The sequence below is a fragment of the Cyrtonyx montezumae genome, unplaced genomic scaffold (genome assembly GCF_038088225.1).
Source record: "Cyrtonyx montezumae isolate F1298 unplaced genomic scaffold, pur_monq_1.0 scaffold_3, whole genome shotgun sequence".
Lineage (NCBI taxonomy): Eukaryota > Metazoa > Chordata > Aves > Galliformes > Odontophoridae > Cyrtonyx > Cyrtonyx montezumae.
Genome location: NW_027072034.1, coordinates 54,014,070 through 54,076,041, shown reverse-complemented (window position 1 = coordinate 54,076,041; position 61,972 = coordinate 54,014,070). Strand labels below are relative to the sequence as shown.

At 41.6% G+C, this 61,972-nt stretch overlaps 1 protein-coding gene across 1 annotated transcript; it reads right to left on the bottom strand.

Moving 5' to 3' along the window:
• Positions 1–1,995: 1,995 nt before the first annotated feature.
• On the bottom strand, positions 1,996–47,937 carry LOC136051919 (amine oxidase [flavin-containing] A-like). The gene is made up of 15 exons (XM_065741625.1): positions 47,835–47,937; positions 34,843–34,937; positions 29,774–29,911; positions 22,916–23,020; positions 20,255–20,346; positions 14,886–15,027; positions 12,998–13,147; positions 11,689–11,848; positions 10,244–10,340; positions 8,656–8,709; positions 7,416–7,473; positions 6,901–6,998; positions 5,419–5,530; positions 3,921–3,983; positions 1,996–3,355 (listed from the first exon to the last, which is right to left on the bottom strand). The coding sequence occupies exons 1-15, from the start codon at positions 47,878–47,880 to the stop codon at positions 3,200–3,202; spliced, it is 1,566 nt and encodes a 521-aa protein (XP_065597697.1). The 5' UTR covers positions 47,881–47,937; the 3' UTR covers positions 1,996–3,199.
• Between the last annotated feature and the right edge of the window lie 14,035 nt (positions 47,938–61,972).

Here is a 61,972-nt window from a genome sequence, read left to right as displayed (position 1 = left end):
GTTCCAGACCCGCCTGGACGCCTACCTGTGCAACCTGGGCTAGGGAGCTGCTGTGGCAGGGGGTTGGACACCATGATCTCTAGAGGTCCCTTCCAAACCCTACAGTTCTGTGATTCTGTGAAATGGGAGCATAAACAACATAAAACCAGGATCCAGCTTGCCCATGGCATGGTTTCTGTCCAGACAAAAACATACACTGTTAGGCAGCAAACCTGATCAATAGCATATGGGCACCAATGGGTGAGAAATCTACATGTTGCGGCAGGTTAACTACTACATCTCTGTGTGGTATTTTTATTCAAATTTGTAATGCTGATTTGTGCCCATGGTTGGAAGCATACCTGATCCTGGAAAAAAAAATGAAACAACATGAAACTGGAGGTTGGTTTAAACATGGACTGGAAAGCCTTGCTGATGAATGATAATTAATGGGTCCAGGCTGAAGGGTGCAACCACTTGTTTGATCAGCATGGTCTCTAAGGCTGGATGCTCTGCCATTAGCATCCTGGGAGAACCTAGTCAGACCTCCTCCTTGCCCAGTACAAGGAACACAGACAGAACAATGCTGCCTGCACCTGCTCATAGAAATTTGTAAACGTAGGTCAGTTCCCATCTAGGTGCTGATTCACTTAGTGTGGAACTTGGCTGCCTTACTGGTACCTACCTCTCCCACTTCACCCCTCATTTTGAGAGAATAGAACAACCCCTACTTCTGCCAGCACACGCAGGGCTCTCTCTCTAGCAAACGGCAAAACTTCAGATGGAGACAATGAAGGCTTTCCCACCCTGTGGCCTGGTAAGGATTCTGCTCTGTGCCCAGTGGAAAGAGATGTTTCCACTGTTTCAACCTTTTTCACCATGGCAGTAGCTTGCTTCATTGAGAGCTGTCAGTGGTTAACAAACTCTGTTCCATTCTCTTTCAAAATTGGTTTAAGAAAGATGCCTGGCTGGTTAATGTTTAAGCTGGTCGTTTAATGTTTAAACAGGGAAATTGTTCTGATAGTCAAAAGAGGCATAGAAGCAGAATGGAAACCAGCCTGTGACCTCCAACAGCCACAGACACTGCCCTCTCCTGTAGAAGCACAGTGCCTGGGAGTTGCACAAGTTTCAGAAATGCCATTTTTAATCACCTTCCTTTGTTTGCTGATCGCTGCTCCCACTGCAGTGAGATGTGCCCCTTCCCCACACGGTGACCAACATTGTACCTGGCACTATTTGCCACTAGTCCAAGGGGACTGCCCTTGCACTTCAGAACTCAAGCACATTGCAATGGAAACATGCATGAGCGAGACGAAAAGAAGCTGAGTGATGTTGGCTCACGGGTATATGGCAAATTACTCTGGGACACCTTTGTATGAGTGCAAAGAGGCTGTTTATGACTGCAAAATTTAGAAGTTTTGAGTAAGCAACAAAGCAATTGGCTCTAACTGCCATTAATGTAGTCATGGGTGAATATTTTAGAATGGGTGTTGTGTTCAACACTGTCACCAAGAACATCTGCTCTCATCTGAAAGGGGCATGATGATAAGGAGCCACCAGAGCAACCCTTCCCCTCTGCAAGGAGCTTCTGTTGAGACAACCAGCACCTGGGCTGAGACTGGTCCGCATTAAATTATGGGGTCAATCAATCATAGCTAATCAGAGAACGGCCTGGGTTGAAAAGGAGCTCAAAGATCATCTAGTTTCAAGCCCCCATGCTGTGGGCAGGGTCACCAACCACTAGAGCAGGCTGCCCAAAGCCACATCCAGCCTTGCCTTGAATGCTTCCATTCCAGAAATGGGGCATCCACAACCTCTCTGGGCAACCTGTTCCAGTGCGTCACCACTCTTTGAGTGAAAAACTTCCTCCTAACATTCAACATAAATCTCCCCTGTGTTAGTTAAAAACCAGACCCCCTTGTCCTATCACTATCAACCCATGTAAACAGGGGTCTGCAAAGCTTTTGCCCCAACTCTTACCTCCGCCCCCAGAAGAAAAAGACTTGAGAGAAAGAATATGAAGAAAAGTTTATAGAAGAGATCCTCTTATCAAGGTTTCAGGACTATAGAAAGGCACATTTCACTGATGTTGAATGACAGTGGTGTTTGTGGACACATACAGTGCTCACATTTCACGGCAAAAAGACTGCATAACGATGGTACGTTGTGAAACATATATTCCAGATTTCAGTTAACACTGAAGTGATTATTTTAAGTGTGTCGTGTACATAATAAGAGCGGAACAGGCAGATGCATCCAATTACTGTAATTTACAAGGCAGTAATTCAAGCCCCAAATATATTTCTCCTCATTGTAGGAAGGCAGTACAGATTACAAGCAAAATGAGGGACAGCAAATTGACAGGGAGCCAGTAAACTGCTGACATTCTGAACATAACAGCAAGCACGTGCTGCAAGTCAGAGTGGCTTCAGCCTTTCTAATTCACTTCACATTAACAGGCAACAGACAGGCTGGTTCGATTGCACTTGGGCCAGGAAGCAGCCAAGAGCTGCTTTGTGAAAGAGTTGCACAGCATGAGTCCACTGCCCAACATGGCATCTGTAGCCACACAAGATTGCTACTGCCTCAACTGTGGGCAGAACTAAGTCCGCATGAGCTTCCATTCTTGCTCTTTAACCATCTACTTCATGCTAATTATCTCCTTTCACACAGCTGATAGTAAAGTTTCACGTTGTGATGATTAATAATTAATCAAATGCCTTTGCAAATTAATTTAGCAATTCTGTGCCTGATTGGCATGCTGATCTCTGGTGTGCAGCAGGGTTGCTACAGAAGAAACCACCAATATTCTGAGCCACTAACTGAGGTGAATATGTAAGGGTACTTATTAGCTCATGTGATAAAAAATAAAGTAGCAAGTGGAAATGAATGCATATTCCAAGAGCTCTTGGCTTTCTGGGAAAGACTTTCCTTTGCCTTCCCTATATTAGGAGTACAACATTGATATAAACAAATCCAATCAAAACAAATGGAGAAGGAAAAGGCAAATTTCAAAAATACTCCCACAGTTGATTTAGTTTAGTTTTGCTGGTAGCCATTGCAGTAGATTTAATGCATTAATTCTGATACTAAAAAGAAAATCACAAGAACACATTTTGCCCTTTCCAATTGTCCATGTCGCTTCTCTCCAAAAATAACCCTCATCTCATAAAAGGGGAGAAGAGAAAGTAAGCAGATTTGGCTGGACATTTAGTTAAAACTAGTTTCGAATCATTAGTCCCTTTTTACAGGCAAACAGCACTGCAGCAGTCACAGAGGTGAAAAACACAGTAGATCCAAGTAGACAGAGCAGTCCTGGTGCAGATGGCAGGTTCCTCTCCCAGAAGGTGGTGGTGAATGGCCGGGATGGGACATCCTGGAAGAGAGAGAAATTTGTATGACCACAGGCTCTCCCTTGCTGTGCAAGGGGACACAGTAAATCATAAATCATTAAGGTTGGAAAAACCCCTCCAATAATGAAGTTCTACCATTGACCCATCACTACCATACCATTAAATCACATCACTCAGTGCCACATCTACCCTTTCCTTGAGGGGTCCTTCAGGGATCCTCCACGAGAAAAATAATATGGAAAGCTTCACAAATTTGCATGCCATCCTTGCACAGGGATGCCTCCCACTAGGCAAGGGATGTGATAAGATTTTCCTGAGGACCAGATGAGGCGGGGAAGGTTGGTCAGGGTTCTGAAACATGTCTTCCATTGAACTGTAAGGCCACAGGACAGTGAAAGCAGAGCTACCTAGGGGTCTTGTTTGCCTACTCCTTACACAGAGATAATGAAATTCCTTGGACAAGTTGAACAAATAGATACCATCAGCATGTGAAAGTAATTAAAACCTAGCAAAGGAGCCACCATCAGAGAGCCTGCAGACTGATCAAGGGACTCAATCCTCTGGTTACAAAAAGAAAGTCAGGCTTACCTTTGACTCTGGCTCTGGCATCCAAATTTCATTCTTGGGGATCTTCCCCATATGATATAATATCTAGAAAAGATAAATATTTGTACCACATGAGAAAAATGAAAAGCAACACCAACTACTTTCTGCTTTGAGAAAACAGAGCGAGTCAGAGCAAGATGACATTGATAAAAGGCAAAATTGTGACCAAAGCACTGAACCAGAAAGTGTATAGTGATTTCTCCATTTATATCAGAAGTGGGAGAAGGAGGCAGTTTTGATAGTTTGTGTCATCAAATGGTTATATACCTACCAGGGTTTTAGGGATAAAAGGACAGTTCCACTGAGTCTTTCACCCCATCTGTAAAAAGTAGGCCAATCCAAAAAACCTGTAGTTTTACCAGATGTTGTTTTACTTGTACTCAGGAAAAGAAAAACAAAAAAGTGCTTTCTCACATGGCAGGCTGAGAAATAGCACAGTGCCATGCACTTGGGACACAGAGCCTGTTGGGAATGATGCTTCTTGAATCACAAATGAGAAAGAAGAAAGATTCAAGTCTGGGGCTTTCAAAGTGTGCTACTATGAAGTTACATCCTGGCTACACTCATAGTACAAAGTTCATCAAGGATTTTTTTTTATTTTTATTTTTTAAACAAATTGATTTTAACAATCACGGAGGTTCTTGGGGGCAAATGAATGCCTCCAGAAGAGAAAGCTAACTGTTGTTATAACAGCTGCTCAGGCATGGAGAAGAGAAATGAGCACATAATGAAGATTATAAGGTGAATATGACACTGTCAAAGGGAAGCAAGGGGTTGATTTTCCATTATTTAACAGAACTGTGGCTCTGCCATATAGCAGTTGTAACTGTAATATATATCCTTTAATGTGTGTTTTTCCCCACTTTCCAGACAGTTGAAGAGATTTTACTGACTGGGAACCCAGCCCAATGTGTGTAATTCTGAGGAGATTTAAACATTATCAGAGCCATCCATTATGGATTCATACAACCACACTCACTTATCTCTCTGGTGAAAGAAAAAGAAGAGATTAATTAAAAAAAAAAATCAGAAAAATGCTCAGATTTCCAGACTGCTTCATAGGAAATAACTGCAAGCATTTCTGATGATTGAAATTGCTTGAAAACATACCAGAATTAATTTGACAGAAAGTGTGCTGCTATATATAAGAGCTGTAACAGGTTGGAGGGCTTGTTTCTGTAGGTATGGGGTATACAGCATGAGCTACAGTTTAAACCTCTTGTGTGGCAGCATGCTGTGTAATGTTCAGATTGTTGCAAGACTCTGTCTGCACTTGACTCAATAACAAAGTTCAAAAACTGTTCTTTTGGCTTTTTAATTTTAAAAGCCTTTGTTTCATTTTCTTTTCCAGAATTATTTGATTCTTCTCCACCAACCTCAGCACAATCACATGTAAGGCACCAAACCAGACCTCTCCAAGCTGTACTTAACCCTATTAAGCCTTTTAAAAGAGGTGACCAAAGCAAATGAGCAGCCGTACCTCTCTGGCTGCTCTCTCTCCTGCCTGTACAGCCCCCTCCATGTACCCGCTCCATTGGGTAGCCGTCTCTGTGCCAGCAAAGTAGATTCTGTCAATGGGCTGGCGAATGATCCTTCAAAACAAATGGAGAATGTCAGATGACAAGTCATAAGAAGTCGATGATCCTTCTAAAAGCAATTTGTTGGCTTTGATGAGGCATTTGACTTTGTTTCTCCATCATTCCTGCAGAGCAGGGCTGGAAGGCATGGTGAAATAAACTGTCCCTGCAGGACCACCAACTTGTTTCTGTAAACAACACTCAAGAGCCAAGAGAAAAAACAATGCATAAATCAGTGTGCCCAGCTTCTGTGCAAAATAATATCAGCCTTATTTTAGTGCTAGGATAAGAAATAATCCTAATGGCCTCCCAGAATGTAGTGCAGCTGGCAGGTGCAAGACAGCTTCATTGTTATCCTGCTATTACAACAGGGTGTGAATTATGCTTTTGCTGTGGTGGGTCACCAGTATCAGCTACTCTTTGTGGGTTGAACTGCCTGGTTGCTTGCCAAAAGAGGCTGGCAGCTGAAGGCCTCTGCCTGCAGGGAGTTGACCCTGAACGGAGTCATAAGCCAGCTCATCAGCCATACACAGCTGCACAAGCATCTCACTGAACCCAGACAGAGGGAATGAATTTCCTTTCCCATCCAACTGTGGATAAGAGACATCACCCACAACTGCATCTGAACACAAAGTGTTCAGATAAATTGCTACAGAAGAGACTGTGCATGGGACGACTCCTTCCCACTCATGTCTTGGACAGAGGTTGGGCGTAGCTCAACAATGGACAGTCAGTTTGAGGAAAACATGCTAAAGAGCTCACACTGCTGTTTGGTGTTTGTCAAGTGATCTGTGATTTGCCTGGTTGTTTTTAATAGGTGCTGAACTGTGCTTTCCATAAGCTTTTCAGTGATACACCAAATGCTAATCACTGTTATCTATCATGAGCCTTTAGGAATATAGCAGTTCTGTGTGGGGAAGGTACTGCAGGCTCTGCTGAGTGGGAAGAATGAGTTTTCCTGTAAGGGTTTTGTGTCTTACCCTGGTGATGCAACTCAATAGGCTCTGCTAGAACTTAATGCTCCATCTGCACGGTCAGTGGAGACTTCTACTCTGTCTAAGGAGGAGGCCTTGTGTCCTCGAGCCCTTAGAAAGCATTAAAATTTATAATGCAAATAGGTAAACAATGCACAGAGGCTGATACTCTAACTAGACTACTTTGGAAAGGTTTTATAGCTCAAGCAGGTCTTTTCGTGACTGTGCTTTGTTTCCTTGAAAAATCATAAGAGAAACTCTGCTCTTATTAAAAGTCAAAAGCAAGACTCATTAGCTGGCATGCAGGGGAGTGCAAAGAGGGTTGGAGCTCCCCTAGTGTGCTAAGTATACCCTAAGCTTTTTGCATAAAATAGATCATTGTACATGAGCTACAAAAGAGTTCTGTTTTACCTTCCATATGAATACATTATGCCAGGAGGGAAGTAGGCTGTATAACAGCCCCCTGAATACTGCTCCATAGTCCAGTTCTTCTCTTCATAATGCACTGGCTGTAAGTATTAGCAGACATTAGACAGTGAAACAGTGGCAAAGAAACTGGAAATAAAAATAAAATAAAAACAAGTTTCCTTGAAAGAGGGGAAAAGAACAGGTTAATGATGCCATGTTGTATCATTTAATTAATGCTGTCCATGCATACACAACAAACATTTGCACCTTTAGCAAAGCAGTAGCCTCCCATGAAAAAATGATAGGGCAAATTAAACCACACGCCTCCTCATTTGTGCAAAGAATGAGAACTGCCAGGTCTTTTCATCCTGTACTAGATGCTGCTGCCTTCCCCTTGGCATTGTGCATTGTATGGCACAACATAGAATTTGGGGTACTAGGAATTCAGACTTCATCCTCTAGAACCAAATAGCAACACTACCGTACAACAGAGGTGAAAACAGACATTAATTTCTTACATGTAAAGCCTCTTCCATCTCCATTGCCTTGGCATATGACTCACAGATTTTCTTCTTCCTATATGAAAGTAAAAGCATTTGGGAAGAAAAAGGGGGTTGATAAAAACCTCTCAGCTATTGCTCTTATTATTAGAAAAAAAAAGTGTACACGTTGGAATCTACTGGAAAGAAAGCTGGGTTTTGTTTTGCTTTTAAGTCTAATTTCAAGTTCTTATCTTAGTATGCATGTTGAAATGCAGATGCATAAATGGGACATCCAAAGCAGACCCTGGAATGGAAAGCAAAGGCCGATTTTGGCAAAGAACTCTAAAAAATAAATCTCGGTACAGTTATTCTAGGATGCAGAGCCAATTCATTCTCATGTTCACTGGTGTACGACCAGAAGAGAAGTAATATAAATCATTGAAATCCTTACAGATTTACTATAGCTAAGAACAAAATACGAGCTGGAGAGTACAACTTGCATTCCTAAGCAGAATTCCTCTTTTACTTGCATGTATACTAAAATCACATTTAAAACATACTGTCTTCACTTCAGAGACTAATGAAGAAACCACACTGTTGTAAACATGGATGTTTAAAACTTCTGTCATACAATCTAAAAGAACTTTGTACACCAGAACTCTACTTATCTCAGGAGTTAAACACTACTCAGTAGGGATGCAGTCTGAGAAATATGAAACAGCAGGCAGGACGTGGAAATTAAGAAATATCCACAACTGGATGATATCAGCATTAGTGTCTAGACCTAAGAGCTAAACCTTCACCCCAGCTCCCAGCACTAGTAGTTGCACTGATGCAATATATGCACACACAAACCACATATAATTCTGTGGAGAAAAGCATCGTAGAACCATATTACAGAATCACAGAATGGTTTGGGTTGGAAGGGACCTCAGAGCCCACCCACCCCAATCCCTGCCATGGGCAGGGCTGCCCCCACCAGCTCAGGCTGCACAGGGCCCCATCCAACCTGGCCTTGAGCACTCAGGCATGGAGCACCACAGCTTCTCTGGGCAGCTGTGCCAGCGCATCACTGCCCTGTGGAGAAAGGATTTCCCCAACATCTATATCTCCTCTCTTTTAGTTTAAACCTATTCCCCCCTTGTCCTATCACTACCAGATGGTGTAAAAAGTCAGTCCCCCTTCTGCTTGTAAACTCCAAGTACTGGAAGATCGCATTGAAGTCTCCCCAAGAAGTATTCAATATCTGAAGTATTTACTGTTTCTGAACTCTTACCTCTCTTCCTTACTGAGACTGGCCAGTTTAACAGCCTTTCTGGTAAGGATGAAACTGAAAAAAAAAAAAAAAGGCATATAAATATCACAGTGTCAGCACTCCAGCTGATTTGTAAGCTCTTGCTTGAAATGACTCTAAAAAAAGATAGGTCAAGCATTCTAATGGTATGTAATGGGCTTGAGAGCTTTTCACTGTATGACATCACTTAGTAATTACAGGCCACAGGGGTGACAGGCCTGTGTGGGATACCCCATGGAGTTAATTGAACGGAGGGCAAGCATTCCCAAGGGACAGGCAGAAAGGACTGCCTGGCAGCTACCAGCTGAGAAAGCTGCAGATTGCAGGCATGTTTCCAAAGCTGCCAGCATCGGCCTCATTCTCCTCCACTGGAATGAGCTCTTCATCCCCACTGATTCAGGACAGCAAAGTTATCCTCAAACTGAGCAGAAAGAGAGATGACAGCACTTAACAAACCAGCTTGTACCGCCTCCTTTCTTACACCTAGTTCTTATCCAAAAGGTCTGAGACCAAGTTTTCTTGTGATTTCAATGCCCTACAGGCAGCTGGCCATACCACTGTCCCTGCTGCTTGGCAGTGACAAGAGCCTGCTGCTCTCATCCATGGCCAGTCTTGTAAGAACTGGGCCTGATATTCTCTCAGCTTGAGGGAAACAGATTTGGTGATTAGTTTCTCTGACTTCAGTGGAGATACGCAGGGGGTGAATTAGGTTCCAAGGAGAAGTCCACTAGAAGAAAGCATGAAATCATTTGCCTTCTGAGGTGTGGAGGAGGTTTAATGCTCTCAAGGGCAGAAATTGTTAAGCTTTGAATATGCCCATAAACATGTACAGTTCCATGCAACTGGCAAGCTGTCTTGCCAAATACTTCACATTTAGTTGCCTGACATTTATATTGGCTTGTTTTGGGGGGGTAGTTTCTCCTCAGATCACAGTGGAAATATTTGTAAAGATAGTTTGTTCACATTAGCTTAACCTTATTTTACAAGCCAATAAATGCTGTTGCATATTTTCTCATCTGATTGTCCAAACTACAGCTCCTCTACTTGGCAGTTTCTTCTGAATGCTGATTTCCTCACTGAACAGCTGCTGCTGAACTTAACCAGAAGCCAGTGTCCTTCATTCCTTCTCATTCTGATGGGGAAAGGAAGGCAAATGATGATGTCTTGGACAACTGTATTTTCATTTTGGCCCAGGTGTTAAATACAAGGTCCAACATGAGCAGAATACAAGCTCACAAAACTAGGTAAGTAAAAGATTTATTTCTAAATCTACTCAGCAGCAAAACACTATTACTTAAAATGAGCAAAGATTAATTCAGCAACCCCTTTTCCACAAATGTCTCTGTACTGAGATATTTCTAGCAGGTTTGTTTAGGTTTTTTTTTTTTTCACATAAAAGCTTATATAGACTATAGAGGCACAAGGGAGATGTAGGACATACTGTCTTCCATTCTTCCATCTATGAATACTGTGAGAGTGGGCACCGCTGATATGAATCTCATTTTCCCTCTTCCACCTTCTCTGACTCCCTTATACATAAAGAAATACACATGGACTAGAATTTCCCAACCCCATAATGGCAGGAAAAGACCCATCAGGTTTCGTGTCATCCAAGGTAATTCCAATTGGACATTCTTCATCATCAATGAAGAGAGAAGCACAGCAACCTAAGGGGAGAAAAGAAAGCAAAATGATTGTCAGAGAGACTTGATGATGATCACCACTACTGACAGCAGTTACAGGGAAAACTATCAGTAAAAGAATTGTACAGTAGTTCCTCAGTCACCAATAATATCTACAAGTCTGAAGCATTCTTACAACCCTTTCTCCTTCTCTTTTCCACCTGACTGGGAAATTGCATACACAGACTTACAAAAGTCATATTTAAATTCCACTACTGCTTATCAGGAATTTCTGTGGCTTGTTGTAGGTCCCTTAGACTTCCTATAAAAAAAATGTATCTAGCAAGAACTACATTGTTCATCCCATGAGCAACTTCAGTCAAAACAAGAGCATCAAGAAATCCCACTGTAATTACATCTGGTCACTGGAGACACAAATTTGCACTCTGTATTGATTCTGATTATAAGACTGTTGGGAATGATGTCCAGTAGCAGTAATGCAGGAGAAAAATGGTCAGTCTAATCAAGTATCACATCTCTGTACCAACTGACATGTATCAGGTGATCATGCAAAAAATCCTGTGTAGAAGGCAACGTATAAACCTGCTTGCATTACTTTTTTCCAATAGCTGGTTTATGTACAGAAACATGCAAAATTATATTCTTTCAATTGAGAAATATTCTTGACCAGTGCAACTCTTGGTATTGTTACACAGGAAGTGATAACTGGGGGGTTGGAATTAGATGATCTTTAAGGTCTCTTCCAACAGAAGCCACTCCATGGTTCTTTGAAATGAATCTGTCCATATGAATGGTTCTGGTTACGGTAACTGATTTTATCGTTTATCAACAGTTAAAGCTGAGAAATGTGTGATGTTGCAGTACTTGGAAAAAATGTCTTGAGTTGAACAAAAAGGTACCCTACTTCTTCCACTCCTCTGAGATTCCAAGTTTCTAGAACAGAGGCTTAAAACCAAGGAAAGGCCTTGCTCACACCCAAAGCTCTCAATGTAATTTGCTTAAATTCTCTCTGGCTACCCTAACTTTGTCCCAGCAAGGACTTCCTACTGCAGGACTTCTGTTTTCATTGTGCTCCAGGTGGCCTGGCAACTTTCAGCTTTAGTTTGCTGTGAAGTCTGGCTTCCATCAGTCATCAGCTGGCAGCTCACAGCTTTGGGATCCTGCTTGGGTCTGAAGTCTGCTTTAGAACAAAATGGATACTTAAGCTTAGAATAGCTCTCCTTCCCAAAGAGTTTTACTTTTTGCTTTTCCACGTACTAAGTTTGGGGGTTTTGCACATTTAATCCCTGTTTGGATTTATTCCCTGACAGACAGCAGAGTTTCTACAGTGGCATAGCACTAGGCTCCCAAGTCCTTCACCTTCTTCACTTACCTTTCTTCCTCCAGAAGGCTTCCTTGTAGTACATCATGCATTTTATGACAGATCCCATAGGCAAACGCTGAATTAACTGGTTTCTGTTTGGTGGCAGTTCTGGTTTGAAGTGAATCTTTGTTGTCAGGATAGGAGGGATAGCAGAGATTACATACTTGCCCTGAAAAGTAAAACACAGTCAGTAGAAACAAGGCACTGCCTCTTAGTGAGGAACAGGCTGCCTAGCGAAGCTGTAGTGCCCCATCCCCAGAAGTGCTCAAGGCCAGGTTGGATGGGGCCCTGGGCAGCCTGAGCTGCTGGGGGGCAGCCCTGCCCACAGCATGGGTTGGGGCTGGGTGGGCTTTGAGGTCCCTTCCAACCCAAACTGTTTTGCGATTCTATTCTATGATTTCAAAGATGCTCTCATCCATTGTCCACACCTGACTTCAGTACTTCATTTTTCCATACACATATTTCCAGGTGACCAGTAGAATTCTGCCATTCGGCAAAAAGAATGTAGGGAAAAATACTACAGTGTTTTGTGATTAGGTGATTCTTGACAGCTTTCTGAACACTACAGGACCAGAAATGAAATGTTAATGAAGACAAGATGGGGAATGGAGCAAGTATAGTTAAAAGTGCCTTTTACCCCCCCCCCCCCCCCAAAGAAAATAGGATCCACATTTATCTAAATTGTAAGCTATTAAGAAAATAATAATTTCTGCACTCATTCATAGGATACTACTTGAAGATAAGCAACAGCAAGGGTGATTTCAGCCTTCCTGGATATCCTCCATCCTTCCCACAGCTCTGTCTCTGATCAGTGATGAAGGATGCTCTGAATCACTACACACAGGCGTGGCTCTGCATGCAGCACTGCATGACATCATCACACTGACAGTACCTTGCTACATGAGGGAACTGAGGTCTGGCCATACCTAATCTGTGACCAGCTGACCTTTCAAATCTTACTAACTGGGCATGAAATATCTTTTTTTTTTTTTTTTTTTTCCTGCAAGCCACAAGCTTAGATACAAGCACAAACCTTATTTTTCTTCATTTGCAATAATCTCTGTGTTTAAAATGTAAAAATCATATAATCCAGAAAATGTCAAGACAGACAAGGCAGACTAATGACCAATTAGCAAAACACCAGGATGTGACTGAGCCATAAATAAATCTATAAACCAGGTTTCACAGTCTGTCTGTCAGTACAGTCTGAGGAATAGACACTCACAAATAGGTACTTCCTGATTACATCTGGCTAAGAGCTACAGCAGATGTATTCCCCCACTAAATGCATACTCCACTTTTATTCTGATCAAATTACCTCATATGTCTCATGGTTTAGAGTCTCCACAATGACATTATCACCTGTCTGATCAATACAGACCACAGGTCTCTCCAGTTTAACTCTGCCTTTGAGGCGCTCCATTATTTTCTCTGAGATCTGACCAGAACCTCCAACAAACTTCCTCTCCTAAAAAAAAAAAAAAAAAAAAATGGAAAATAAAACAAAACAAAAATTCATCATCATTAGTCACAATGACACTGAAAAAGACTTCTGTTCATACTGAAGAAACTGCAGATCAAATTTGCAGACTTTCAGAAGAGCTAATTCCTAAGCCTGAAACTCAGTGGAGATTCATATCACAAGCATTTTTGCAATGGCTTTCTCAACTAGCCAGCTTGGAGGCTCATGAAGCGAATAGAACAAAGATAAAACAGGTTATTTACCTACTTTAAACAAATCACTTAATTTTAAAGAGGTTTTTAGTATTTTGCCCATCACTGTGTTATCATAAACTTAAAGTGTGACAAAGCTACCAGCTTGAATCTGTACAGCTGAAGCATTCACAAACCCAGGAGCAAGGCAGGTCTTGAACTGAATCAGGTAATAAGCATGGAATGTAAGGAGTTGTATCCATCCCTAGGAAGACACAGCACAATTTACAACACATTTGTTTTTTGATGTCCATTCAGAGTAGCAGTGGAATCACTGAGACTCTTTTATCTGCCAGTAACCATTGTTATATCAAGCAGCTCATTTTTACATGGATACTGGTACTGGCAGGGAGGTCATTTTTATAAGATTGGTCTTGGCTGTTAAGTCAGAAATACTCACTGGTGTTGCTCAGCTGATTTTGATCAGGATGAGGAAAGGAAGGTAAAAGCTAAAACAGCTTGACAGATCCAGGCACAAGGAAAAGGAAGCACTATTTTCAGTCTTCTTTTCCTTCTCTCCATATCTTGTCTAGCTAGGAATGTCTTAGGATTTATCTTGGTTTTAATTCTTACCACAACATCTAGCACTTGCTGACATGGGACTGCAACTGTAGCTGAGAGGCCCCTGGGCGGGAAGACTCTAGCTCCTACTTAAGGGCAGCATTAACTTTGCTTATTTCCTTCCCAACATGTAGTTGTCTATTCTCACCACAATGGACAGACATTGATGGGGACTTCACATCTCTCCAGGCAATCTTTTTCTATGTTTCCCTACCTTTAGTACTTAGAAAAGAGGCTCTCTCTCCACTTCGGCAGTTGGTAGCTTAAGTCTGAAATACTGCACATATCTTCTGAGGCAGTGTTAACTGAAGTAGGTTAGCAAAGGGTGTTAACGAACCATATCCCAATTATTTTGACAGATTCTCTCTTCTCTTTTCTGAAACTTGATCAAGAACAACCACATGAAAAACATGAGGTTTTGCAGCTTGACTGGACCAAGGCGAAAAACAGCCTCAAGAAACTCAAAAAACATGTTGCCGTGTAAGCTGTCTCAAGAATGAAGGTCCTTTTACAACCTTTTTCCAATTCTTGTCGTTAGAGACTTTCACGAAAAATAAACGAATTGGTATTTCAGTATGAACCACACTTGCTTTGAACTCTTGACAAACACTCAAATGTGATTAGTATCCCATGGAAAACAAACTGGCAGATAAACAACAAGAGTGTAACAGAAGGATTGTGCTGAACTGAATGCAGGAAGGAAGAATTAAATTGTCACACTTAACCCCAAAGCCTTGCTAACAAAAATCCTCACTAACAAAAATCCTCACTGCACAGAGCTGAGAGGGCTACTCAGCCCTATGAGGACCTAATTGCTACATGAACTTGGTGTTTTGTCCTCCTTCCATTAACTGTATGCACAGTTTGACAGGTACAACACTCCACTTGCTCTTCATGGTTTCAAGGGCAAAAGAACATGAGACATTTTGTACCTGGCCCCCATTGGTGACAGAGAATATCCTGGCTGTGCCACCACACTGCTTTACATACCACAGGAACCAGAGAGCAGAGACTTCATGAGGCTCAGACGTGACGTTGACATTCACAAAGAGGGTAGCAAAGTCTTTAACAGCTCTGCATGAAACACAGGAGCAGAAAATGGTAGTTAACAAATGTGACGTGCTGGCAGCTCTCATTATTTTTTGAGAAGGGTTGCTATCCCACAGTAAAAAAAAAAAATAGTTTGCATGAGCCCTATTTTTTAATTTTTTTAAAATTACAGAATTACATTTTTTTTAAATTACATAATTAAACTCATGGCAGTTGGAAGGGATTCAAGGGATCACACAGAGTCCAACCCTCCTGCTAAACAGGTACTCTACAATAGTTCACACAAGACATCCAGACAGGTCTTAAATACCTCCATAGAAGGACACTTCATACTCTCTCTGGGCAGCCTGTTCCTGAGCTTGGTCACCCTTAACACGAAGAAGTTCTTCTGCATGTTTGTACAGAGCCTCCTATGTTCGTTTTAGGCCATTACTCCTTGTCCTATCACTACACTCTACCGAGAAGGTAGGCCTCATCTGGAGTACTGTGTCCAGTTATGGGCTCCCCAGTATAAAAAAGACAGGGATCTCTTGGAAAGAGTCCAGCGGAGGGTCACAAAGATGGTGAAGGGCCTGGAGGATCTCCCCTATGAAGAAAGGCTAAATGAACTGGGTCTCTTTAGCCTTGGGAAAAGAAGACTGAGAGGGGACTTGATCCAGGTTTATAAATATCTGAGGTGTGGAGGACAAAATGGCGAGGCCAGACTCTTTTCAGCAGTGTGTGGAGACAGGACAAGGGGGAACGGACAGAAACTGCAGCACAGGAGGTTCTGCACGAATGTGCGCAAGAACTTCTTTACAGTGAGGGTGACGGAGCACTGGCACAGCTGCACAGGGGGGTTGTGGAGTCTCCTTCTCTGGAGATATTCAAGACCCACCTGGACCCCTACCTGTGTGACCTGGTGTAGGGAACCTGCTTTGGCAGGGGGGTTGGACTCGATGATCTCTGGAGGTCCCTTCCAACCCCTGTGATTTTATGAGAAGAGTCTGCCCTCATCCATTTGCTTCCCAACCCAGGTTACTCAGCCTTTCTTCATACAAGAGATGCTCTAGGCCCTTTATCATCTTTGTGGTCCTCTGCTGGACTCCTTCTAGGAGATACCTGTCTTTTCTGAACTGGGGAGCCCAGAAATGGACACTGTAGTCTAATGTGACCTCACCAGGGCAGAGTAGAAGGGGACAATCACCTCCCTCTACCTACTGGCCACAAGGGCACACTGCTTGCTCATGACCAACCTACTGCCCACCAGGACCTCCAGGTCCTTCTCTGCAGTTTCTCTTCAGCAGTTCAGCTCCTAACTTGTACTGATGCACGTGGTCATTCCTTTTCAGGTGCAAGACTCTATGCTTCCTCTTGTCAAACCTCATCATGTTCCTCTCTGCCCAGCTCTACAGTCTGTCAGGGTCTTGTTGAAAGGCAGCACAGCCTTCAGGTGTATCAGCCACTCCTCCCAGCTTTGTATCATCAGCAAACTTAAGGAGGGTGGACTCTATCCCTTCAACCAGGTCGTTGATGAAGATGCTGAACAAGACCGAACCCAGAACACCCCGAGGAACACCACTAGTTGCAGGCCTCCAACCAGACTCTGCATCACTGATGACTACCCTCTGTCAGTCATCCTGTTCTCAATCCACCTCACCATCCACTCATTCATCCCACATTTTCTAAGTTTCCTAACAAGGGTGTTGTGGGAGACAGTGTCAAACACCTTGCTGAAGTCAAGGTACGTAGCATCCACTGCTCTCCTTGCATCTGCCCAGCCAGTAATTACTTCACAGAAGGCTACCAGGTTGGTCAAGAATGATTTGCCCTTGATGAATCCATGTTGACTACTCCTGATAACCCTCTTCTCTTCCAACTGCTTGGAGATGGCATCTAGAACAAGTTGTTGCATCATCTTTTCAGAGATGGAGGTAAGGCTGACTGGTCTCAATGGTTATATCAAGATCTCCTTCCCTTTCCCCCCAAAATATTTACCCATACAGTTTTAAATCCCACTGATTTTATCTCAGTTATTTCTTTAATTAGTTTTCCAGTCATCACTCCTTTCATCAAAACATAGATTTTTCTCAACAGGAGAAAAATATTTCACTATTAGTGAAACTCTTCTGCATTTCTCCTCCAAAGGGTGCTCATCAGGCAGATAGTTTCCAAGGCTGGATTGGGCCTCAGGGACTCAACTAGCCACACTGCCAAAACATTCCCCATCTTCCACACAACTGTGCTGCACGCTGCTTTTGTGAAACCAAGAGTTAAATATTGTAAGTAACTCAAAGAAATCTAATACATAACTTATAAATTTTTATAACCCAATTTCCCTGGGCACGAAGTCCGGTCGCCTCTAGTCTATTAGCAAGGATATGAAGACACCCTGCATGCAAGAGCCCTCTGTAACAATCCTGAAAGCACTGATATACAAAGTGCTGTAACCTGAGAAATGTGAAGAGAGTCTCCAGGATCATTAGATGCTGACCTGTGACACGCGACAAATGGTTCTTATGTTACAATCTTGACTAACATTATACAGAAAAATGCTGTAAAAGAACTTATCTATTTAGGGCAGTAAAGTTCTTAATCATGTTTTAAAAAAATCTGTCTTTTAGATCTTCAAGACAAAACATTTTTCAACATGTTCCCACTGTGCACATCTATTAACACTGCACTGTCACAAAGCCGCTGAAAGTAGAAAGTCTTGCAGAGGAGCACTTTCCCACAGAGATCAGTATAAACCCAGTTTTGCTTATACTTCACTGACTTCATGACTAAGAGGGACAGTAAAAACAAGAAGAAAAGCCAGTGTACTTGGAACAGAAAGTGTGGCTCAAAGGGATCGACTTTGCAGAGAAACAGCTCATGAAATTTATTGTAAAGAAAACTACGATGCAATAGAGAGCAAGAAAAAGTCAAAACCTGTATCACACACAGCCAGAGTAAGATTTAACACAGTGAAATAATTTCAAATGGAAAGTTTTGGTCAGGAAGATGCAGGCACAGAGCTAAAACACAGTCAGTATGAAAAAGCAAACAGAACACAATCAATCAAACAAAAAACACTGAATGCAAGGCAGGAGAGTAGAAAAGAGTAGCACACAGGGCCAGCAAAACATGCAGGGATACAGGAACTAGCATAAGCATCTTTCTCCCTGCCTAATAAATAGAACAGGATTTTTAGAACGGATAGAATATCTATTCTATTAGAATATAGAATATCGAATATAGAAATAGATATAGAATATAGAATTAGAATAAATAGAATAGGATCCCTGCCTAATAACTGAACAGGATGGGAAGAAAAGAGTGCTTCCAGCTGTTACCACTCCATACTAAACATCGTTCCTTTTTCTATTTATATGGTGTTGTCCTTCATAGACATAAAATGCACATTTTCTAAGCAGTGTATCACCTTGAGCCCTGATCCTACAAACTAGGGAGACGCTCTTTTGGAGCTGCTATCACAGAAGGCCTGTTGGATAAGGCAAAGGTGAAAGGCATCCTTGGCTGCAGTAAGCATGGAACTGTAAATACCTTGAGAGTAGTAAGACAAACAGCAGAATTACAACCCTGGACTTTGGAAGGTCAGATTTCAGCTTCCTCAAAGACTCGATTGGCAGGATCCCATGGGAAACTACCCTGTAGGGCTAAGGAGCCCAACAGAGCTGGCTAACACTCAAGGACAACTCCTTGGAGCAGAAGGATAGTGCTTTGCAATGGGCAGAGAACTGGAGAAGTGTGGCAAGAGACCAGCCAGAATGAAAAGAGAGCTTCTGTCCCAGCTCAGGCACAAACCAGAAAGGGATGTGAAAGGCAACAAGAAGACCTTGTTTTCTTCCAAGGGCTAAAGCAGACACACATTATAATTAAGCATGAGAGGACATAGCCAACAGCCATAAGACACCATTCCTCAGCTCCTAGTCTGCCATGAAGCTGGGCAAACTATTCACCTTTCTCTGCCTCCATTTCTATGCCTGCCAGTGACTTTTATTCATTCTGACAAAGTGGAGTTATTTACACTTTTCCTAAAGACAAAGAAAAGTATGTCTTCAAGCTGAGTTAAGTGGAAACATAGTAAAAAGAACATATGCTGCCTCTCCCATGCATGGGTCTGCAAAACCAAGCCTCAAGATTCTATGCCATCTCTAATCATATCTACCAGCCAGCACAAGCACTGTGTACCACCCTGTCATCCACACATCCTCATCCAGCACCTAACAACAGTCCAACACAAAGATCAGTCTCATCTCAAACGTCTTCTGCTCTCTCATTGCCTGCATATACACCTGCTATCTCTCAGATTAAACTGCAAGCACTTTGGGTGAAATGCCATACATTTCTCTTGTGTTCACATACCTTCTTACTCTGTAATTGTCTGATCTGTGAATAAAACTCAAAGGCACTAAAATAATAAAAGCAGATGTTGGTAAAGCTTAGCCAGCTCAAATGACTGGCAATTACTTCTTTTATCCTTTGTGGATGGCATACCCTTAAGTTCTCAAAAGGGATTCAAAAGACTTGTTTAAATAGCTATTGTTTTATGTCAGTATGAGCTGTATGTATGCTTATCTAGATGTTTATATCTCATCTTCTCTGTCAGTTCCCCAAAGTTGAACCACTAACTGCACCGAAAACCACAGGAATTCTTCTACAAGGCTTCACATCACATGGTAACTCTTCTCAACCCCTCTATACAGACCTCCGCCAAACATCTGGTAAGTTTCATACCTCTTTGAGTCAATCCTATTTTTCCAGTCCCCTCATTTCTTTAATCACCATAAGAAAAAAGACACATCATTTTAATTTCCTCCATAGTACAGAATAAAAAGGAATAAATGTTTATCTTGCTTTACCTGGGCTGCAGACTGTTACAGCAGTGTGAACTGTTAATGCATTCAGTGCACTGTCCATAGTACCTCTTTTTTTGTTTTTGTTTTTTGTTTTTTTTTACTACATTGTCACTGTCTTATACTACCATCCTTGCCTTTGAACAAGGCAATGAAGGCTATGAACCACATTTCATCTTCTTGAAACAATTTTAACTTCTTGGGTTCATTCTGTTCTTTCACTTCCCAAAGGCTTTTGCCACCCCTCCATCCCATGGGTACATGGCCCACCAGAGATTTGATTGTGCCCTATCTGAAGTCAAAGAAAACACAAGCAGGTCCTTCACAGGTAAGCTTCATGAAACTGTACTCCAGAATTTGCTAAGGACCCACTGTCATTCTACAGTTTGATTTCAAAATGAAGAGTTACTTACTTGGTCCAACAAATCTTATTTATCAGCTCTTTCATGGTCATTTTGTCCCACTCCTTAGCATGTGGAGCGTCCCATGGTGCTTCAGGAGGAATCTAAAGACAGAATAAAATTATTCAAGAAACAATTCAGTACTGTATCACTGCAAGGTTATAGCTAGTCTGTAGCACAAAGCTGACTGATACGTTGGCCAAGATTTGTTTTTGTTCTCTATTCATAGCTATAAGTTTGAAAAAAGCCCACTGAATATATAAAATCTATAATTCATAATCTATAATCTATATAATCTATTACTCATACCCTTGGACATGAACTATACCATGAAAATTAAATCTGTCTTTGATTAATGAATTATATCCTTATGTTGGGACTCACTTGGCCCTTAGTGATCAAGAAGTTATATGTATTCTAATTTAGTTGTCATGATTTCCTCTCAAAGCAGAGGGAAAAAAATTCCTTCTCCAGTCAGATTCACTGAGTTATAAGACATATCTGAAAGCCCTCATGTCTCTCTGTTAATTACAGACAGATCAAAAATGCCTAGATACTATTACATGATTTTTACACAGTTAAATTCTCATTGATAGTCTATGACATATGAGCACACTACGGTACATTTTAATATTTTAAAAATACACATTTTACAAAAAGATGTATAGCATAATGAACAAATTTGATTGTGCTAAATCACATAACACCAAATGAACTTTGCTGTAACAGCAGTACGTTCACAGAACCATAGAATTGTTAAGTAGGAAGGGACCCTTAAAGTTCAGCTGGTAACACTCCCTTGCAATGAACAGGGACACCTACAGCTAGAACAAGTTGTTCAGAGCTCCATCCAGCCTGACCTTGAGTGTCTCCAGGGACAGGGCACCTACCACATCTATGGGCAACCTGTGCTACCCTTATCATAAAACACTTTTTTCTTATATCTAAGAAAAAAGTAAAATCTTCCTAAATCTTCCCCTTTTTCTTTGAAATCATTTTCCCTTGTCTTATGACAAAAAATTCTGCTAAAGAGTCTCCCCCCTTCCTTCTTACAGACCCCATTTAGATATTAAAAGGTCACTATCAGGTCTCCCTGGAGCCTTCTCTTCTCCAGGCTGAACATCTCCAGTTCTCTCAGCCTGCCCTTGTAGGGGAGAGGTTCCATCGTTAGATCATTTTTGTGGCCCTCCTCTGGAAGCACTGCAACAGGTCTATGTCTCTCCTGTACTGAGAACTCCACAACTGGACATAGTACTCCAGGTGATGACTCACCAGCACAGAGCAGAGAGGTAGGATCACCTCCCTCACCCTGCTGGCCGTGCTTCTTTGGATGCAGCCCAGGACACAGTTGGCTTTCAGGGCTGCAAGGGCACACGGCTGGCTCATGTCCAGCCTGCCATCCATCAGCATCCCTGAGTTCTTTTTGTCAGGGCTGTGCTCTGTCCTTACATTCCCCAGCCTGTACTGACAGCAGAGGTTAAGACAACCCAAGACCTTGCAATTGGATTTATTGAACTCATGAGGTTCACATGGGCCCATTGCTCAAGCCTGTCTAGATCTCTCTGGATGGTATACCATCCCCTCAGATGTGTCAATCTCACCGCACAGCTTGGTATCATCTGCAAACTTGCTGAGGGTGCACTTGATCCCAGCATCCATGTCACTGATGTAGATATAAAAGAGCACTGTTCCCAGTACTGACCTCTGAGGGGCTCCACTTGTCACTGATCTTCATTTGGACATTGATCCATTGACCACTCCATTGACCTCTGGGTACAATCTCACAATCAATTCATCATTCATTGAACAGTCCACCCATCAAATCTTTACATACACAATTTGAGAGAAAGATTTGTGGGGTACTGTTTCAAAGACCTACTGAAGATCAGATAAATGACATCAGTGGCTCTTCCCTTGTCCTTTGACACAGTTACCCCACCATAGAAGGCTACCTGGTTGCTCAAGAAGGATCTGCCCTTGGTGAAGCCATGCTACTTGCCTTGTATCACTTCCCACTCTTCCATGTGCCTTAGCATAGCTTCCAGAAGGATCTGTTCTATGACTTTCCCCAGCACAAAGGTGAGGCTGACAGTCTGGTATTTCCCTGGGTGGTCCTTTCTACCCTTCTTAAAAATGGATGTGACATTGCCTTTATTTCAGTCACCCAGGAATTCACCTGACTGCCATGACTTTTCAAATATACACTATGCTTGTAGGTTATTGTACTGCAGGCCCCTGGACTGTAGTTAGACCATAAAGCAGCTGATAAATATTTGAAAAACAGCATGACTCTCCAAGGGATAATTTTTTGTACACAGGAAGGCCTCCAGTTGTAATTCTCATCCCCCAGCTTGTGTAATGCTTTTCCCCGACATGAGAAAGTTCAAAAATTAAGTACATACATTGAAAGTGTATACATTTTTTTCAGATATCTTAGATAATCAGATCTTCTTTTACCTTCTTGGTGAGAAAGCCCTGTCATAGTTTATAGCTTCTGGTTAATCTAGATTTATTTCCTAATGAGAGTTATTTCCTAATGAGATTTACTCCTTTTTTTTTCCTCCTATTAAAGAAGCAATAAGTAGTCTATCAGAGAAAAAAAATATAAAGAAAACAGATTTTCTTACAGTGACACAGGCACTACAGAAAACAAGTGGAATTAATACAGCCTACCTCTTTCCCCATCTTGTCCATGGTCCTCCAGAAGTTATTGTAATCCAGATACACAAAGGGATTCCATGTTGGAGGGTTAAGACTTACGAATTGGCGTGACTTTCCCTAAAATAAGAATGTAAGCAACATTAGCAACAGAAACAGAAAAAGCCTATCCACATTAATGAAGAACACAGAATTCCCAAAGTCATCACACAGTCATACTTTTGGCCCAAAAGACCTAAATTTCAAGATTTTCCCAGCACAAAATTTTTAACAACAGAATGCATGGAGTTAAATATGAAGAAAAAAAAGACAGTTGGGCTGATATTACAGCTGCTGCCTTTTATTTTGGCATGGCCAGATTGTCAAATTCTGGGCTACGGAGATTCAACCAAGTAAGTCACTCAGGAGGTAATATTCCTTGTTCCTAAGCATTCTTCATTACCACATATCAACAGATCTAATGCTTACCTGCCCGCCAGAATGCACATCCTACAATTTGCATGGGTTTAAAACTGCACATATTTTAGACCTTCAAACGATCTAAGTGCCTTTATGATACACTTCACCTTTATAAAGTATATCTCTTTATTATTCCAAGCGCCTGCAGAGAAACATAGCCCTCCAAAAATTATTTTCCCGAAAAGAAAGATTTAGGCTGCAGAAAGAAAAACTCTGCATACTTGCAAAAACAGTATCAGTACTTACAATGTTCAAGACACAAAGTTGCAACAGGAATACAGACCATTTACAGATAATTCTGTGATATAACGATAAGGAAAACAATCTAACAGCAGCTGGTTCTTTCTGATAATTTTAATCTGAAAGAGGATTGGATGAGCAGGCAGCATTTTCTCTTAAATTGCTTTGAACCATTTCTCATGTAACTCAAGAGCAAATATCTCACTAGAACTCTTAAATATTTGCTTTTCTAGGTGTGTCAGAAATTTGCACAGGTTACGTGGCAGTATGCAGGGATCATGTTAGACCATGATAGATAGGAGCTGTGGTGCTATGCTGTGTGTAATGTGCTTCTTGAGAAATGCATAGGCCAAACCAGCCCACCAAAGTCTTCCCCACTGATAACTGAGGGGAGATTTCTGATATTTTTCAAAACATTTTTTTGCAAAGATCTTAACAAAAATAAATGGCTTAAGATGAATCTTGGAGAGCACACTGAAAGTTCAGACTTACTTTTCCCTGAGCAGTGTACATACATATAGCCCAACCAGCCCCAACCCCTGCCATGGACACGGTTGCCCCAGGCCCCATCCAACCTGGCCTGGGGCACCTCCAGGAATGGGGCACCACAGCTTTTCTGGGCAGCCTACTCCTCACTGCATGTTCAGACATAAAAGAATGGACCCCAAAAAATGTATTCAGTGCGGCCAACCACATGCTACAGCTTCTATTGCCATAAACTGATGCTGTATCAAGCATGGTAATCCTTACTCAAAGCAGTAATATCACCAATCATTTTCTTATTGCATATTACAACATTGTTTTTCAAAAGATTATCACAAAGTACTCCTTCAGAATCTATTTATTGCTGGTCAGGAATGCAGGTGGCATCAACATGTCTTCCGTTACGTGCTTTAAAACTAATTTTGACCTTAAGCAGAGGTGAAGAGCAATGCAAACAGGTAAAGATGAGTTATTATTAAAGTCTTGTCATGGTGATACTGTAAGGGAAAAAAAAAACACTCTCCATTCAGTTTTGTTCAATTTGAAAAATTCCCACTGTTTTTCACTATTCAGTAAAGTGAGATGTTCTTCTCAGCTTTTCAAGAGAGTGTTTGAATGGAGTGGTATAACTTGAAAAACATTTGTACTGTCCTTGGCTCACATAACTCAAAAAGAAGAGGAAAAAAAAATGCAGTGCTTATTTTTGAAAGAAAGTAAAAAGACAACAAAAAAAAAACCTGTTAAGGCTTCTTCCCTCCCTCTTTTTCTTTTTTTTTTCTTTCCCCTCCACTTAAACATATCCCTTATATTTCTCAAAACAGCTCAAGAAAAGTATCACTAAGTAACTCTGTGATGGGGTTTGTGCCAAAACTTTCCCAGCTCCCAGTATTTTTATTCTACCAAATTGAACAGTCCCAAGCTCAGAAACTTCCAAGCCTATCCTAATGGCTGCAGATGGAGTGAGTGCTGGGGCAGAGAGAACCTGCCCACTGCCTGCCTCATGTCATCCTCCAAATTTTCTAATGCTATGCTAGCTTTAAATCACAATGACTACAATCTATTGAGAACTGATCCAGAAATCTTACAGTCTAGGTCGTTGGTATGTCACAATGGATATACACTTAAGAACTAATAAAGAACAACAACAACAACAAAAATCTACCATTTTACTGATCTGAAAATAGTCCCACATCTTTGGTTGATGGCAAAGCCCAGGAAGATGAATGGGAAAGCATAACTTAGCCCCCTCAGAACTACCAACAGAGGAATGACAATGAATACAGCCTAAATCAGCTTTCTTTTGCATGCAAAATCTGTAACTCTACTAAAACTCAAGACAAGGGGAGGAGAACCTGGTAAAATACAATACCAACTAAGCAGGAAGGGGCTGAAACAGAATTTATAGAGTCTGAACCAGTTCACAAGCACGCTAACTCCTTGTGCAGGGGCCTGGACCTGTAACAGGTCAGAGCCAATTGGACAAAAGCCCAATTCTTCTAAGTTTCAGGAGAGAAATTCCCACTGCCCACCAGACAGAGCTCCAGATCTCGTTGTTCACAAGAATTCCTCCATAGCATGGACTAATCCAGCCCATATGACATGGGTTTGGTAAATTATTCATTGGTTTTTAATATCGGTTCCCTGCTAGGTAAAGGAGCTCTGGTCACATGCTTCACAGAGAAGGTCACAGCAAACAGGCAACATCTTGCAACAGCCCATTTTTAAACAAGTTTATAGAGTTCTGGGTAGATTATTTTGGGAACTACTGTTTTCTTCACTGAAAGACAAATAACCTCCTGGCTTTGTTCCCACGCTAAGGCTGTTTGAGCGACTCAGAGTTTATCTAACTTTTTTTTCCATTTCCTGGCGTTTTGAATACTTTCATGCAGACCTCAGAGTTGTGTCCTGCTTCCTGCCTGGATTAGTTATTCCACATTAATCCAAAAAAATTATATCCCCAGACACTGTAGGTCTACAGCTATCAAGAAGACCTCAGAATGACACTGTGCTCTCCAAGACCTGTCTTCTCTCTGCCCAGGGTTAAGCTGCACTTTGTACCCATTGCTAAAAAAATATAGCCCAAGTAGTGACAGCACCCCAAGAATGGATAATTTTGCTTAGGAACATTGTTTAGTGAACATGGTAGTGATAGATGAATGGATAGACTAGATGATCTTAGCAGTTTTCTCCAGCTTTAATAACTTTTTGATTTGACTACTAAGATCTTTGATAATATCTATTATAATAAACATCAGTGGTGTTTGTGAAAGAGTGAAGAAATCAAGTTACTTTGAAAAATAAAGTTATGTAGAACTAATCTATGAGTACCTTGGGTTTTTTCCAGCTTGTGGAAGGCAAGCCTGGCTCCTGCCCCATGTACGGAGACCTTCTACTTGTCTGGAGTACAAAAGTTACGTTTCTTGCACTACTAGAACAGAACTCTTATTACTCTTGGGCCATGCACAGCTGTAGCAGAAGCTCCTTATGGTGTGAGCCCTCTGGCCTGCACCCCTCCCTGCTAAATACCTCCAGCAGGTCTAACCTAATAAGCTCTGCAGTACCTGGGGCTGCTTTTGATTTCCATGCTTGTAATGCAGATATACAGTGATCTGCACAGACATACAATGGCAATACTAATCTCTTAAGGATAGACGAAGGAAAGACTAGATGGTGAATGTGAAGCACTGCATTAAAAAAATGCTCAATTTTTGTCACAGGTTACCTTGGTCTGAAAATGGGAAGCAAACAAATAAGCAAAACCTGTTCTTATTTACTACTGTCAGGTAAAGCTGAGTGCCGCAGCCAGGCATTAAAGAACAGCTATCATATGAGAAGAGTAACACTATACCAAAGCATGAAACCCTTTACATTCTAAGGTCTTCTGCTAAAAAGTAGAAAAAAAATGGAGCACAGCAACTTCCAAGGACCTCTGTAAAAAAGCAAAGCTTTCTGCCCCTCTGGAAAGTAAGAACCTCAGCACATCTGCATTTTCTCAGCCCAAAAATGCTCTTTATGAAATGTGGGAGAGCAGCCATGGAACAATCTGTCTGGAAAGGAAGTCTGGCAACAAAGCCTACGCCCAGAAGTTACAGGTTTTCAGTGACAGGATACAAACAAGTTTCTGATTTATATCAAAGCAGTTCATGTTACCATGCTAACTGATGAGAGAGAATGAATATATAAAAGAAAAGATAAACTATAATTACATATTTGGATTTTTAAGTAAGCTATGACTACAAAGGAAATCTGCTCACACCAAGCTACACAGTTTCTAAAGCATCTAGCATGTGGGATTTTTCCCACAAACATACTGGAAAAATTCCATCCAGAGCAGCTCATGAAATCCCTTAAGGGGATCTCCACTTTCCCTTGGCAATTTCCACTTCTGGATAAAACCACTTTCTTCTTTTTCCCTAACTCAAGCTGTATCCTGGAAACCTGCAGAAGGAGCCAAACTGAACTGACTACTGCAGTAAACAAATGGCCAAAAATCTCTTCATCTGGGGATGGTGGGGATTACATATGATTGAACAAACCAGTCAGAACTATATCTGAAGAAACATTTGGCCTTTCCTCGGCACAACTCTCTCTCCCTCTTCTCTGACAAAGCTGCTGCAGAATCACAGAGTCCGGAGATAGGCTCTAGGGAAGAACCCTTCCTGTTTGACTCTGCCTCCACGCTTCTCCAAAGCCACTAAGAGTAACAGTAGATGAGATGCAAGGGAAAAAGCCTTCAGTCAGACTCCTCAAACTGAAAACAGTTTGGCAGTGTCCAAGAAGCTAAAGACATCCCTCTTCTAGACTAATATTGAACTTATGCCCATTGTCCTCTAATATCAATTCATTTCTTTCAGTAACACTTTTTTTATAACCTAGGAAATAACTACTTTGGGTTCTCCAAGCATCTCTGATTAATATGAGACTTACACCTACTGTCAGGAAAGCACAAATCCCCTTAAGGAACACTCACTATCAATGAATGATAGATAAAAAGTACATGCCCTAAGATCACCAAACACTAATCAACCTAGCTAACAGCCTGGACTGCATGGTTTGTTTTCAAAATGGTTCAAGCAGAACTGGAATGCAGAGACAGTTCAAAAACAAATCCCTGAAACAAAGGGCACAGTGACTACATGAGCTCTCAAGGAAGGAATAAGGAGAAAAAGCAGTGAAAAACCTTAGGGAAAGAGAAGAAAACCAAAAGCCTGTAATTGAGGGAAGAGGTAGTGAGAGGGATAAGACATACCGGAGGAAAGCATAATAATTATTTATTTAGTGCTTAAATCTGTCCACATGAGACCTGAGGGTCTCTTTGCTGTTCTCCTGTTCAACAGCTACGCCTCTCTTGGGAACCTTGGCTTCCTTGGCATGACCACAATGCCAAATCTAGAATTGATCCACAGCCTGTGATCCAGCTAATAGCTCATAATTCCACCCCTTGCTTAGGAAGAACATGATTCCACTTCAAAGAAAACTTACAAAAGCACTTGGTCATTAGCAAGGACATGCATAATGTAATAAAGGACAGAAAAAGCTCTATCTTCAGTGTCAAAATGGATTAAGGACTCAAATTCATGAAACCTATTAGAGCCTTCTATTTAACGTACAGAAGTGCCTTTTAAGAAGCAAAGAGTTCCATGTGTGTGCTTAAATTGAAAGCAGTGGGCCAAACATACAGCTGGTAAAATCAGCCCAGCTCTCTTGCTATAGAACTATGTCAACTTCACATCAGGTGATGCAGTTTTTCTTTTGAGTATTGTGGAGTAACCATACAATTATTTAAGATGTGACTACTTTATGAGCATGGCATGAGTCTCCCCAACAAGGAGAACCGACAGAACTAGGTCATTAAACTTTCTAGCATAAGCTCATTGCTCTAATAGTAGGAAGAAAAAGCAGGAAGATAATAAAAACTATATCAGTTAAGAATCCACCAGATAGGCTTGTGTCTATCCAGTAGGTCAAATCTGCCTCACACAGGCTTCATGCTTTGTTCTGCCTATGTCTGGGAAGTACCAAAACAAAAGGATACTAAAAAATAAATAAGAATAATGGAAAGTAATCTGTGAATTATGAAGATGGACACTGAGCACCTCATACCTCTGTCCCTTTGTATACCTCTACTGCTCTCCCTCTGTACTGGCCCTGAACAGGACCTGAGTAAAAAACTGGTGAGCTAAAGAACTTAGACAAGAGCTGATAAACTGCACTGAAGACAGTTTTCATTTCAGTTCACTTTAGCCAATTAGCCACACCTAATCAGGAGTCATTTGAACTCCCTGTCTCACATTTCAAGGCTAGTCCCATAATACTGTTGTTTAATATCATCATTCAATATTATCCAATTGTGTTATTTTTTTCCCAATATCAAACTGGATTTGTATTGCAGAAAGAGAATTTTCAGGCAAAAATTATTTAGAAAACATGTGAAAAGATAATCAGGTGCTGAATGTATTCCAAAATTTTAGAATGCCATATGTGTAATTTTTTTTTGAAGACTTTTCAAAAGAAAACAGGAGTCATTGATCTAACTGCCAGGAAGTTAAAGGAGGGTAACACCACTTTAAACAGGTGCTTATTGGATTCCCAAGTGCAAGCTTTAAATGAAAGCCCTTGAATGACTGCCAGCAGTTTCCAAAATTCAGTGTTTTCTTCAAGTTTGTGAACACAAAAAAATGCAATACTTACCCACTTATAATGGATGAAATAGCCATCTACATTCACTTTATAGGTCTCAATGCCCAACTCTTTTGCCAGCCGGAGAACTCGGTTTTGTGTAGGTCCCACATAAGCTCCACCAACATCTACATAATTAACCTGTTTGTTCTGTCAAAAGAAACAATACAGGAATCAAAAGCGCTGTAGAAAACTCCTGGGTACTAATACCTAGAATCAGGAAGAATTATTCCATACTGAATAGCACTGCAACTGTATGAAGAGGAGACAGGGCATACTGACTAACGTTGGCAATATTGAGCCCTGAAATGACAGACACACAAAAGATCAGTGTCGTTACTACACCATATGTTCAACAGGGATTAACTCATTTAAATTTCACTATAGTTTTCAGTATTGGCTTTTTATTTTCACAAAAGGCATAAGAATATAAAGAAAGATCCAAGTAAATAACTTGGTAAGAAGTCTAACCTCACTCTCTCAGAACTCATAATACTTTACTTGCCATTGCAAAACCTTTCTCAAATCAAAACTACCTCAAGCACCAGGGTTGTTGTTTTTTTTTGTTTTGTTTTGTTTTTTTCCTTCTCTCTGCAGATACCTACTTACACTTAATGCTGTAGATGCTGAGCACTGCATTGCAGTATTCAAAGGACATAAGCTCCTTTGCAGCACAGCAGACTGTGGATCTACCCCATTGCACCTGGGCTAGCAGCCTCTAGCCATGCCTGCCAGCAAAGGCACTCTGCACATAACACTCAGAACAGCATAATGCTCACTTGGGAAGCAGGCAGAAAGCAAGAAGTTTGAGATACATGCTGTTACTAGCAGGTTGATTTTCCAAGGCAGTAACACTTCAGAAAGCTAACTTTTTAACGTTTATAGCAAGCATTTGTAGCCAGGCATTTTCAGTATCACAGAGGGTTGCTGTTTATGTTTCATTTATCATTATTTCTACAGAAACACCACTGTTTACCATTGGTTCCCAAGCAATGGCATCTGACCTAATTTAAATCTCTCCCATTTTTGGGCTGGGAGGCAGAGGTAATGCCTGTATTACATTATCCTGTGCCTCAGGTGACTTGTCATTTCTTTCATTTTCTTTTTAATGGCAACCAAGATTAAGTCAAGTTTTAAAAGCAGGATAATGTTAAGTGATGCTAAAACATATACCTGCTTTAGTCATATCTATAGCCCTGCTCAAGCCACTTCCTACATAGCTATCATGACTGCTAGTTTGCGAAGTGAGAGGGCAATGGGAGGAAAAATACTTTGACATTCACAGCCTCAGATGATGCTTTTTTCTCTATAATCACAGAATCACTGAGGTTGGAAAAAACCTCTAAGATCATCTAAACCAACCACCAGTATTGCCCACTAAACCTAAATATACGTCTATACCCTTTTTTTAAACACCTCCAGGAATAGTGACTCCAACATCTGCTTGGGCAGCCTGTTCCAGTGCCACATCACTCCTCCTGAGAAGAAATTCTTCCTAACATCCAACCTGAACCTGTTGTAACTTGAGGCCATTTTCTTGTCCTATCACTTGTTATATGCAGAGCAGATCCTACTATGGACAGAGGATATGAACAATGTGGGCAGAATTCAATTACCTTAATAATGATTAACAGCATTTTAGATAGCCCAAGGTATCCAACACTTCAGTGCACCAGCAGAAAACCTGCAACCAGAGGCCAGGCAAGGTATCACAGTTCAGCTATAATAGTATTACATGCACAAGGTTCTTAGGAATCTAAATTCCATTTTATGACTCTCACAGTCACTTCTGAATTAATTTTAAATTGCTTTCTGTCAAAGGAAGCCCACTGACATATATTATGATGCAACTTGTGTTCAAGCAGGGCCACCTAGAGCTTCTTGCCCAAGAGCATGCTCAGATTGCTTCTGAATATCACCCAGAAGGAAGAAGTCTCTGGGCAACCTGTGCCAGTGCTCAGTCAGTTTTAGAGAAAAAAAGTTTCCTGATATTTTGAATAGCACCTTCTTTGTGCCAGTTTATGCCTCTTGTCCCGTTACTGGTCACCACTGAAAAGAATAAAGCTCTGTCCTCCTTTCATCCTCCTTTCTGATATTTATAGATATCGATATAAAGTCCTGTCCTGAGCCTTTTCTTCTCCAAGGCAAACAGTCTCATCTCTCTCTGCCTTTCCTCACAGGAGGATGCTCAGGTTCCTTCATTACCTTAGTGGTGGCCCTTTGTTGGATTCTCTCCAGTGTGTTTGATATTGCAACTTGTACTATTTATTATCTCTATTAAAAAGATAGATGGTAAGATTGAATGAATCTGAACTGTTTGCAGACAACACAAAGCTGTGTGATGCAGTTGATATGGCAAAAATAAGAGATGCCCTCCAAAGGGACTTGGACAGGCTTGAGAAAAGAATCCATATGACCTTTGTGAAGTTCAACAAGGCCAAGTGCAATGAGCAAATCAGGGCAACCCCTGGTATCAGTACAGACTAGGGGAGGAATATGTGGACAGCAGCAACATGAAGGATTCAGGATACTCATGGATGAAAAACTGGACATGAGATAGCAGTGTGAGATTGCAGCTTGGTGTAGATAATCTTTAAATGTTCCTTCCCAGCCAAATCACAGATTTCTATGATTTCATGTTCTTGTCTCTCTTAAACTAGGATCCCAGAACTGGACACAGTACTCTCAATGTAGATTCACTAATACTGAGTAGATCACCTCCCTCCACATGCTGCCAATACTTTGCCTAATGCAACCCTCACAAAAAAAAAAAAGTGAGATTTCTTTGCAGTACATTTCTGGCTCATATTCACCTTTGTGTACAATAGTATCTCTCAGGTCCTTCACTGCCAAGCTGCTTTCCAGCTAGGTGCCACCCAGCCTGCACTCAAACCTAGGGCTGTTTCTCAACTTGGCACTTCCCCTTGCAGAACTTCATGAGGTTCCTATCAGCCTATTCCTTCAGCCTGTCCAGGTCCCTGTGGATGGTAATATGACCCTCTGGTGTATCAACAACTTCTCTCACTTTTGTATCATCTGTCAACTTGCTGAGCATACACTCCATCCCACTATTCAGATCATGACATGGTTGTGACAGCATCTCATCGACAGTGTTCAGAAAGATTGAGTCATTGAAACACGTTCAGATAAGCTTGTGAAGGGACAAGAAAGCAAGACATGTGAGGAGCAGCAGAAGGAGTAGCAGCTGTTTAGTCTGGGGAAAAGGAGGCTGAGAGGAGACCTCACTGCTCTCTAGAACCTCCTGATAGAAGTGGTGTAGCAACGTGAGAGTCAAACTCTTTTCTGAAGTAAGAAGAATAGGATACAAGGAAGTAGCCTCAAGTTCTGCTATGAGAGTGTTAGACTAGATATCAGGAAGAATTTCTCCACAGAAAGGATGGTTTGGCATAGGAACAAGCTGTCCGGGGAAGTGGTAGAAGTGCCATCAATGGACATATTTAAGAGATACGTAGATGTGGCGCTAGGGGGAAAGGAATTAGTGTTAAGTGATGGCTGGACTTTCTGATCTTATGGGTCTTTTCCAATCTAAATGTTTCTAGCAACATTAATGAATACATTGAACCCTGGGATACATCATTAGGTTCATGTCTCCCTCCACACTTCATTAAAGTGATCACCAACCTCTGGGGTTGAACTACCATTTAGGTAGTTTTCAATCAGGCTATCCCCCAGAACTGCAAAATGAGCCAGCAGGGAAAAAGACTGGCATGGATGAACAGGGAGCTTTATTGCTTTATTTGAGGCTCCAGGAGAAAGAGAATCTACCTCCTGTGGAGGAAGGGACAGGCAACTCAGAAAGAATACAAAGTTGTTAAGATGTGCAGAGAGAAAATTAGAAAGGCAAGAGCCCAGCTTGAACTCAACCTGGCTGCTGGGTTAAAAGAGAAAAAGAAACTTGTACAAATATATCAACAGTAAGAGGAGGACCAAGGAGAATCTCCGTTCTTTACTGGATGTGCCTGGGAACAAGACCACTGAGGATAAGGAAAAGGCTGAGGTTCTCAATGCCTTCTTTACATCTGTCTTTATATGTCACACCAGTTGTCTTCAGAGTACTCCACTCTCTGACCTGTAAGTCTTGGCTGGGGAGCAGAATAAAACTCCATAATTCAGGAGGAAGCAGTTAGTGACCTACTATTCCAGCTGGACTGCCACAAGTCCATGGGGCTGAATGAGATTGACCTGAGAATGCTGAGGAAATTGGCGGAGGTGATAGCCAAGCCACTTTCCATCATCTATTAGCACTCCTGATTGACTTGTGAGATCCCTGAAGACTGGAGGCTTGCCAATGTGACTCCCATCTACAAGAAGGGTCATAAGGAAGATCTGGGGAACTATAGGCCTATAAGCCTGACCTCAGTGCCAGGGAAGGTTATGGAGCATATTGTCTTGAGGGAGATTACGCAGCATGTGTGGGACAACCAGGGGATCAGATCCAGTCACCATGAGTTCATGAAGGGCAGGTCCCTCTTGACCAACCTGATCTCCTTCTATGACCTAGCGACCCATCTGGTGGGCTGCCCGGGAAGGTCATGGAGTCACCAACCCTGGAGGTATTCAAGGAACATTTAGACATCATGTTGAGAAACATGGTTTAGTGAGAACTGTTGGTGATATTGGGATGGTTGGACTGGATGATTTTTGTAGGTCTTATCCAACCTTGGTGATTCTATGATTCTAATTCCACTATCTGCTCAACTATCCCATGCTTCATAGTTTCTCTATGAGGATGTTATGGGACACATTGCTGAATTACTGAGTTCCAGGCAGACAGTATCCATTGCTCTCCCACTGTCTATCGTAACAGATAGATAAATTTTCATCACAAATTGTTAGGCATGACTTCCCCTTGATGAATCCATGCAAACTGGTAACTTTCTTGTCCTTCATATGCCTGGAAATGGTTTCCAGGATGAGTTGCTCTACCATCATCCCATGGACTGTGTTGGAACTGAGGCCTGTAGTTCACGGGGTCCTCTTTCTTGCCCTTCTGGAAGACTGATGTGACATTTGCAGTATCAGCACAAATGAGAGAGTCAGGAATTTCAGGAAGCACCTACCCTGATAGTGAATGTCCTTCCTCCAACTCTGTCCCGGGCCTCAAGCACCACCACATTAAGCCCAGATTCGTACAGCAACTTGGCAGCCGACAAGCCTACAGGAAAAAAAAAAAAAAAAGATAGTGTGCTCTAAACCAAGAGGAAACAATCAAGCACAATGGTCAAAAACTGAATCAAAGATTAATGGTCAGAAACTATAATAATGTTTCCAAAGATTCCTGCAAGAATTCTGAAACTTTTCACAGTATCTTATCATGACTGCTGCTTAGCTGCACTTTATAAGCAACTGCATAAACAACATTCCACAGATTTAAAGTTGCCTCCACTGGGTTAGCATTTTTGGCTTCTTAAAGAAAGTAAAATCTCTTTTAGTATGGGTGTGCATCTGATTTTTTATTTTGTATAGTGCATAGAAAGGGGGAGCTCACCATGTGGGGCTTGTGTAGCTAAAGTAATAGGAATAATATACCAAATAGATACGTTCCAGCAAGGTACATTTCCAATTTCTTTTCTCACCCAACTCTCCACTTTACTGCTGTCCACTGTCCTCACAATGAAAGAAAGACTACTTCACTGTCAACAATAATTTTAAAAACAGAGTTTGATCATGGCAATCAAATAGCCTGTATGTAGATACTTTATAAAAGGAATTACCGCCTCAGCAAAAATTATCTAATTATGGGATTTTGTGATAGATGTACTACAGAAAACCAAAAAATTCAATAGGACAGGAGTCCTCCTCACTTTTTACAAATGAGAAATGAAATTGTTAAAAGCAATCATGAGCTTCTGAAATCGGATTATCCTATTGTCCTGCAGGGCAATTCGGCACTGAAGCATTGTTCCTCTGGAGTTGTTTCCCCTCCTTAAGTATACAAAAGCCAGACTTATTGATCAGAACTTCCAAGATACCCTTAATAACGAATAATAATATTATATTCATGTTTATTGCACTACTTCAAATTTGATTAAAAGCAACTGTTCATGAGTCCACAAAGAATGCAAGTCTTAAAAGGTCAGATGAGAGAAATCAGGTTCTGAGCAGCGTCAAGTGTACTCAGTTAATTTGAGGAAAATATCAAATAGCCCATAAACATTTGTTTATGTGATCTTTTAATATGGTAGTGGGACATCATTTACTGGAAACGAGTGGAAGTTCAGAAGTCTTACACTGAGAGAAAAATTCTCAGTAGGAGTGAACATCTTATAAGTTGTTATAACTTTTTTCAGTACTTTTTCCTGTGCGAGAGACTACAGACAAGGTGGTTAATTATAGTTACTGTTCATTCTTAAGTCCTTTTGCTAATAATGTTCTCATACTCAGCATAAAAAAAAAAAGTTAAGTCTGCAGTGTTGGAAACACAAACTGCAGCATTTTCTTATAATACTTTCATATTTTGAAGAATTAGTTTTCAAAAATTCACATTGGTTACTGTCACAAAAATGTGGACTTCCCAAATACATAACACAGAAAGTTGAATTTATGTGTTTTTCATAAACTGGACACTCAGGCATGAATGGTAGTTCCTTTACAAGAAAGTCTCTATACATTAGATGCACAGATAATGCATAGATACGTATTTTGAAAACTTGCGTAGGAACATGAAGTGGCAGAAAATCTGGTCTAGGTATGAAAAAAAGATTGCATGCAAATCCAATAACCTCACTAGTGTCAAAGACTCGCAACCTTATCTCTTATTTCATACTCTTATTTTCATAGCTCTCTAGGAAGAATAATGGCTTCATTGAATTAGGTTGAAAGTTAACTTGAATGTTGGTTCATACCTACATTATGTGATGCATCCTAATAAAGAAAGTCAGCTAAAGGATGGGGAATATGTGGTAATATGACTGAGGTTCTCTATCCTGCTTGTTAATGTTTCACTCCAGCCAAATAGATACGTATATTCATTATTGTTAACCCAAGAGTCATTGTGGACTGGCGCAAAGAAGAAAAAAGAAAAAAAAAACAACAAAAACCCAGCTTCAGAGCTATAGAAACTGGGAAAGGGCAAGAGATACACCAGGACAGTAATAACGTAATAGCAGTTGGCAAAGAGCCTGACTGAGAATCTAAAACAGTGCCAATCTGTAAATTCAGGTTTACAAAACTTGAAAGGCCAATGGCACAGCATAAGCAGAGGTGGTGACAGTTTTATCTCTCTGAGATTAAAAGCTGAAAATTAGATTCAAAAGGTCAAACAAAAATATGTATATTTATGCAGCAAATAAATAAATAAATAGAGCAGATTGAAATAGTTTTGTTCTCTTAGCAGAATAAAACCAGCAAAAAAGGCAGGCAGGGACAGAGGCTGGAGAGGCTAGAGAGAAGTATGTTGATTGAAGACTGTTACTGTGCATTTATTGGTTTGAAGCACAGATTTTTTGAAAATGGAGGACTAGTGAGAACAGTCACATGCAGAAAATATCTACACACAGCTACTGAACTCAACTCTTCAGCTCAATACGCAGTAGTGCTTCTACATGCGTGTCTTAAGCACCCCACAGGTCACAAAGCCTGCATGCTTTTGAGACATGGACTAATCAGCCTCAGAATGGACTGCCATGCCTCCTCACCACAAGTATGTTCTGAAACCAGCCACAAGATCCAACTTATCCTGCAAGCACAGCACACCAGGTAATGCCAAGCAGTGACCAGTGACCTCCTGGACCAAAGCTGGGACATGGGCAAGACATTCATGATATATTTGTGTATGCCTGTAGGACAGCAGCACAGACATTTCTACTGCTGCCACCCCAGCCCAGTGCCTTCTTCCTAAGCTGGAGACCTATGCCTTGATTAGCACATGTAGGGCCCCTTCCTGTGACTGTAGCAGGCACTGTTTCACAGCCTTTTACCACACCGCACTTGGAGACATTCTCCTCACCTTGTGATTCCTCCCATCATCATCATAGCTTCCAGCACTCAGGACTGGTGCTGTGCTGGTTGACTTCTCTACATCCCCCAAGTCTGAAATAAAGATAAAGCTGCAAAGGACCCCAAATCACTGGCTGTTACTTATTCCATATACTCTATGAGTTTGAAATATTATCTGCCTCAGAAAGATGAAAAGAGCCTGCCAAAACCAAGCCTCATTTGAAGTATCTGGCTGGAGAAATTCACTTGTTATTAGATCAGAATAAACAAAGCCGGATGACTTATACATCTTCCACAAGGGTTTCTATGGTAATCTCATACCAGGCTCTCTGTGTCTGAAGACACCACACAAGAAAGCTCTTCTCCAATTGATTCTGCAGTGCTATTAAGGGCCGAGAATTGCTGTGACCACAGATCATACCACTCCTGCTTTCATTTCAGAAAATTATCATAATGCTATCAAGCAAAGTGGTTTCAAGTGCATCAAAACACAGGATACAGACAAAAAAAAAAAAAAAGATGATCTTATGCCAATCTGAGGACTATCAGGCATACACCATGGATAAAGCAGAGAACAATACTAGCCTGATGGAAAAATCAGCCTTTCAATATCTAAAGGTGAGCTACAGGAAAGAAGGGGGCAGACTCTTCAGCAGGGTGTGTCATAGAACAAAAAAATAGTTTCAAGCTTAAAGAGGGTAGTTTTAGATTAGATGTAAGGAAAATGTCTTTTACAGTGAAGCACTGGAACAGGCTGCCCAGAGATGTGGTGGATGGTGGGGATTCCTGGAGACTTTTAAGGCCAGGCTCTTGGCAGTCTAATGTAGCTGTGGATATCCCTGTTCATTGCAGGGTAGTTGGACCTGATGACCTTTAGATCCCTTCCATTGTAAGGATTCCAAGAATCTATGATTCTATGTGAATACTACACAGCACACCTGCACCTCATGGGAGAGAAAAGTTCCATCCTACAGATAGAGCCCGAGGCTGGAACTTAAGAGACCTCACCTTGACTCCCACCAGAGCCACGTAACATGGGAAGTGTTTCCCTATGAAACAGAATATAGAGCATCTAAACAGGTAGAGTTCTGTACCACAAATGGTGAGAGATAAAACAATCATAAAAAGATGTTACTTTATTGGAAACATGATAGTATGGTACAGAAGAGTAATTCTACTCTTCAAAATATGCACTCTGTAAATCCAGTTCATCAAGCAGGTTCCCTGATGTGCCGTGATGGGAGGCAAAAATTACCAGTGTCTGTCCTAGAGACAGCACTTCTAACAAGATGGACATTGAGCATTTGCAAAATATACTAGGGCAGTATCCATAATGAAAGGAAGTGAGGGCAATCTAAAATTATGAAAACATCACCAAGCCAGGCAGAGAACAGTCCTGACCAAATCTAAAAGTTTTGGATCCCCCTCCCTTCTCTTCAAATGACTTGCATCATCAGGGTAACAACTACGTATTTAAACTGAAGAGTAGCTCACCTGCACTATGTATGTATGACAGAATGTTAGAATCATTAAGGTTAGAAAAGACCTCTAAAACCATGTAGCCCAGCCACCAACCTACCCCCACCAAGCCCATGACCATGTCCCTCAGTGCCACATCCACATGGTTCTTAAACTGCCCCCTCTGGGGACAGTGACTGCACCACCTCCCTGGGCAGCCTGTGCCACTGCCTCACTGGTCTTACTGTGAAGAAATGTTTCCTAGTATCCAAGCTGAACCTCCCCTGGTGCAACTTGAGGCCATTACCTCTCATCCTATCACTGTTACCCAGGAGAAGAGGCCAACCCAAACAGGAGCTATGGGTACTCTGCTCTGTCACAAATATCCTGCAAGGCATGGCTGCATGTCTAACCAGGCACTGTCTTCTCAATTACAAGTAATGCGCTCTCACTGTGAGCTCTACCTGGGTTTGCTGCAGCCAGTGTGACTGTGAGGTTACACTACAGCACAGCCTTGCAAAACTCTTACACTGCCTCCAGACACTCATACCTGGTGAAAAAAGATGACACTATGGGCATGAGGACTGAAAAGTACTGATAAGTACACGAGGCATTTCAATGTACTAGAGAAGCTTGATTTTTCAGTGACTTTTAACCTTTCTAACTGAGGTCAAACTATGTGTCACATCAAGCACACCAAGAGAAAGAGAAAATTAACTGTTACCATGGAAAAGGCGACTGCTGTTTTTCTGGATGTATTGTTTATTTGCTAGTTTCTTACACAAAGAACATTTGCCTTTTACGCAACCAACGATGGGGTTAAAGTTTACCAAAACCAACTTAATACAACATTCCTTCTTGAAATCCTTGTTCATATACCCTTCTTATACATGAAGTGAGACCACTACCTTAAGTGTCTGTTGTAGTAGGCGTGGACGAGGCAACAAACTAATTTTTGTGGAGTTCTAGCAAGCTTTACTTGAATAATTTAAAGTCAAAATCATTATAGAAAGTCTCAGCATTTTCCTGATCTTAACAGTGGAATAATTTTTAGACCTTTCTGCTCATTATTCTAATATATATCAGTAAAGTAAGACAGTAGTCAATACATCCTCATTAAAGCTCCACTGTAACAGCATGCTAACACTGATATTGTTTTTGCTGTTCCACTGATGGAAAACCTAATTTTTTCAAGATACAATTGAGTAATTAAATCTGGCAACAGCCACCTAAGAATTATTTCTTGTTATTCAACCCGAAGCCACTTTGCCAAGTAAACACAAACCTGCCAATAAGAGATGCAAAACATTTCTATCATGACTATAGAGTAAAATCTCCCCTTCTTTCTCTTTTTCCTTCTTCCCCACAAAATATTGCTTTCACTGAAATTTTTCTGCACACCTTGAGTTTTAAAACACAGGCAAAATGTACTCAGTTGCATCAGATTACTCCAGAGAAATCATTAACAGCACACAGAAGGCTGATAATGAAGGTATTGTTTCCATACTACAAGTCTGCAGGATCTAAAATTACCACTGAAATGGAGTAAAAAACCTTATTAATGAAGTTTCACTACCTTAAATTTGCACAGAAAAGCAAGAATACACAGCACTGGCTATATTCATTTCTCCTTTCAGTGTTGCCTAACACCAGAATACCACCACTAGCTTCCTGTTTGTCAGAACCTACATTTGGTCTTTCTATGAGCTTTTTCATTATCCCTGTTGTAATGTATTCAGCACTGGGTGCTTTTATTATACAATTTGTCATTTTCAGATAAAAGATTCTTGTATATATCAATTCTCTCCCTCTACCTCCATCAGACATAATCCTGTTGATTCACCTAAGATTTCTACCATAAAGAAACATGTATTTTCTGTCACAGGGTACACTGCTTAACTAAGAGCAAGCCGCTCTCACTAGTTTCAAAGGCACTAATGTCCAAATACTTTAAACAGATGTAAACTGTCCTAGAGGGCACAAAGACACTTTCTCATACAGAAACACAGTGCACATAAAGAAGAGGGAATTGTACTCAGAGGATGATTCCACTCCTACGTACATACCCACTGTGATTTTCAAGTCCAAAATCTGGCTGCAGTAAACATCTCTCCCCAGTATAACTTCCTTTATGTCCCAAAAATAGAGGCAGAAAAAAAGTTAACTAGCACAGAGTTCAAAAGGGAACATTCTCCTTCTCCTTACATGTGAAAATGTTGGTAGTTTGATACCACCTAGTTCATGGAAACATCTAAGGTGCTTATATATATATTTTTTTTTTTTTTTTTACTTTGATCAGCAGGCAGAATAAACTTCTATCAGTTAAACAGCATCTGTCAGGTAAATAAATCCATGAAAAAACATATCGCTGCAAATCCATAATCAATATCATTTCAATATCAATATCAAACCACAAATACTGAAAACATCAGCACTGGTATTCCTGGGAGAGACATAAAGCTTGTCCAACCCCTGTTCTCATTATGCTATCATATTTTGATATATGCCTCAAATACTCATCTGTTTCCTTTGATTGCTGGAGTAAATAATGCTCTTAAGACTGCAGAACAATTGAACCAACAGGAATATTCTTTGCCAACTTCCAACAACTTGCAGCTAAGCCTGGGACATGATGCAAAACCTGCTTCCCAAGGAGAAGCCATAGATTTAAAGAACACTTTCAGGAATTATGAATTTGCTAATCAGTGAATCACATTGCTGTATATACTATTTTATCTTTTTACCAGAAACCAAAGGAGCACATGATTCATACAGTAACAGAATCAGATGTGATAACTTAGGTTACCACCTGGGTTAGGTAAGGTTTATAAGTGACATATTTACCATAGAAAACCACACGAAGAACGTGATGAAAGAAGAAGAAAATAGAATCATACAATCATAGAATGGCTAAGGTTGGAAGGGAGCTCAAAGCCCACCCAGCCCCAACCCCTGCCGTGGGCAGGGCTGCCCCCCCACCAGCTCAGGCTGCCCAGGGCCCCATTCAATCTGGCCTTGAGTGCCTCCAGGAATGGGGCACCACAGCTTCTCTGGGCAGCTGTGCCAGTGTTGCACCATTTTCTAATATTTCTGTACTTAGCATCCCAACTATGTTTTAGCCAATACTAAATATATTGCAGTGAGCATAACACAAAGGCATGCCTTCACAAAAAAAATGAACAGTCATAAGATTTTGTATGTAGCAAAGCATAAGAACATGTTATGAAGAAAGAGACAAATAGAAACTGGCATTTGTAAAACTGGCTTATTTGTAAGCACTGTCCATAATGCCCTTAACATTTTGTATGGGGGAAGAGGGTTGCTCTGTTCCTGCAGTGAATTCTTCACCTAGTAACATTCAGCTGGCCAGCAGTACATGGGGAACAGAGAGCTCTATGCAACATTTACTCCTGCATCCAAAAACATGGCTTATTGGGATGTCAGCTCCAAATGACAGTACTATCCCTGACTACTACATTTTCTGTTGGATACAGAAGGAAAGCAAGAATGAATTGCATAGCCAGAGCCCAGCACAGGGCACATATAAAGAGAGAAACACAGGACATGTTTTAGGAGACAGCTACTGCACTTCTCCAGGACAAATTCTGGAGGTGGCACTAGAAAAAAAGAACTACAGAAAACTACTCCAGATTTACACAGGTGCAACTGATTTTTATCTTCTACCAGTAACTGTGTGTTTGACAGTTTATCTGACACCACCACCCACCAGCAGGTTGGTATGCTGTCAAAACAAATAGAGCAGTACACAGAGTAAATTGTGCTGCCAATGTAGCAAGAAAGGAAAAATCTGCATCTCCTCATTATTCAGTATATCACTCCAAATCCACAGCCAACGCGTAGGTAGCTCAAGTAGTGGGGTTGTCGATCACAAATTGTGGAGCAGGAAATGCCAAAGTACTCTTCCATGGAGGGGAAATTAAAACCTATCTAATAGAATATCATATGCTTTATTTCAAATAAAGACTAATTACTAGCATTTTTACATCTCAGCTTCCCCTACAATTTGTGGCCCTTGGACTTCTCTATAAACACAACAGAAAACACTGCTGATTCCTGCATGTGGCTGGCAAATCCAAGCATCTGTTTTCTTCAGCCATGAGATCTCCTTGTTTCTAGCTAGGAACAAATGTGTTTTTATTTTGAAATAAGAACTGTCTGTATCAAAGAATGACAATCGTCAGTGAAAGTTTCAATTACAGAAGTATTTCCCTTGTGCTTTGTTCTTGTAATGCAATGTGCTGAAAACTCTTCCAACATATTTACATATAAGTTCCCTTCAACTTGCCTGCTTTTGGCTACATTTGTCCATACCTGACATACCCGTTCTGCATTATGCTTATAATCGGCCTTAATTATCCATGTGTTTTATAAACTGGCTGCCAATGTCTAAATTTCATATGTTAAGTGAGACTGACATGTAAACACACTCCAAACTTCCAAGTGAAAAAGTTGGGATATTTTGCTTATACCCTTCTTTTCCCAATTTTGAACTATTTGCCATAGAATGGCTTGGGCTGGAAGGGACCTAAAGGTTCCAACCCCCCTGCCACAGGCAGGGTTACCAATCTCTAGATCAAGTATTAGGTCAGATTGTCCAGGGCCCCATCCAACCTGGCCTTGAACACCTTCAGGGACAGGGCATCCACAACCTCTCTGGGCAGCCTGTATCAGCACCTCAACACTTCCTCAGTAAAAAAAACTTCCCCTGACATCTAATCTAAATCTTCCCTCCTTTAGTTTAAAACCATTCCCCCCTGTCCTATCACTATCAGTGACAGTCACCTTCCTCCCTGCTGGCCACCCCTCTTCTGATGGAACCCAGGATGCTGTTGCTCTTTCAAAGCCGCAAGCACACACTGCTGGCTCATGTTCAGTATTTCATCCACCAGGACCCCTAAGTCCTTCTCAGCAGGGCTGCTCTCAAGGAGCTCTTCTACCAGTTTGTATAAATATCTGGAATTACTTCAACCCAATTCAATCCTGAAATTTCAGGGTGTGGTTCCTACACTGATTCTTTTTGGCTGGAAAATCTTCGTCAAAATTGGCTGACTATTTCTAAACATTCAGGAAACGAACATCCTTCCAAAGTTTTTGAAACAAGTTTTTCTTTTCTTTTTTATTTCCAGTTTTGGAAGTGCTACCAGCAGCAACTTGAAATTTGGCAAGGAGGTAGCCTTTGAGTTGATATAATTCATTTTGTTATCCTTAGGAAAATATGCCCCAGTAAGGTTAGTTGGAAAGCTCTGAGGAAATACTTATGTATAAAGCCTGACACAGGTCATTTCCTAGATCTTAAAAGCTGAAATATCTAAGCATTTGGTAAAAACTCTCAGAGCATTCAGGGCTGCACAACCATTAACAGGCAGTCCTTACAGAGTGAGTGAGCATGCTGGAGCTCCGTGTAAGTTTAACTCATGTATCAAAGAAATGGGGTACGCCCCATCCTAGGGTTATAGTGCCAAAAAACAAGACCGCTGTAATCAAGGACAGCTTGGGGAACAAGTAGTGGAGCTGGGATTGGACACTGTGTCAAGTAGGACACCACCCATCATGCCCACTGAGCAATTCCCTCAGTGCCACATCTGCATGGTTCTTAAACCATCCCCTCCAGACAGTGACTCCACCATCTCCCTGGGCAGTCTCGGCCACTGTCTCACTGGTCTTTCTGAGAATAAATGATTCCTAATATCTAATCTGAATCTCCACTGGTGCAACCTTTTACCATTACCTCTTGTCCTAAAGACTTCCTTAACGAAGGGACCTCTTCTGGAGACCATCAATACTGCTCTACATAGAGGATAAACCTCTACTAGTTCTCAGCTAGCGTATAGCCCCTTACCTGAAGAAGCAGAGGACTCTCTGATGGGATGTCAGGTTTACAACCCCACCAGGTAATAAGATATAATTCCATGGTATGTCACATGCTATCATTTTGCTGCCTTTGACAAATGGGGGAATAACACAGACTAAACACCTAAACTAAATTGCATAACCAAAGAGTCAGAATCAGTTCAAACCAGAAGAGCATCTTCTGTTCACTAGAAGTTCACTAGAAAATCCTCAGAAGAGAAAATGAAAACAATATTCTAGGCATATACATATGAATTCCCCATGGATATGAGGAAAGCCTTTAATTCCAGTTATTGATTTATGTAATATGCTTGAGTATAAAATGTTATAATTACTGTTAACTGTAGAAGGTGGACGCTATCCATTAAGCATGACACAAACATGTTCCTGGAACCTTTACTGGACACCATCCACACTTTTAACGTGCACATCCATGTAAAAAGAGGAATCAAGCTCAAGCTCTGCAGCTCTCTCTCTGCAAGAGTCTGGAGGTACTTGCTCAGGCAGTCTGGCCAGCTTGAACATTCTAACTCTACAGAGTACAGCAGAAAGATCCCAGTGGCAGAGGCCACCAAAGCAGAGTTCTTCCCTCCACAAAGGGCTCAGTGCATGAAGCACCCTTGGTACCCAGCTTCTACTTTCCTATAGGTGCAGAGCTGATTTTGTATCTCTTGCAGTGACTGCATACAGGTGTGTGTACACAGAGACCAAGAGGATGGGCAAGAAGATTGCACTGGCTTTTACAGAAACTCTCTCTCAAGACCATTCCTCACTCCAAGAAACAGATACTCCCAGAGGTGCCAGTCAGGATTTGAGACGTATTTTGCTAGGCACTGTATGAGTACTTTAAAAAGCTACTGTCTTGCTACTGGGAAGCTCTCACAGCATAGCAAGCAGCTTACTTATCCCTCACACACATTTCATGTATTAAAGAACTGGTTTATCCCAATGTTTCCTAGCATTTCTGGCAAACATCAAGTAACGAGTATTAAGGATATAACAGTAGCAGAGAAGAGAGTAACCTCATCAGATGATACATTTGCAGTTGGCTCTTCAGAGAAACAAGCAGCAGCAAGTCAACTCTGAGATGAGAGAGACGTAGAGTGGGAAATCCTGCCCATACTGGAGCATATTTTACTGTTTATCTGACCAGAATTGAAACCTTAGATGCATGTTTATAAGACCAGAAATCAGCACTTCATCCATAGCTGAGGGAGGTATCTTGGTACAGACAGAGCAGCTGTGTGAAAGGCAAAAAAAAAAAAAAAACCAACAGCTGACAGGAATTATTGTGTCCAGCTACAATTGGCACTCTGTGTTAAAGATGGATTAATTATAAAATAAGGCATTTATTGTTCATTTTTCTACAGGCGCCTTCTTTAAGTGATGTATGTCCAAATCCTTAAGAGGTAAACTATGCCACTGGTATGACATAAGGGTTTCCATTGGCAAGAAAAACGTTCCTGTACCTCAAGAGTGTTAAGATGTTTACTTGTCCTCCTAATGCCTCTGACAAATTTTCGGGGACTGAAACACCTTGAAATTTCCTGCCTGGATCCATTTTAGATTTGACAGTAGGCTTTAATCCAGGAAGTGTTCTGAACTGGTCTACAGATGTTCACTCTATAAGTTGAAGTATCAAATAGAAATGCACTATTCCAAAACACTACTGTAGATTAGAAAACCAGAGGAGCAAGGTTCCCTCAAGGGATGAAAAGCTTCTCAGGGCCCTAGAAACCATATAGAGATCACACATTCTGGGTGGTAATTCCCTAAGTGGACTACATGCCTTACAGGAACCTTGAAAATGATGACCAAATGACTTATGCTACACAGGCATCTGGTAAAACCAAATAGACACGCTGCTTTGTGTATCACATCATTACAGTTTCATCACAGAATTAGAGAATGGTTTGAATTGGAAGGGACCTCAGAGCCCACACAGCTCCAATCGCTGCCATGGGCAGGGCTGCCCCCCACCAGCTCAGCACCAGGGCCCCATCCAACCTGACCCTGAGTGCCTCCAGGGATGGGGCACTACGGCTTCTCTGGGCAGCTGTGCCAGCGCATCACCGCTCTCTGGAAAAGAATTTCCCCCTAATATCTAACCTAGATCTTCCCTCTTTCAGCTCAAAACCTTTCTCCCTTGTCCAATCACTATCAGACCATGAAACAAATCGATCTTATCAGATCTGAGCCATATTTTGGGATTCACTGTCCTGGTAAGGAGGGAAGCACCCATCGCTGTGGGGAACTTGGCCACCTGCATAGTTTATCTCTCAACAACACCACCTGTAGCGAGCGAGCGACCCGTCTGCGCAGGTATTCCCGGCCGCCCTTCTGCAGCACTTCGCAAAAGAGCACCAACACCCGCCCTGCACGAGCAACCCAAAGAAGCACCGACGAAAAACATCATTCTAAGAACGCGAACCCTCCAGCGCGTATCCCTGCACTTTTCCACACCTGTACGCGTTAGAAAGTCACCTCTTCCTACAGTGTCCCCTCTGACGAGCGAAAAGTACAAACCCCCCACGAGAAGCGGACACATCCTAAGACGCCCATATGGATTTTTTTCTCCTTTTTTTCCCTCCCTATGTGTGGACTCGGAGCCATCGCAGACCCGACCTCGCACAAACGACCGCCCAATCCCCCGCAGGGATGGGGCCATCCCGGGCACTCAGGCGGGCGCTCCGCAGCCCCAGCCACCGAGCGCCGGATGAGCTCCGGGACCGCTCCCGACGGGGACGTCCCGCTGGGCTCCGACTCCGCGCCCTCTGGGACCCACCTGAGATACCGCCCCCGACCACCACCACGTCGTACGACTCGACCATAGCTCTGCCGCTTGCTCCGGCCGCTGCTCTCAACCCACCCTTCCGCGGCGGCGGCTCGGGACCCGCTCCCCGCGGGCGGGAGGACAGAGCCGCGCCGTCCCGCCCGCCAATGGGAGCCGCCAGGGGGCGTGGCCTCGATAAGCCCCGCCCCTCCCGCTGTTCTCCACGCTCCCGGCCCGACGGGGCGGTCGGCTCTCGCGGAGAGAGAGAGATGGAGAATGAAGCATTAACCTTCACGCGTTCACCCCGACGATGCCCGCAATAACAGCTGGTTGGAAAAATAGCAGTTCTGTTTGTACTTGTACTACTACGCTTTGGTGTTGAGGCCGTGGTACATCCTGCAGCTCGCCCGCTTTTATTGCTGAAGTGTAAATGTCATCTCTGTGCAGCTAAGTAGAAAAAATAGGCAGACCACCTGTGTATAGCCTTCCAGGTAAACACAGAAGACCTTTAAAATTCACATAATTATAGGAAATCCTAATGCCACTTCGTGATAAATATTGATATAAGTTCTGGGAGATATCAGGTTTCGCTATCACCTCCATACCTGAGTAGGACCAAAGGAATGAATGGGATTATGATGCTACACAGGCAGTGCTCACAGAAATGCTTTGACTTTCCTACAGCTGAAATAATTATGGCTTCTGATTTGTTCTAATTATGCCAATGCAAGACCACAGTGACTAGAGGCAAAAATACGTACAAAACCACTAATCTCCATGAGGGTTGAGAATAGGAGACAGAATAGTTCTTCCAAAGTAGAAATAGGTATTTGAAAAATATCTGCTATCTAGAAGTATCCAGAATCTAAAGGGGGGCTATAAGGAAGAAGGAGACAGACTCTTGAGCACAGTCTTATAACAGAACAAGAGAAAATGGTTTCTGACTAAAATATGGGAGGTTTAGACCAGGCACAAGGAAGAACTATTTTTACAATCAGGGTGGTGAGGCACTGGCACAGGTTGCCCAGAGAGGTGGTGGATTCCCCATCTGTAGGGTGAATACCCAAAAAGAATAGTACCCACACAAAATAATGAAGGTGGATGTTATATTTTTGTATAGCTTATCCAAATGGTATAAAGACAAACAGTAAATTAGGAAAGTCTCACCCAGAACTCCACATAGGAGGGGATCTCCAACAAGAGATCCTTCCCCAGTGGTGGTCAGCCCTTAAGTGGGGTCTGGGAGAGGTGGAGCCAGACTGCACCCCTTCCGGTCACACAGTGCATTGCCTTCACCTGTGCTCCTGCGGCTGACTCAGTGCTCACCTCAGCTGATCCAGCAGTGCTTCAGGCCCTGATTCAACAGTTCACATACACCAACCCTGAGGACACTCAAGGTCAGGCTGGATCGGGTAACCTGATGTAGCTGCAGGTGTCCCTGTTCACTGCAGGGGAGTTGGACCAGATGGCCTTTAAGGGACCCTTCCAACTCTAATGATTCTGTGATTCTACTCTATAAAAAGTGGGTGTGCAGTACTAGTCCAGAGAGGTGGAGGGACACAAGTGCCAGATGCTAATGTAAAACTGACATATAGCTCTCAAGGAGACTACTGACTGACACAGCAGTTCATTGTCACTGAGACTGTTGCCGCTTCATGCCAGAGTCAAGTGAGCTTAGAGGGGACAGCCCAGGATGGTGAGTGATGGGTATTTTCAAAAAGCAAGTGCAACACACCAGCAGCTGTTTGTGCTCACTGGGGAAAAAACATCTCTGCTTCTTGAGAGTGGTACGGAGAACTGCTCTCACAGTTTGCTGGCCCTGCTGAGTGGATCACAGGGAACTGAACAAACAAAAATCGTCACCAATTGTCACTTCCCTCAGTATACAGAAGCCAAGTTGGGTGGAGAGCAACAGAAACATTCTTTTCACTAATGAGGAAACTTGTGTGCATCTAGATAACTAGATGAAAGATGAGGTTGCCAAAAATTCTCTGCTGCTGAATGCAGCTGCAGCTGGCTTGTTAAAGAGCAGTAGAGATTCACATGGCTTTACCTAGTTCAGTTCTAATGATAGAGATGACATCAAAGTACAAAATACATACATAATGTTTGCCAGGCTGGTAAAATTTGATTTGGAAAGAAGTTAATTGATGCTCAAAACTAATAAAGAAATGCTCACCAGTGGGACCCATTCCTTATGTACTACCAAAAAAAAAAAAACAAAAAAAAAAAAAACAAAAAAACACCACCAACAACAAAACAACAACAACAAGAACAAAAAACAAACAGTGAGCAACTCTGGAGGGTGAGTGTAGGAAACTACTATTGCTGAAATTGCATCCTAGCAATATGTCTAGTTGATTTATGGCTGCTTCAGCGAATGAGTTTCAGTAATAATTCACTGAGCTTGGGAAACATGTATAATTGTTAATATGAAGATATATAGTATCACAAGTGTGATATCTACCAAGAAAACAAATTAACAATTAAAAAAACCCAACAACCACATATATAAATGTGCAGGACTTTCACTTGACATCACAGCTATGTCAGCAGTGAAAAAACAGTCATATAAGAATGAGCCAAGATGCACCAATTTCTTAGCCAAACAGAAAGAAAAGTATCCAAAAATAAATGATGTTATCAAGTTCTTTGTTTTGCCAATCAGTTACTGATGTGAAGAAGTCAGATATCTCAGGTTATGTTATCAGTAGCCATGGTCACATGCTATTTTTCTATCTGATCGTTATTCCAAATGATGAGTCAAATCAGCCATAATCATTGGAGAAGGCAGTGATATTTTGTATTTCTTGCTGATGTCACTTCTACCATATTTTGCCAATGCATTTGAGTGTCAGAACACAGAATTTGGCAAAATATGCTGGCATTAAAATAAACTACTTTTGTCAAAATAAAGAACATTCTCTGTTACTGATTGATGTGCCCATTAGAATTTGTTAGTTCTTTATGTTTTTAAGAGTGTCTTTCAGCAGATAAATACAAAGAAACATAGTGCTATAAGTGCACTATGACTAGAAGACTGATTGCTGTTAAGATCAGAATTGCCACCTCCTGACTACTTCTAAAGCCATGTACTTCCTGTATCTTAACAATGTCAGTAGAGATAGCTGAAGTATCCTAGAACTTGTCAACTTCAGTGTTACCACCAGCTCAAATTTTGCCATTAGTTCATGATCTGTGTTAATTGTCTACTTTGCAGGCACAAAGATGAGCTCTCAAGAGAATTTCAGAGCTATTTGCAAAGCTCGATTCACCTAAATCTAAATTCCAACATATTTTAATTCTGGCAATTACATGGTTAATACTCTAGTTTACACCAAGTTGGAACATGAAAAACCACAAGAAAAAAAACCCCAAACTCTTCCAAACATCAGACTTCATAGCTCTGATATGACCCCATTAGTTGGGCAACGATGTATATGATATGCAACATGATAGTCAACTTCAAGCCTCATCTGTAGGTGATACAGTATGTTGTAAGAGCAGTTTTCCATTTTGGAACAGTATCCTAGTACTACAGTAGATTTTAGATCTTCAATTAGCTTACATTAGTAATAATGTTTACAGAGTCCTCTGTAATTTTTTTCCCATAGATTTTATCACTAATAAACATGATAAATGGTAAAATATCACATGTAAATACACTTTGTTGTGTACTATGAGTAGAAAAGAAAAGGAAATGCTATTTTATGAAATTCCATAAGTAATATCCAAACAAACAACCCCCAGTCAAAATCTCTCCAATGTATTTGTGAAAATGGAAATAGAGAAAACATGTTCCCAAGTACAAAAGAAGAGGCAGTCCTGCCTCCTCCCCAAAGCTGATCCCCCTGGAGCAGGTGTCTCAGGGCTTGTTCAGCTTAGTTTTGAATAGAGTGAAGGATGGAGATCCTGAGTATCTGCTCCAAGGTTGGACCACCCCTACAGTGGAGCTGTTTCTCCTAATATTGAGTTGGAACTTCTCACATTTTCAAAGGGTGTTAGCTACACCTGTACCATCACAGTGCACCCTGGGTGTTTTGTTTGTTTTCCAGCTTGGCTCTTTTGGAAAACATGTCTCTTGAACTCTTCTGTTGGAGGTATTTTGGGAATATAACACTGGATAGTAGGTCTTGAACTTCCACCATATTTCCATATCCTCATTGAGTCTCCCAGGAGATGTTTGTCATCTCTACGGCTCTCTCTGGTTCTTTGGATACATAGATATTTCAACCAACAGGAATAGTCTTAAGAGGAGGAATGGTAAAGAGATTCTGCAAGATGTTGGTAAAACTGGTAAGAATCAAGATGTGAACAGTATTGTAGAGCATTAATGGACATTTTTATTGACTGGGTTGGATATTCCTAGTTTTTCAAGTCCACTTTGTTACATAGATGTGTCCAAAACTATCAGGAAAGAATCACCATATGGTAAAATAGTCTTAACCACTATGAAAAAGGCTTTTGCACACAAATATGGCTGGGAGAAGTTTATTCATCATTATTCATCTTTATTGGCATGTTTTCAACAATTACGGAGGCTTGAAGCTTCCTGGATATCTTTATTTCAAGCCCTGCACTAAGCTTTAATCAATGAATAAGCATCTTGAAGCAATTTATCATCACTTATGGTTATTAACATTTGATTAGATTTTATTTTATTTTTTATCTTATCACTGTAACCTTCTGAAGAATAACCCAGGCAATTATTGCAGGCAATAAAAATCTAGCACTTAACCCTCTCCTTGACTCATGTTTCCTACCCTCTCTGTTCCCAGGTGCTCTCTATCCCAAGAGTGAGGCAGTGGCAGTAGGATGCAGCACACGGGGCCATGGGAAGAGGGGCTTCAAACCAGTCCCTATTATTGGCAAAGTTTCTGCTCTTCAGGGATGGATTATGTACTAGACTTAAATCATTTGCTTTCCATCTCCTGCTCTGCTTCAGAGACACTGGTCCCATCTGCTGTGCTGCATGCAGAATGAATCACTCATGGCTGTGCTGCATTTGAGAGTCTGGAAAATTTGGGTAGGGGTGGGGAGAACAGGTGACTGAATGTCAGGAGATTTCTTAAAGCCATGATCAAAAGGTCACCTTTAATGTCCACAAGGAAATCTATTCAAATATATTCAAAACGTTTATCCAAATTTCAAAGTGCTGCTCTGTGACAGAAGGGATAGAATAACAATACTGGCTGAGGCTTATTCCCTAAGGGAAAAGTCATCAGATGCACACAGTGAGGTTCACTGTTGCCCAAAGAAAACTTACATACTGTCTGGAGATATTTTGCCTCAGAGGACTAGAATTAGAGATTGTAGGTAGTTTTAACCACCAGAGAGTTATATATATGTTTTCTTCTAGTGATAGTATAGTATCAGTAATTTCATTCTGTAAAATATTTCACAGAATCACAGAATTGTAGGGGTTGGAATGGGACCTCCAGAGATCATGGAGTCCAACCCCCTGCCAAAGCAGCTCCCTAGCCCAGGTTGCACAGGTAGGCGTCCAGGTGGGTCTGGAACGTCTCCAGAGAAGGAGACTCCACCACCTCTCTGTGCAGCTGTGCCACTGCTCCGTCACTGCACTGGGAAGAAGTTCCCATGCACATTTGTGCAGAACTTATGCTTCAGTTTGTGGCCATTTCCCCTCATTCTATTGCCACACACTGCTGAGAAGAGTCCAGCCTCATCCCTTTGCCTCCTGCTCCTTAGATATTTATAGACATGGATCTGATCCCCTCTGAGTCTTCGTTTTTCGATGCTGAACGGACCCAGGTCTCTCAACCACTTCTCATCAGGGAATTGTTCCCCACCATATATCATCTTTGTGGCCCTCCACTGGACTTTTTCAAGATCCCTGTCTTTTTGTATCAGGGAGCCCAGAACTGGACACAATACTCCAGGTGAGGAGTATTTGTCTATAAAGGGATTTAATAACTGAGAAAAAAAAACATTCATTGGCTGTAGTTATAAGAATTTCAGGTATATATGTGTGTATGTCTTTGTTTGCTTTCAAACAAAAGAAGCTGATCAGGGCAGAGTAGAGGGGGACGATCACTTCCCTCGGCCTGCTGACTTCTTTTTAATGCACCCCAGGATCCCATTGTCCTTCTTGGCCAACAGGGCACACTGCTTTCTCATGGCCAGCCTGTTATCCACCAGGACACCCAGGTCCCTCTCCTCAGAGCTCCTCTCCAGCAGGTCACCCCCAGCCTGTACCGGTGCATGTGGTTATTCCTCCATAGGTGCAAGACTCTACACTTGTTCTTGTTAAACTTCATCCAGTTCCTCTCTGCCCAGTTCTCCAGCCTGTCCAGGTCTCGCTGAATGGCAGCACAGCCTTCCAGCATGTCAGCCATTCCTCCCAGCTTTGTATCATCAGCAAACATGATGAGGGTGGTCTCTATGCCTTCATCAAGGTCACTGATGAAGATGTTGAATGGGACTGAACCCAGCACTGATCCCTGAGGAACACTGCTAAGTACAGGCCTCCAACTCAACTCTGCGCCTTTGATCACAACCCTAACACCACATTTCCAACACCATATTTGATTTTATAATACAACAGACCTAGACATATCGGACACAACATTCATAAGAGTCTAGACAGGAAACTGTATTACTTATAAAAAAAGTGCTTGTAAAAGTAGCCTTCCTAAGTGGTTGCCCAGTCTGACTAAAGTTGTTACTGATTTTTAACAGCACCAAATTCTTCTTTTTGTGTAGTTTCAAAACTTTCAAATATTGTTAACTGATACTGAAAATTCAAGCAACATGTTATAAGCATGGGATAGGCTGTATCACTGGATGACACAAAGCCAAAATCTCCATATATCAGAAGAACTCCAATATTCCCAGGCAGCTCACTCACAGAGAGGTGATTCTCCCACATGGCTATAGACAGGGTGAGGATACAGCACTTGTGAAGAAGTATATGAATTGCGATAAGCTCATTTTTCATTCTGACAACTGAGTCTTCTCCTATTACAGATTTTCTGAAAGAAAACAACTGTTTTATTTTTTTTGTTGTTTGCTCTTTTTTTGTTGTTTTTTTTTTTTAGATATCTTTATAATTTAATAGCTAGTTATATTCCATTACAGTGGCACATACAGATTTCAGAAAACCTCTTGATAAACATCTTGTGGGGGCTGTACTACCAGATCATCAAACATTACTGATGCCTTTAAAAACTTTCAAATCTCACATATATTTTATTTTTTTAACATGAGACTGGAGAGAAGTATAGTTTCAGAGAGCTGACATGTTATCAGTACAAATGGAAGCGATTCAAGTTAAAGCTAGAAGATATGACTAAGAAAGTGATGCTGGTAACTCCTTTTAAATCTGTTTAACTCACTAGCCTTTGTCTAATTATGTATCTTAGTTCTGTTAAGATGGACATGAAGTCTTTTTCGTTCTCTCTAATTTATTTTTGTAGCTCATTTGTCTATAAAGGGATTTAATAACTCTGAGACAAAAAAACATTCATAGGCTGTAGTTATAAGAATTTCAGATATATATGCGCATGTCTTTGTTTGCTTTCAAACAAAAGAAGCTGTCTGAAATGATTTCAACAATCTAAAGTTGAATAAGTCCTCTGGGAGACTTAGTGCTACTTTTGGAGTCCAGACACTGCTCAGACTGCTAGAACAACTTCTGTCTACCTCTGCAGGTGAGGAGCTGGCTGGGTAGCATCTACTGTGCCTCTATTGGGCAGCAGAAGGAGCAAGATGGAGGCAAAGTGGCGATGCCACTGTTACAGAGTGTGCTTGGTCATCTCAGAAAGGGGCTATCCAATCAGCTGCCCGTGAGGGGTACCCGCAAGTGTTTTGACCAAAATGCATTCGAAGATCCAAAATAGGAATGGTGTAGCCATGATGGTGCAGCTTTTGCCTCTGGAAATAGGGAGAGATGCACTTTCCCTCTCTGATTCAGTTCCTCACCAGGCATGGGCTTTACATTTAACCTGTACATTTTAGGTAGCCCAGACTCATGCTCTGTTTCCGAGGGTGCATTAAACAGACTTCCATTCCATTCTTAGTTCTGCAGATCCTGCTGATTTGCCTAGAATTGCCTTTCAGATACCACACACATACTTCCTGACCTTTGGAGAGGAGCGTGATTGCATAACCCAATGTATGGACCAGCTAGAAGATATGACTACATGTGAAGAGCTGAACTTTGCTCTTGTTCGTTAGGGCACATGAAATGGACTTATATTGTGCAGAATCAAAGCTGCTATCAAGTTTTTCTTGTGTGTCCTTCACCACCATCACACTATCAGGTTGTTCTTATACATCAGTTTTACAGTGCACTTTTGCTGATACTGTTTCTCTAATTACCATCTCCATAGGAAAGTGGTTTGTACACATCTCATGGATTGCTGGTATAATTCAAGATAAGATCAAAGGTTGCATAAGATGTAACAACAATCTGTGATAGTCCATTTGAAGCAGAATTGGTTAGAGATCACAAAGCCTGGCTGCAGTTTAAGCAGGATGTTGGAAGCAGAACAGTCATTACAGGGATATAGGGAGATCAGTGGAGATCATTAGTGGAAGCAGTTAAAAAGCAGAGAAGTAGAATAAAATCTAAACTGAGAGTAAGGAAAAGCCTGGTGGAAGCACCAGACAGAATAATGAGTCCAGTTACAGCCACTGAACTCCAACCTTCGAAACAACAACACAACACATCAAAAACTTTTGCTAAAGTAGGTCAGAGAAGTTGGTCGTGTCCTCGTACTGCCTAGCAGATAAAACAGAGCTGGAAACATATAGAAGGCATCCAAAAAGAAATAAAAGCTGTTCTCTGAAAATCCTGTATAGGAACCAGTCAGGTGAAGCCATGTGGACAGCTTTGTGTCCCTTCTAGTTTTAGTGAGTGATTCACTGAACATACAAAGCCCAGTACCTCTCCCAAGAAGCAAATTCGCAGCAGGGGCTTGGGGGATCATAGCCCTTTCTCCTGTGCCTGTGAATTGACCCCAGGAACTGTCTAGCTGGAGCCAACCCTTAGCACTACTGAAAGAGCCAACCCTTAGCACTACTAGGTAGAAATCCAGCACACTGACACATTCCCCCATGTCTGTCAGGCAGCTGAACTGAGACAGGCAGAAGGGCTTATTTCAGCTTTTTCAACAAGTTTCTGACTGGAGGTTACCCTGTAGATTCATCATTCTTTCCAGTGTTATCTGAGGAATTGCTTTTCTAATTGAGTAAATAATATCTATTCTCCTGCTTGTAAACCAAAATAGATAATCCTGGTCCCTAAAAGAGTGTCATCCATCTAAACAATAATTTTAGGTGTTAAAACAAACACTGGGAATAGCATCAAACCCATCTGTAAGTCTGACTTAGAGAGAAGCACATCCTTTGTGACCAGCAACATTACTCTGTCTTGGTTTTGGCTGGGATAGAGTTAACTTTCTTCCTAGAAATTTGGATAATAAATTATTAGGAATTGGCCAAAGCATAAAATTAGCAGGTTGTGTAACTAACAGTTGTGAAAAAAATGGGTTGAATTCCTAAGACTTTCTAGTAATTTTTATTATCTTCTGGTGTAAATGTTTTACCTTACTAGTTCTATGACAGTCACTACCACTTATCTGGTGATATCAAAAAGTGCTCTAGAATATTACCGACTGTTTTTCTCCATGCCAGTTGGTAAACAATGAATCCTACTTACTGCTTCAGTGAAAAGGCGTCTCAGGAAAAAAAAGGTAGAAAAAAACAACCTGAAATGAATTGCTGATCAAGGTAAGCAAGGCAACATGTTTCCAGTCTAAGAAAAAAACCTGTCTGTATCCTGTGCTGATACCCACTGACACCACCACTTTATGTAGTTTCTCAGAGTAGTAGCCTCTGCCAGCTTCAAAAAAGATCATCCCAGAAGGCGAATGGAAGTGGCTGGCTGCATAAACCTTCATGATTAATAAACAGGTATGCAGCCGTGCTGATGCCCTGCAGCATTCAATTATACACAGCAAGCAGTGTGAGTCTTTGGGGCCCTCAAGGGCTGCATAGGATACAGGCAGCAGAGCAATCAATGTTCAATTTGTAGCATTGAGGTGACTGAAAGGGAGGACAAGAGAACTGCTCTCAAATAGGAGTTGCTTGCCTCTGGGATGTTGATTTACTTAGGGCCAAATGCCATGTGAAATGTGTGTACAGCAGTAGCAGGAGGCAGCTTTATCTATGTGCTGCTGCTGCCCTTAGCACAGGTGTGCAGTGCACTGTGTGTGTACCAGGGGATGTGTCTGGTCAGGGCAGTGAAGACTTTGCTATCATAAAAACATAGCATCAGAGTGGTTTGGGTTGTAAGGAACCTCAAAGCTCACCCAACCCAACCCATGCTGTGTGCAGGGCTGTCCCCCACCAGCTCAGGATGCCCAGGGCCCCATCCAACCTGGCCTTGAGCACTTCCAGGGATGGGGCACCACAGCTTCTCTGGGAAGCTGTGCCCGCACATCACTGACTCTTGGGAAATAATTTCCTCCTAACATCTAACCTAATTCTCCCTTGTCCTGTCACAGTCTACTCGTGTAGAGTTTATTTTCCTCCTATTTATGATCTCCCTTTAAATATAGGAAGGCTGCAGTGAGAGCTCTGAGGACACTTCTCCAACAAGCCCAACTCCCTCAGCCTGTCTTCATAGGAAAAGTGTTCCAGCCCTCTGAGCATATTCATGACCTTCTTCAGGACCCTCTTTAATGGCCCAGCATCCCTCTTCTGCATTCACCAACCCTCACAACCAGGCTGCAGATGGCTTGTGCATCCCTCCACAGGGCTTTCAATGCAGGAGCATCGCAGGTACCTTGTGCTCCTGAGCCATTGGAAAAGTGCATCTCAGCCAAGGAGAAGCCAGGTGCCCTATGAACAGTTTGTGCAACCTCACCAGCCTGTAGTAATCTGGGGTGCTTACCCTGGAGCCACTTGTCTCATGTAATTCAACACTTCAGTGTGATGACTATTTCTGTGTGTCATTTGCTCAATGCTTTGGTAAGCATATATCTTATGGGGTGCCCTCTGGATTTTGTCTTCTGACACTTTTTCTCTATCTTGAATACTATAGAGTGATTAAAATGATCCTACAGCAATAAACAGTTTGGCATGTTTCCTCTTAGTATGAAGATGTGCTCTTTGAACTACAGAACCATAATGTACGTGAACTTTTATATCTGCCTGAACTTTTGACCTGTGGAACATTTTACTTGCAGGCATTGCAATTTATCCAACAGTATATCACTGAGTCTCTTGAAAGGAGAATTTTACCTCCTCTGCAATTGATCTGGCTCTCAAACATATTTGTAAGGAGCTGACACTCAGTTACAAACATTTTCCTGAGAAAATATTCATGTAATGATGGAACAGTGGCTGACAGGAGATAGGAAAGCACAGAACAAGCAAAACCACAATAAATCCTGGGGTGCGCAATTCCTGTGCATTTATGGGCTAGAATACTGGCATTAGTGTGAGCCACTCCCTGTAAATTCTGCTGCATTTTTTTCTGTGCCTGTTTGTACCACAACTCCATGAAAGAGCTGGGCTTGTTTGCATTGCACTAGGAAGCTTTTTTAGTTCACACCTGGATCTCCTCAGGCTCTTTTGTCTAAGGTGTGCTGATCACAGATAGATCCCTTAGTGACTAATCTGATTGGAAATAATCCCATATATTAAATATTATTCTATCAGGACTGTGCTAGCCTTTTTATGTTTTTCCCAGAAGAAGAATAGTTGTTCATCTGTTAAAAAATGTAGATTATGTTCAATTAAGAGTGAGATTTTTTGGTATATATGTTGTTTAGAGCTATGCAATGAAGTGGGAAAGTTATTGTCCACGTGAGGCCCAATCTGGAGTACTGTGTCCAGGACTGGGACCCCCAGCACAAGAAAGATGTGGAGCTGTTGGAATGGGTCAAGAGGATGGCCATGAAGATGATCGAAGGCCTCTCCTATGAAGACAGGTTGAGTGAGAGGGGCTCATTAGCCTGGAGAATAGAAGGATCTGGGGGGACCTCACTGTGGCCTTCCAGTCCTTAAAGGAGCTTATATGCAACAGGGAGACTGACTTTCTACATGGTCTGATGGTGATAGGACAAGGAAGAATGGCTATAAACTAAAAGAGGGGAGATTTAGGTTAGATGTTAGGAGGAAATTCTTTCCCCAGAGAACAGTGATACACTGGCACAAGCTGCCCAGAGAAGCTGTGTTGCCCCAACTCTGGAGGTGCTCAAGGCCACTCCCACACGTAAGGACAAATGTGATTACCTCCTCCTTGGCGATTGCCTGCCCACGCCACCTCTCCACTTTCCCCATCACACAGGAGCTGAGCCACTTGCTCTCAGGATACCCTCCGTAGACCTGGATCCATTAAGCCATCAGTCTGATGTGGGGATGGTCATTCAACTGACCACTTCTCTGGCCCTTTGGAATGGCATTGCCTCACATCTGGCTTTGCTTAAGTATCTGGATGGACTAAACACTTTCAACAAAACCATATGTGAAAAGATATTACTGATTAATTTCTAGGACAGCCATAACCAAAAGCTTCCTTTATTGTCTGGCCAAATAAGAGAGAGTAACTGTGTACAACTCAACTCACTTGACTTCACCTGTCTATCAAGAAGACATTCTGGCTTTCTACATTTCACAGAGAGAAGAGTGTATTTTTTGTATATTGTATTTTCCTGCTTACTATTATTTTCCTTCCTACTATTGTCCCTAATAGAGATTGGCTGATTTTACTTTGCTTCCTCTGGGAAATTCCTCATTGATGTTTGTCTAAATAAATCATGTGGGACTGGTTTTTAGTTTGAGATATGTGGATAGCTCAGGTAGCTCTCCAACTTCTAGCTTTACCTATGCTTTGATAGTTGCCAGCTGTCAGCCTGTCAAACTGCGAGACAAGATTATATCTAGTAAACAGCAGTGATGACTGCAGCAAAAATCTCATTCTCATTCCTGGATTCCTGTAGTAGGAAATGCAAGTGCATTTAAAAAAAAAAGTTATTCACATGTGTCTTTGTGCACACAAAACCTCTGGGTTCAAAGACACATTAGAAGGAATATAGAATACAGTGCTTATGTACGTGTAGGACTTCCACAATCTGTTACACTGGAAGCTGACAAAGCCAAATGAAAATGCTGATTCAGAAAAGGAAAAGACTATTATAAACAAACAAACAATAGTAATAACAAAAAATGAAGAATTTTAGATAGTTAATTAATAGGTTTTCTGGCTATTTATCTGAAATCTATTCCAGAAGGTATTTTTAAGCATCTATTAAAAAAAAGGCGGGGGAAGAAAGGAGCAAAGATGCTTTTCTCCTGTCTAATCTTGTAGCTGTCATGGTATGAAGGTAGAAAACATCAAAATCCTGGAGTACCTGTTAAATTCTGGATTAACTAATATTTCATTTTCCTGTAAGTCTTTATTGCTGATTTTTTGTTAGGAGATGTAAATCCTTTTTTAGAGCAATTAATGCAGCATTTAGTTGAACCTTTCTCTAATTTCCACGAATAGAAACCATGTTCCCACATTGCATACTGTCGCAAAAGTAAGCAAGAAAGAAAAACGTACTTTTCCTGACCCTTCCTGTATTCTGTAGTAAATACAGTGTTTTGGGCATCGTGCAGGCAGTACTAATGTCTAATAATCGAACTGGTAATGCAAAGCTGTGATTTAAATGATGCACTGCAATAAGGTGGCACTTTTCCATGTATAATTCAGCACGCACAGCTCATGGCATAGGTTTTTATTTACTGTCAGAAGAATAAGCCCAATTTAGAGGCAACCTACATTCTTCCACAAAGTCAGATGTCATGGTAATGTCAGCCTTTGAGGTTTATAAACACAATAGTTCTCCCCAATTATTTTTCCATTTTCATGCATCTTTGGACGTGCTTCATCTACATAAATTGGGACATAAAATGCTGCAATATTACACAAAGATGATTCACTTCATGGGCATTTGCAGCCATGTTGCATTCCTGAGACTTAGTGTCACCAAGCAATGAGTTTGGTCTTTCTGCATGCCTGGGAGGAGAACTCACCTTTCATGGAGAGCCTCTGCATCTGCTCATCCCTCTTCTCCACTGGCACTCTGGAAGGATTGTTGGGCATTTGTGATACCCAGCAACTTGTGAATGTGATG

What these genes read in the sequence shown, in the direction of transcription:
- LOC136051919 (XM_065741625.1), bottom strand. Translation starts at nt 47,880, where the DNA reads ATGGTCGAGTCGTACGACGTGGTGGTGGTCGGGGGCGGTATCTCAG. An exon ending in GAAGGACATTCACTATCAGG is followed by an intron (nt 29,912 to 34,842) that starts GTAGGTGCTTCC and finishes TTCTTTTGACAG; the next exon opens with AACAAACAGGTTAATTATGT. An exon ending in TAAACCATGAGACATATGAG is followed by an intron (nt 11,849 to 12,997) that starts GTAATTTGATCA and finishes TTTACTTTTCAG; the next exon opens with GGCAAGTATGTAATCTCTGC.